At 44.7% G+C, this 72,089-nt stretch overlaps 1 protein-coding gene and 1 long non-coding RNA gene across 2 annotated transcripts; one reads left to right on the plus strand and one right to left on the minus strand.

Annotated features, from left to right (window-relative positions):
- Nucleotides 1-8,011: 8,011 nt before the first annotated feature.
- Nucleotides 8,012-17,247, minus strand: LOC141076001 (uncharacterized). The gene is made up of 4 exons (XR_012227389.1): nt 16,093-17,247; nt 11,403-11,518; nt 11,037-11,219; nt 8,012-9,122 (listed from the first exon to the last, which is right to left on the minus strand). It is a non-coding gene; the product is annotated as an uncharacterized lncRNA (long non-coding RNA).
- A 9,350-nt stretch (nt 17,248-26,597) lies between these two features.
- On the plus strand, nt 26,598-50,895 carry LOC141076002 (transmembrane protein 272-like). Its single transcript, XM_073563228.1, has 4 exons — nt 26,598-26,642; nt 35,916-36,092; nt 48,365-48,519; nt 50,761-50,895. The coding sequence occupies exons 1-4, from the start codon at nt 26,630-26,632 to the stop codon at nt 50,785-50,787; spliced, it is 372 nt and encodes a 123-aa protein (XP_073419329.1). The 5' UTR covers nt 26,598-26,629; the 3' UTR covers nt 50,788-50,895.
- The last annotated feature ends 21,194 nt before the right edge of the window (nt 50,896-72,089 follow it).

The following is a 72,089-nucleotide window of genomic DNA, read 5'->3' on the forward strand; positions in this document are numbered from 1 at the left end:
CCAGAGTTGAGTGCCTGCTGGTTTACTAAGCTTGACCTCAGGGTGGCGTATAATCTTATTCGCATCAAGCATGGGGATAAATGGAAGACGGCGTTTAATACTCTGGAGGGACATTTTGGGTACCTAGTGATGCCTTTTGGGCTCACTAATGCCCCTTCTGTCTTCCAGTCCTTTGTGAATGATATTTTCCGTGACTTTGTGGATAAGTTTTTGATCATCTATCTGGATGATATTTTGATCTTTTCAAGTGATTGGGATTCTCATGTGGAACACGTCCGGACTGTGTTCCGGATTTTGAGGGAGAATTCCCTGTTAAGGGATCGAAATGCCTCTTTGGTGTACAGAGGATTTCATTTTTGGGATTTCTCTTGTCTCCATCGACTATTGAATGGACTCGGCCTAGGTACCGACCATTTTTGATTGGGTTCAGCCTACTTCTTTGAAGGCCCTCCAGAAGTTTTTGGGTTTTGCCAATTTCTATCGTAAATTTATTGGTAATTTTTCTGGTATTGTCAAACCACTGACTGACTGATCTGACCAAGAAGGGCGCTGATGTGCTGAATTGGTCACCAGAGGCTGTCTCAGCATTTCAGGAGCTTAAGTGGAGATTTACTTCAGCTCCAGTTTTACGGCAACCTGATGTCTCGCTTCCATTTCAGGTGGAGGTAGATGCTTCTGAGATTGGTGCAGGAGCTGTTTTGTCCCAAATGACCCTGTGACTTCTAAGATGAATCCCTGTGCCTTCTTTTCTCGAAAGTTCTCCCCATCTGAACGCAACTATGACGTGGGGAATCGGGAATTGTTGGCCATGAAATGGGCATTTGAGGAGTGGAGACATTGGTTGGAGGGAGCTAGACATCAAGTTGTGGTCCTCACCGATCACAAAAATTTGATTTATCTGGAGTCGGCCAAACGCTTGAATCCTAGACAAGCTAGATGGGCCTTGTTTTTCACGCGTTTTAATTTTGTGGTCTCTTTTCTTCCGGGCAATAAGAATGTTAAGGCGTACGCCCTTTCTAGGAGTTTCTTTGCTGATTCTCTTAATGTGATCAAGCCTACTACCATCCTAGGTGAGGGGGTAGTTCTTTCTGCCATTTCGCCCGATTTGAGATGCGCCCTGGAGGAATTTCAGGAGGATAAACCTGAGCGTTGGCCTATGGGAAAATTGTGTGTTCCTGACCAGTGGAGAAAGAGAGTGATGTCTGAAATTCATTGCTCTGCATTGGCTGGTCATCCAGGTATTTTTGGTACCAGAGATTTGGTGAGTGGGTCTTTTTGGTGGCCTGCCTTATCTCGTGACATTAGGAATTTTGTACAGTCCTGTGGGACTTGTTCTCGGTCTAAACCCTGTTCTCGTTCTAGTGGGTTGCTGATGCCCCTGCCGGTGCCCAAGAGGCCATGGACCCATATCTCAATGGATTTTATTTCGGATCTTCCTGTCTCTCAGAGAATGAATGTTATCTTGGTGATTTGTGATAGATTTTCGAAGATGGTCCATCTTGTACCACTCCCAAAATTGCCATCTTCCGCTGAGTTGGTGCCCTTGTTTTTACAACAGGTGGTTCGGTTACATGGGATTCCTGAGAACAATGTGTCCGACAGAGGAGTCCAGTTTGTTTCCAGATTCTGGAAAGCCTTTTGTTCCTATCTGGGAATTCAGTTATCCTTCTCCTCCGCGTTTCATCCCAAGACCAATGGACAGACTGAGAGAACAAACCAGACCTTAGAGTCTTATTTAAGATGTTTATATCTGCTGATCAGGATGATTGGGTCTCAATTTTGCCCTTGGCCGAATTCGCACTAAACAATAGAGCTAGTTCTGCCACTTTGATGTCACCCTTTCTCTGTAATTTTGGGTTTCATCCTCGATTCTCTTCAGGGCAAGTGGAATCTTCGTCTTGCCCAGGTGTGGACACTGTGGTTGAGAGAATGCAGCAGATATGGGACCAAGTGGTGGATAAGTTGTCACTCTCTCAGGAAAAGGCCCAGCGATTTTCCAACCGGCATAGGACCATTCGTCCCCTGTTTAAAGTGGGTGATATGGTTTGGTTGTCATCTAAGAATATTCCTATGAAGGTTGCATCTCCAAAATTTAAGCCAAGATTTATTGGACCTTATAAGATTTTGGAGATTCTTAATCCTGTTTCTTTTCGATTGGCTCTTCCAGTTACGTTCAAGATCCATAATGTATTTCACAAGTCTCTGTTGAAGAGGTTTGTTGAGCCAGTGGTTCCTATGGCAGCACCTCCTGACCCTATGTTGGTTGAAGGCAATATGGAATATGAGGTAGAGAAAATTTTGGATTTTCATTTGATTAGACGGAGACTCCAGTATTTGGTCAAATGGAAGGGTTATGGCCAGGAGGATAATTCTTGGGTCTCTACCTCTGATATTCATGCCAATAGATTGGTTCGTGCTTTTCACCGGGCCCATCCTGATCGGCCTGGTGGCATGGATGAGGGTTCGGTGACCCCTCCTCAAGGAGGGGTACTGTTGTGAGTTCTCCTTCCAGGCTCCCTCTGGTGGTAACTGGAGGTAGTGAGGCTGATTTAATCAGTAGAAATCTGCCACCTGATGATGAGGATGACGATTGGACCTCAGGAATCTCAGACTGGATTTAAGACAGCTGACGCCCTAGTCTGGTGCTGGTGATTCCTTCTGGCTTGTCAGGTCTTGATTTTCAGCTCTGTTCCAGTCATCTAAAGCTAAGTTTTTCTGCTAATGTTCACACTTCAAAAAGCAAAAAACACAAATATCCTGAACTAAAAAGTAAAACATGTACTGCAAATAATGCATAAAGGTAATAATAATAATAAGGGTATTTAGTAAACATAATTTTGATCAAAATAATGTACAAGCCATCCCGCCACGTCACGGCAACCCTTGTGGGACAGTCCCTACTCTAGTATTTAAAACCTTTTCACTTGCCAAGTGGCGTGAATGTGAATAAGGGTCGAGCAGCTGAACCACTAGAAACAGCTTAGGCCAGACAGGATGGCTTTCCCAGCTCAGAAAGAGGGCGGTCACACCCCTATATGCACTGAATGCACAATGAAATGAATAAAAAACAAATCTGAACTGAGAAAAGTAAGTTAATGTGTATGCACAATGTAAGTGCATATTAACACATGACCATTAACCAGAGAAAACAAAAAGCAAAAAACACAAATATCCTGAACTAAAAAGTAAAACATGTACTGCAAATAATGCATAAAGGTAATAATAAGGGTATTTAGTAAACATAATTTTGATCAAAATAATGTACAAGCCATCCTGTCACGTCACGGCAACCCTTGTGGGACAGTCCCTACTCTAGTTTGTTTTCTCTGGTTAATGGTCATGTGTTAATATGCACTTACATTGTGCATACACATTAACTTACTATTCATTTCATTGTGCATTCAGTGCATATATGGGTGTGACCGCCCTCTTTCTGAGCTGGGAAAGCCATCCAGTCTGGCCTAAGCTGTTGCTAGTGGTTCAGCTGCTCGACCCTTATTCACATTCACGCCACTTGGCAAGTGAAAAGGTTTTAAATACTAGAGTAGGGACTGTCCCACAAGGGTTGCCGTGACGTGGCGGGATGGCTTGTACATTATTTTGATCAAAATTATGTTTACTAAATACCCTTATTATTATTACCTTTATGCATTATTTGCAGTACATGTTTTACTTTTTAGTTCAGGATATTTGTGTTTTTTGCTTTTTGTTTTCTCTGGTTAATGGTCATGTGTTAATATGCACTTACATTGTGCATACACATTAACTTACTTTTCTCAGTTCAGATTTGTTTTTTATTGTTTTTTTATTAATGTTCACACTTGAATTTGTTGGTCTATTCAGTTTTTTGTGTGGTCAGCCAGCCCCGGCTGGGGCTGCGCTAAATTTCCACTCTTATTTATCTGTATTTGCCAATTTGCTTTTTGTCCCTTATTAGATTGGCCTCTTTTTGCTCTGTCTCAGAATATTTCAGAGTGCTGATATATTGGGAGAAGTCTTGTGACTTCAGGGCTAATTTTGTTATCAGAAGTGTTGGACTTTATTTTTGTAGGGTTTTTTGCAGATTGCAGACAGTGTCTTTCCTTTCCTATCCTTTCTAGTTAGTTTGGGCCACATCGTTTGCTCAGCCTATTTTCCTGCCTGTGTTTGTGCTTTCATCTTGTTTCACCATCAATACATGTGTGGGGGCTGTCTTTCCTTTGGGGTCTGCTCTGGGGCAGTTAGTTTTCCCCTTTTCTTGCTTCAGGCATATTTAGTCCTCCGGCTGTGATGAAGCGTCTAGGACCATCGTAGGTACGCTCCACGGCTACTGCTAGTTGTGTGGTTAGGATCAGGGATCTGCAATCTGCATAGTTACCAACCTCTCTGGTTTTCTGTGACTTAGCTTGTTTTGTTTTTTTTCTCCTCGTTGACCCATTCATAACATGGGAGGAAACCGGAGAACCCGGAGGAAACCCACGCGAACACGGGGAGAACATACAAACTCCTTGCAGTTGTTTTCTTTGGTTGGGTTTGGACCCTAGCGCTGCAAAGTAACAGTGCTAACCACTGAGCCACCGTGTTGCCCAATAGTCTTCAATGTGCCCCTAATTATGATAGGCCTCATGACATATTGATATAGAAGTCACTTCACCTGTGAACACTTCACAGTACGAAGTTTGATAAATGTTGAGAACAGAAATCGAGCCCAGAATCTGTCTCTTTATGCAGCAGGAAACTCACATTATTCCGTGAGTATGTCTGACTGCGGAAAGTCCAGTAAGTGACATGTCCATAAGTGAGAACAGAGACCGAGCCCGGAATCTGCGTCTTTATGCAGCAGGAAACTCACATTGTTCTGTGAGTATGTCTGACTGCGGAAAGTCCAGTAAGTGACATGTCCATAAGTGAGTACAGAGACTGAGCCCAGAATCTGTCTATTTTTTCTGACATGTTTTCGTCTTGTAGAAGAGTCATCACATCCGGCTGGATTCTTTATTCATTGACGGATCACACTCAGGCCTCTCTCTGGAATAGTGATCTGCAGAAATAATAAATGACTGATTATGACTGAAGATGAAACAACTGGATATCATATATAAGTGGCACACAATGTACTCCTGGTTACTGAATTATTGCCTTGTGAGAAAAGATTTAAGATAATTGATATTTGCTTATTCTTGGGTTAGGACTATACCCCCATTCATATAGAGATGACTGTCAATGAACGTCAGAAGGGAGACTTGTTACTTTTTGGTGATTTTATCTTTGATCCAAATGGTTACTTAGACTCGACTGTTCAGATAGGTCAACTATCCCAAATATTAGACTATTGGCTAAATAAACAAGAACTATATGATGTACTAGCTGAAGAGCCCGGCACTGCCCGGGCATAGTAACTAACTGTGGTTAGTTATAACAAATTATAATTATCCTCCATCCCATAGTCCTGTGCCCATATACCCATCATACATAGCCACCATCCCATAGGCCCGTGCCCATATACCCATCATACATATCCTCCATCCCATAGTCGAGTGCCCATATACCCATCACACATCCTCCATCCCATAGTCCCGTGCCCATATACCCATCACACATCCTCCATCCCATAGTCCCGTGCCCATATACCCATTATACATATTCTCCATCCCATAGTCCCATGCCCATATACCCATCATACATATTCGCCATCCCATAGTCGAATGTCAATATACCCATCACACATCCTTCATCTCATAGTCCCATGCCCATATACCCATCATACATATCCTCCATTCCATAGTCCCATGCCCATATACCCATCATACATATCCGCCATCCCATAGTCCCGTGCCCATATACCCGTCATACATATCCTCCATCCCAGAGTCCAGTGCCCATATACCTATCATACATATCCTCCATTACACCGAAATCTAATATATAAAGCTCAAGTGTGTGTATGTATGTGTGTGTGTGTGTCCGGGATAGGCATCCACATCTTATTCCAATAAGAATTGCTCATTTAGTTCCATATACAGAGCTCAATCACTTTAATCTAGAGAAACATATAAACTTTGGTATTCAATATAAGGAGAATAAAGGGAGATGATGAAAAGAGAAGAAGAGTAGGAAATTAAGAAAGAGGGAGGCGGAAGGAATAAGATAGAGAAGAGGAAGTAGAGGGGGGAGTGGTGGGGTGTAGGGTTAATAGTTGTGGAGGTGGGGGGGGATCAGTGCCTTGGGATATGCGTTGGTATAGAGTTAAGACTCAATGGATGAATATTAGGTTGGCCGAGTCCTAAAGTGAATCCAGTGTTTCCAGATGTCTTGAAAATTAATAGTATTGTGATTTACCCTTGCCACCAAATCTTCTATGTGAAAAATTTGTTCAATTTTAGAATAGAGTTGATGAGTAGTGGGTATAGTTTGAGAATTCCAATTAGTCATTAGGAGACAATAGCAACCAAGAACAAAGAGGCATACAAAAAAGCAGAGACCACCATACACAATATCAGATTTTATTTCATGGGTATACACCAAACGACAAAAAGGGGGAATTTTAAAAACATTTACAATACACAGATGGTTACAAAGACTGTAATCCTTCCATACAGGAGCAACAGATAGCCTAATATCACCAATAAAGGGTACATAAAATCCCCATATTGCAAAATCAGTAGATATGAAAGATGACCAAATTTATGTATAAGAATACTAAAGTGCATAGTTCTGGGAAAAAAAAATCACATGGCTAAATACCGTATATACTCAAGTATATGCTGACCCGAGTATTAGCAGACCCCCTAATTTTGCCACAAAAAACTGGGAAAACTTATTGACTTGAGTATAAGCTTAGGGTGGAAAATGCAGCAGCTACTGGTGAATTTAAAAAAGTAAAAATAGATACCAATAAAAGTAAAATTAATTGAGACATCAGTAGGTTAAATGTTTTTGAATATCCATACTGAATCAGGAGCCCCACATAATGCTCCATACAGTTCATGATGGCCCCTTAAATGCTCCATACACAATACATCCCATATAATGCTGCACAAAGGTTAATAATGGCCCCATAAGATGCTCCATAGAATAATATTCCCCATATAATGCTACATAAAGGTTATGGCCCCATAAGATGTTCCATAGATTATGCCCCATAAGATGCTCCATAGAATAGGCCCCATATGCTGCCCCCATAAGATGCTCCCTAGATTGTGCCCCCCCATATGCTGCTCCCATAAAATGCTCCATAGATCATGCCCCCATAAGATGCTTCATAGACTATGCCCCCATATGCTGCCCCATAAGATGCTCCATTCATTATGCCCCCATATGCTGCCCCTATAAGATGCTCCATAATTATGCCCCTATATGCTGCCCCCATAAGATGCTCCATAGATTATGCCCCCATATGCTGCCCCTATAAGATGCTCCATAGATTATGCCCCATATGCTGCCCCCATAAGATGCTCCATAGATTATGCCCCCATATGCTGCCCCCATAAGATGCTCCATAGATTATGCCCCCATATGCTGCCCCTATAAGATGCTCCTTAGATTATGCCCCCATGTGCTGCCGCTGCTACATTTAAAAATAAGAAAAAAACATACTCACCTCTCCGTTGCTGGGGCCAGGTGCCGGTGTCACTGCTGACACCTGAGATATTCACTTGTCCCCCGGTCCTTCACAGCTAGCTGCTGTCTGGCATGTCATCTGTCAGTGACCTTCAGACTGCAGGGGGCGCGGCGCGCACTAACCACGTCACCGTGCCCTCTGCTGTCTGAATGTCACTGACAGATGACGTTCCAGACAGCAGCAAGCACCAATGGCCGTTGACAGGTGAATATCGTTATACTTACCTGTCCTGGCACAATCTCTGCAGCCCCCAGCTTCTCCGCCATCTCCCTTCCTGCCTTCAGCGGTTACATGGTACCGCTCATTACACTCATGAATATGCACATATTCATGAGTGTAATGAGCGGTACCATGTGACTGCTGAAGGAAGGGAGATCGCGGAGAACCTGGGGGCTGCAGAGACCGTGCCAGGACGGGTAAATATGACCTGACACATCCTGCCCCCTCCCCCTCCGACCCCCTGGTGTATATGACTCGAATATAAGCCGAGAGGGGTACTTTCAGCCCCCAAAAATGGGCTGAAAATCTCGGCTTATAATCGAGTATATACGGTAACTTGGAAATAATAAAGATTGGCACCAAATACAAGGAAGAGGGCTAATAAGAGTAAAGTGCAGTGAAATAACCTCGAAAAAATCTATGCTAATATGTGTATCTCAATGTAGGCACATAATAGAGATGACTATAAGCCAAAAGAAGCCAAAAAACAAGCCCCCTACAGTATAGAGTATGAGCCTAGGTCATATGAGACCTCTCCCAATAAACCCCAAAGGTATTAACCTGTAAGATACTTTACCAACCAAGGCTGTAGTTTAACGAGGCATGCTCACAGAACACACATGCATTTGATGCAATCATCAGGTGTAAGGCAAAAAGACCGGCTCCTGTAAATCCGACACATGTTGTCACTGCTGTGACTTCATCAGGGGCAGAGGAAAGTAGTTAGGAGCCGTATTCCTCTTCAAGGGAATCTTCCAGCAGGTTTTTGCTATGTCATCTGAGGTAGGGATAGAGACACTGATTCCAGCGATATGTCATTTATTAGGCTGTGTGCTGTTGTTTCAATACAATGAGCCTTTTATCAGCAGGAGATTATCACTGCTGGACTAGCTCCTGCATTCCTCCTAGTCCAACCGCAAATTTGGTGCATCTTACCCTAACTCACTTGTCATCATGACAGTCGTGCAAAACAATTGTCTTGGTGAATCGGGGCAGCAATAGACAACAGACCCATTTTCCTAATCTTGTACTCAAACTTTAGACTGATCAGAAAACGAATAGATCATGAAATCTGCAGATTAAGAAATAAAAGCAGAAGATAACACCTGTATTCAACCTCATTAATGGTATCTGGTAATGAAGAGTCTTTGGTCTCCAGCAGAAAGTCGGAGAAGCCCGCAATTATGGGACTGATACCAAAAACCATGCGATCGTCTCTGAAAAATCGCCTGTCAAGTGCAAAACAGATGCCACAGCGGAGCCCAGGCGGGCATTCATAGCGCTGAAGCCCATCCCAGCTTGCCTGCATGAGAAAAGGAGAAATAACACATTCATTAGTACTTAAAGGGACCCCGTCACATTGAGCATAGTGTCTGATCTGCAGGAGGAGCTGAGCAAATATAGAACTTCAGTATTTTATCTGTATGTTTTTCAGGCTTAGATGTCCTATTCAATGACTGTCAGTCTTCCTTATATGGCTGTGCATACTGACATCACTGTCAATCACTAAGTAGCACCGCCCACTGGACTCCTAAGACTAAAAAGAGCTGACATTTAAATAAAAAATACAACCAAAGTTCTATTGAATCTGCAGAGCTCCTCCTGCTCTAAAAACTAATGTCTACATTTAGGACACCATGTATAACAAGACAGGCTCTCTAGACATACTGTATATATATACATATACTATACTGCGATTGATTAATTCCACTTTCGGTCTACACATAAAAACCTGAATTACTTAGTTAACAATTTTGATCAAAAATCATATAAGCGATCCACCAGCGACAAGGCGACCTCATCGGGCGAACCCGAACTCTAGTGACTCAACTCTCTATGTGACCAACCGGATAAAATCCGGCTTGGCTCTAATTAAGTCTGCCCTATAGGTTCCCGACAGGTTACTACATCTGGAAATCCCAGTTTTAAGGGTTTGTCCATTACTATGCTATTGATGACCTATCCTTAGGTCACCGGTATATGTGGGCTGCCACAAGGAGAGTCTACTGATTATAATTACACAACATTTTCTGCTTCTTTATATTTGCAAAAATAATAATTTTTCAATTATTTCATATACACAATTAGGTATTTGTGATACTGTCAGAGCTCCCGTTTATGTGAATGCAAGTGTGTTCCACATCATTTCTCATTACCCAACTTTGATTTGGATGTAAACTGTTGACAGAGACAAAACACCATGGCTCCGTACACTGTATAGTGGCTGCAGGTCAGCTGCTATTCACCTGCAGCACCCAAGAGCAGCCACTAGGTGGTGTATGGAGCTGTGGTGCTCCAGGGCACTGTACAGAGCTGGTAACAGCTGATATATGGGGCCGCCGGGTGTCAGATCCACATCATCTAATATTGATAAACTTTCCTAAAGACAAGTCATCAATATCAAAGGAGAAGACGACAGTAGTACGACGATATGTAAAAGCACAAGTGCAGGATAAGCCATGACAGCTTTAGTAGTTAATCTCTGATTTGTTTGCTGCAATCAAAGCTATAAATCAAAAAATAATAATTAATAATGAAAAATTCAATGCAAACCACCTGATCGCTGTAGGGTAGAGTTCCCCTGTGTACAGATACATGCATGTAATAGAGCATGCCAGAAAAGCCTTCCCAGTCACCGCCAGGACTGTGCACACCATCAGCATTTCTGCAAGAGAACACTATATACCCTGCATATGTATATATAGTACTATGTATACTATGTAGTTGTAGAAACATGACACTTGGTAGCAGAGATATAATATAACTTTAAGCTAACAGAATGCAAAATGTATCAAACTTTTAGGACTCAATGCAATAAAAGAGTGTAACGTATGGAAGACAATGATCCTTTAACTATTGTTCGAGGCGATTAACAGGTAATCGGTTTTAGGGCCATATTTCTGGTCCAAGTGCGATCCGACAAAACATTGGATCATACGCAGACCAATGTTATTCTATGGGGCCGTGCACATGTCAATCACATAAGTCAATGAGTGCATGGAAAACATCAGACTGCAATTGGGTGACATCTGAGTGCAGTCCGATTTTAGCGCACTGACACAATGGGGAAGATGGAGACATTTTTTTTTTCTCGATCTTCTCCTCATCCGAGAGAATCGGATCACACTCTCATCAATTTCTGACCAGTGTGTGATTTGCACAATCGACCCAACTCTCTCAGATGAGAGACTACACGGCGGTCTGCACCGAGCCTTACCTTGAGGAGGGAAGCTGTAAGATAGCACCTCAAGGAGGCAAACTGCATGACTCATCTTCCCACAAACGTCATCACCAACATCTCAATCACTTTTGCCGTCATTCCTACACCGCCAGAAAAATGTTCAGCCCAAAATTCTTCAGGTCCATGCTGAGCCCATAATAGGCAAAATTACTTGAAAACCTATTGTAAGAAAAAAAGGATTAATCTATAGTAATAACTTATTGGTGGTGGCTCTATCGGCTCCATTTTTTTTCCACTTACGCCATATATTACATAGAATTATATATTTCCGATAACATCATAAAGGATCACATAACACATTGGATTGAAGAAATGAATTACCCCAGATCAGCATCAACTTACCAAACTAGAACTAGGCAGAAGGACATTCGTCTTATAGCCGGTGTGCAGACAAGGTCAAACACCGAGTGCGAGGTTCTGATCATAAGAATAACTTTCTGCATCTCAGAGCAAAGCATCTGTGGACGGAGCATGAAGAATATGGAAGAAGGCTAAAGAAATGATCAAAGATACTGTAGATTGGAGAAATTCAGAAAACTGATGTGAAATGAGTAAATGCACTACAATCAAAGTTTACACCGAGGTGAGAGCAGGATTTATATTTATCTGTCCGGACTCTATTGTGAATATTCTATATATTCTCTCCTGCTTCCAAGTTGGAGTTGGAGTCAGTATGTGTGTGGTTTGTGATAATAGGTCCCTCAGGAAGGTCTTTGTCTAACAGACAGAGAAAACATAGGAGAGTGGGAGAACCAAAACCTAAGGAGTAGAAACACACCGACCGCTTCATCTGGGTGTATATATAATACATAGCATGGCCGTAAATGCCATTACCAGAAGAAGAGAACCATATTCAGTAAAACTTATTTTTTATAAATTTCCATAAAATGCTACTTCAGTATAATCACAGCAAATATATCCCAAACTAAAGGGGACACTAGCCACTGATACAACGTTACAATGTTAATCAATAATATTAATAAATGGGGACAAAAAAATATATATATGCCTGGACATATAAATTTTAGGCAGAAAAAAATCATTTAAATCATCACAATCAGGGATTTCACAATTCAGTGTGGGGAACAATGGCGATTCATATAGTAAAATCAGTGCAAAAAAGCATCTCCATAAGCCCCATATATCCCCATGCGTTATGTCCCTATCCCATGACACAATCTATTATCCACCTAATAAATAACAGCAAATAGCCACATGGCAAAGAGATGTATATAAAGTCCCCAATACGATCAAATATGCAAATCACAATAAAATTACTTGTGTAAAGCTGTGGCGGTGAGCCCCTGCGCCCCGACGCGCGTTTCCGGGGGCTGAAGAAGCAAGCGGGCGAAACGCGCGTCGGGAAGGGATAGGGACATAACGCATGGGGATATTGTCATGATCCAGGTTGGACTATGACAGATTTTGCACAAGTAACCTTTTTTTTTCCTTTAAGCTGTTGGCTTAAAGTTAGTTTTGCCCCCTGTGGCCGTTAGGGTCATTACACTGTGGTTGTTTTAGGTCTAGTTTTGCCCCCGGTGGCCGTTAGGGTCATTGCACTCTGGTTACTTTGGTTCAGTTGCCCCCCGGTGGCCGCTGATATCGCACGTGATTATGAAGCAGGTGTGATTCCCTGGCTGCTACCTATAAAGGAGTAGCAGGTGGTCTCACTAACTGTTGGTGATATTGCTCATTTCCAACCAAGTCTGGTGAAGAAAGGAACGACAGAGAGGAGTTCCTTGCAGCTCAGGGGTGAAGCTTAACTCTGGTGTCATACTCTGTTGCTGGGAGCAATAGTAACAGAGCTAAGCTAAGTGGTGTTTTTCCCTGTTTGTTACTTTCCTTGTGTGTGTACTAGTGCAGTGGTGGGATTAGTTTCTGCACCGTCCAATTCACTAGAGTGGGATAGGTGCAGGGCAAGCTAGGGATTTGAGGTATCCAGCTCGTCGCCAGATGCGGAACCTGCCTAGGGATCGTCAGGAGTGTAGGGACACTGACTCAGGGGAGTGCAGGAGGTCTTCACATCCCCGTTCCCTATTGCAGGGCCCTCCATTGTAACGGTTTCCCTGGTGTTTCCCTTAACTCTGTTTAAATTCACCCTGCTGGAGGCGGTGTATCCAGTCACACGTGACATTACAGATATATGGGGCTTATGGAGATGCTTTTTGCACTGATTTTACTATATGAATCGCCATTGTTCCCCACATTGAATTGTGAAATCCTTGATTGTGATGATTTAAATGATTTTTTTCTGCCTAAAATTTATATGTCCAGCCATATATATATATTTTTTGTCCCCATTTATTGATTAATATTATTGATTAACAATGTAACATTGTATCAGTGGCTGGTGTCCCCTTTATTTTGGGGTATATTTGCTGTGAAGTAGCATTTTATGGATTTTTTTAATAATGAAATAAATACAAAATAAGTTTTACTGAATATGGTTCTCTTCTTCTGGTAATGGCATTTACGGCCATACTATGTATTATAAGTAGGCTTGGAAGTTCCTTGAGGTGATATTTTGGACAATATCGATTTAATTCATCTGGGTGTAGGCAGTGTTACCTTTAGCCAATGAGACGTATATATGCTAATGCCGGCATATATTTAGAGATAAGCTGAGCTAATTATACTGCTACAGTGAATGCCAAAGGAATGTCTATATACATGAGTGACTGACGATGTAATAAAGAGAGATCTGCCTTGATGCTCAGTGTATCAGCGTGGCTCTTCCGTGCACATATTTGAATTTTACAATTTAATTTGAAACAAATACAACATCTCAGAACCTTCCACATTGTGTGTCAACAACACAAATAATAAGCTCGTTACCATTTTGATAAGTCCCAACTAGTGATGAGCGAGAATACTCGTTGCTCGGGTTTTCCAGAGCATGCTCGGGTGTCCTCGGAGTATTTTGCCGTGCTCGGAGATTTAGTTTTCGTCGTCTCAGCTGCATGATTTGTGGCTGCTAGACAGCTTGAATACATGTGTGGAATGCCTGTTTGTTAGGGAATTAACACATGTATTCAGCCTGTCTACAAGTCACAAATCATGCAGCTGAGACGAGGAAAACTAAATCTCTGAGCACGCCAAAATACTCAGAGATCACCCGTGCATGCTCGGGAAAACCCGAGCAACGAGTATTCTCGCTCATCACTAATCCCAGTCACTGCACAAATGCCAAAAGAATGTCCTCTCGGGTTCAGTCTGGCCAATGTCCATCTGTATATTGTTTATCTATCAATATAGAAAAGAGCACCAGACTACATTTTCCTATGCAAATACCACTGCCTAATTTTTTTTTTAACTGAAAGCCCATTTTGCGCTTTCTTCACCCAGGTGCTTTGAAAAATGTGCCACATAAAAAAAACAATTCACAAGGATGTGGTGTATCGCAGCTGACTTCTAGACTGGCTCCTGTTCCAAGAAAAGGCAGCTATGGGTTGTGCAGGGGGAAGCAGAACCTTGTGGCCACACACTCCCTTCTAGATCGTTCATGAGGGAACCCATAATGGAACCACATCCCGAGAAGTCCTTGACGCAGGAGACACATGAAAAATTAAATGTGACACACAGTTGAAAAAAGTAAATTTAATAAACAGTGGCAAGTGTTTTCAGTGTAAAACTGAACAAACCCCCAACCGGGAATTAAAAATTTCCCCCATCCTTGCCAGAAAGCAAAGGTGTGTGCTTAACTAAGTGTGAAAATTTGAAGTACTGTGCAAATGTGCCAAAATTCAAGTAGGGCTCCCAATCTCAGTGAATTATGGCACTGCAAAGTCACCATTCCTGGGGCTTTCAAACATACCCGGCCTAATGGTGTCGCTCATGGGGGGCCATGGTTTCTACCAGATGACTATAAAAGCCAATCAGCATACTAACAACCACACCGTACACAGTGTACATTTTGTATCAATCTACTAGGGCTAGGCTAAAGCTGTCTATTCGAAAGACACCACACTTGACCTTAGCCAAAAGGCCAAAAATACATAGGATGGATGCACATGTTCTGGATTTGGTGCACAGTTTGTGGACGGATTGGCGTACGGAAAAGCCGCAGCATCACACAGTATCGGCTAAGTTCATGAGATTTTAAAAATTTTCACATAAATTGACCTGCTGCATGGATTTTAAGATGTGTGGCCATGGGCGTACCCAGGACCAAAACTTGGGGGGGGCAAGCCATGGTCGGGCACGCAAAGTTTAGGCCACGTCCTGGCCACACCCATTTCACAACTAATCACACCCCAACTGCACCCATTTAGCACTACTGATCTCACTGGTACTGAGGACACAGTGGCTGTAATTATGGGCACAGTGGCTGGTACTGAGGAAAGAAAGAACAGAGAAAGAGAAAAAAGAAAGAACAGAGCAAGAGAAAGAAAGAACAGAGAAAGAAAAAGAACAGAGAGAGAGAGAAAAGAACAGAGAGAGAAAGAAAGAGGGGACAGAAAGAACAGAGAGAAAGAGGGGAAAGAAACAAAGAACAGGGAGAGAGAAAGAAAGGACAGAGAGAGAAAGTAAGAACAGAGAGAAAGAAGAAAGAACAGAGAGAGAGAAAGAAAGAGTAGAAAAAATGAATGAAAGAAAGAAAGAGGGGAAAGAAAGAACAGAGAGCGAAAGAACAAAGAGAGAGAAAGAATGAACAGAGAGAGAAAGTACAGAGAGCGAGAAAGAAAGAGGGCAAAGAAAGGAAGAAAGAACAGAGAGAGAAAGAAAGAAATAACAGAGAAAGAAAGAAAGAAGAGAGAAAGAAAAAAGAAAGAACAGAGGGAAAGAGAGAAAGAACAGAGAGAAAGAAAGAACAGAGAGCAAGAAAGAAAGAACAGATAGAGAAAGAAAAAAGAAAGATTAGAGAGAGAAAGAAAGAATAAAGAAAGAAAGAAAGATTAGAAAGGGAAAATAAGAACAGAGAGAGAGAAAGAAACAGAGAAAGAAAGATTCTATAAAGATACTATAGCAGCCCGGCTCACATTGCAGTGCCCACCTGAGCCTCCTGGTGCAAGACATATCATGATCCACTCACATGGCCGGCATCCCCGATTCCAAGGCGATCCCGATGTCTGCGCTGTCAGAGGACGAAACGGTGATGGATCTGAAGCATTCCCTGAAGTGTCTCCATGGTTCCATCACAATCTCTTCCCAAAATTGTCTCATTTCCGGTCAGCTTCCAGCATGTCACTTCCGGTGGAATGTCCCGTGCGAGTTTTAAAGTACTCTGCCGTGTACTCCTGCGTCCGCGGGAAAAGTAAGCTTCCGGCCAGGACAGCGGGGCAGAATCTCAAAATCGGGACTGCCCGCTGGATCCGGGACGGTTGGGAGGTATGAATTCTCCCCACCATACACCTTGTACACACGGCTCCGCACACCTCATACACACATGGCTCCGCTCCGATCACCTCGAACACACATGGCTCCACTCAGTACACCCTTGGCTCCACTCCATAAACCTCGTACAAATGCGGCTCTGCTCCATACACCTCGTTCACACGCGGCCACGCTCCGTACACCTCGTACTCACACATAGCTTCACTCCGTAAACCTTGTACACATGCGGCTCTGCTCCATACACCTCGTTCACACGTGACTCTGCTCCGTACACCTCATACACACATGGCTCCGCTCCGTACACCTTGTACACACATGGCTCCGCTCCTTACACCTCATACACACACAGCTCCGCTCCGTACACCTTGTACACACACGGCTCCGCTCCTTACACCTCGTACACACACGGCTCCGCTCCGTACACCTTGGTACACACACGGCTCCACTCCTTACACCTTGTACACACGCAGTTCCGCTCCGTACACCTCGTACACACGCGGCTCCGCTCCATACACCTCGTACACACACGTCTCCTCTCCGTACACCTCACACACGGCTCCGCTCCGTATACCTCGTACACACATGTCTCCTCTCCGTACACCTCACACACGGCTCCGCTCCGTATACCTCGTACACACGCGTCTCCTCTCCGTACACCTCACACACGGCTCCGCTCTGTATACCTCGTACACACGCGGCTCCGCTCCATACACCTCATACACACGTGGCTCAGCTCTGTACACCTCATGCATGCACATCTCTGCTCCGTACACCTTGTACACAGACAGCTCTGCTACATCCACCCTGTAAACCCCTCCTGACCCCACACATAAACTTCCCTCATCCAGCACCATGACAACCAGCACAGCAGAGTCCTGCACACACTGAGGCCCTTGATCATGTGACCCCTGACTCCTCCCCTCCTGTGACCTCATCACAGGTCCTGTGCACACAAAGCAGCCCAGCGACGTCATTACTGGGATTTATTAGCAGTGAGGGGCTGCGGTGGGTCTGTCTGGGAGGTCGAGGATGGGGTGTTTGGGGGGCGTGGTGGTGGGAAAAATAAACTCGCTCTCCACTACCGCGGCCAGGAGGTGTTCCTTCTTTGTGCGCCCCTGCTCCTAGGGGGGGGCAGCTGCCCCCCCGCCCCACGGTGGCTACGCACACTTCCCCCCCGCCCCACGGTGGCTACGCACACTGCCCCCCCGCCCCACGGTGGCTACGCACGCTGCCCCCCCGCCCCACGGTGGCTACGCACACTGCCCCCCCGCCCCACGGTGGCTACGCACACTGCCCCCCCGCCCCATGGTGGCTACGCACACTGCCCCCCCGCCCCACGGTGGCTACGCACACTGCCCCCCCGCCCCACGGTGGGTACGCCCATGTGTGCAGCATTTCAATTCTTTCTGCAGAATGCATTACAGTCCTTAATCTTGCATTGAATAAGGTGAAATTCCATTCCCAACACAATTTGCAACAAAATCTGCATGTAGCACCCAGGAATTTTGATGAAGAACATTGGAAATGCTGCAAGTAGCTGGGGATAATCAGCAGAAAATCCACATCATATCCACAATATATGCAAGGTATCGTTCTTGAACATATTCTTTCATATTTCCCATGAAATAATACAATACAATTTTGTATAAAAATATTATGTGACTGTCCTAGTTATATTCTATACCGCGCCAAAACATTGCATATTTTACCTCTGCTGTCAATTTATCTCCTGGTATCCATTTTCCATTGATTCGAGCAGCCTGTCTTAAAGGGAAAAACAAGTTAGATTATACTCACCCCAGGGTCCGGTCCGGTGTCTCCCAACTTCTAGCAATGAAGTCCTCCTCCTTACTTCTGCCGTGGCTCCTGCACAGGCGTACTTACTCTGCCCTGTTGAGGGCAGAGTAAAGTACTGCAGTGCGCAGGCGCCGGACCTCTCTGACCTTTCCCGGCGCCTGTGCACTGCAGTACTCTGCTCTGCCCTCAGCAGGGCAGAGTAAGTGCGCCTGCGCAGGAGCCGCGGCAGAAGTAAGGAGGAGAACGTCATCGTATGAAGGTGGGAGGTACTGGACCGGACCTTTGGGTGAGTATTGTCACATCGCCGCTGGACTCGGTGGCTGGTGCTCCGGCCTTGGCCGCTGGGAGGCGCCGGACTCCTTCGACTGGTGGTGCTGGTGATAGGAGGGCTATATCATATGGTCCCGCTCCTTTGAAGCATGCCTCTGTCATTGGGCATTGCCGTGTTTCTCCTGTGGGTGATGGTGGTGACAGAGAAGGGGTCCCTGCGCAGGCGTCTGGTGGGCGCAGGCTTCGCTCTTCTGTCAGAGATGAAGTGGTTGGTGCCAGTCGTGCATCGCCATCTGGCCTGGTTCTGGGGGCAGTCCAGATTAGGTCATCAGGCTGTGAGTCTATGAGAGGTAGTCGTGTCCTTCAAATACATTGGAGCCTGTCCTGCAGGCTGCCAGATATAGTCTTGGTTTCCTCAGTGATCTAGTGTGAATTACTATTTTGACTCTGACCTTAGCTTGGATTTTTCGACCCTTCTACAGCCTGCCGATTTTGTACCTCTGCTGCTCGCCCGGTTTTGACTTGGACTCCTTACTACGCTTTCGGTTCCGTTTAATAGTCACTTCCTAGCGACCGTCCTGCTCCGGTCCGCTGCTCTCATAGGCAGCTACCCCTTGGGTTCAGCTGTAATTCCAGATCCCTGTATGGGGGTAAAGGGTCTCAGGGTTTCTCGGGGTGCTGTCTTAAGGTACTGTCACACTTAGCGATGTACCAGCGATCCCGACCAGCGATATGACGCGGTCAGGATCGCTGGTACATCGCTAAGTGGTCGCTAGTGAGCTGCCACACAGGCAGATCTCACCAGCGACATCGCTGGGGACGGGGATTGCTACTTACCTGTCACACCAGGCGATCCTGCATCCTCCCGCCCGGCTCCACGCTCGTCGCTCGTCCTCACAGCAGGAAGCGCCGCAGGAAGCAGACGACGAGAAACAGTCCTGAACGTTCTCGCGCGATCAGCGATAACCAGCGGGGGAGCCGGTGGTAGGTAAGTATCAGACACAGATATCGCTAGCAATATCGCTATAACGTCACTAGTTATAGCGATATTGCTAGCGATATCTCTTAGTGTGACAGGCCCTTTACGTGCAGCTCAGACTCGCAACAGACGGATGTTACAAGTATAATCTAACTAATTTTTCTTATCTTTCAGGTTACATCGGGGGCTTATCTACAGCATTACAGAATGCTGTAGATAAGCCCCTGATGGCGGTGTCCACACCTCATAGGGCAAAAATGAGGTGAGATTCCCTTTAAATGCTTCAGAGCCTTCTGAGGGTCACCCCAAAGAATTAGCCAACGAGCAGATTCAGGTAGCCACCTGAGCCAAGAGATAGAAGAGATCAATAAGTTTAAAAATGGGTTAGTCAATGAGCGAACGTGGTCGGATAATGTCTTATCCGAGCATGCTCGAGTGTTATCCGAGTATCTTGGTTGTGCTTGTGTATTATGTTTGAGTCCCTGTGGCTTCATGATTTGCGACTGTTAGGCTGGTTTCACATTTGCGTTTTTTTTGCGCAGTGCATCGTGTGCACGCATGCGCCATGTGCCCCCTATGTTTAACATTGTGGGCGCATGGTCTAGTGCATGCACGCGTTTGTACGCGTTTTTGTGCACATGCGGTTTTTTGTCAGGTGCGCCCAGGCGCGCTAGACGCAACCTGTTGCACTTTTGTGTGCGCCCAACTGCTGCAAAAAATGCATGCGCACGCTAGCGCACGGAATGCTAAAAAAAACACATTACAGTCCATGGGATCGCAGGCGTGCGCTAGGACATGCGCACGCCTGCGTTTAAAATCGCATGTGTTTTAAGAGTTAACATGGCTAGTAACTGGTTAAAACGCATGTGCCTAAAAGAAGCAAACGCATGCAAAACGCTTGATGCACTTTTTGTATGCGCTTGGATTGCGCTCGAGGTGCAGCGCAAAAAAAATGCTAGTGTGAAAGTAGCCTTAGGCTGATTTCACACTTGCATTCCTTGGAGCTGCGCACGGCTGCCGCTAAGCTCCGCCCCTTCCATGCCTCCTCCAGTCAGCTTCACCTATGGGCGCATGACGTTGCATGCGACCTGTGTACCCTATCTTTAGCATTAAGTACGCAGGCCATGCACAGGTATGTGTTTGCCAGCGCATGCACCAAAATGCAACGTAAAAATATGATACGCAGGTCGCATGCAGCGTCATGAGCCCATGGGCAGAGCTGACCGGAGTAGGCGCAGAAGTGGGCGGAGCTTAGCGGCGGCCGTGCGCAGCTCTAAGGAACGCAAGTGTGAAACTAGCCTTAACTAAATAGAGAGCTGTCTTGGTGGGGGAAAAGTATGGTTTTCAAATGCTTTATCTTACCCAAGATATTATATGTATTCTGGTCACTCCCATTTGCAATTTCTACTGCACTTTTAACGAGTTTGCAAAGAAGGATAAATTCCTTCATCTTGGGAAATAGAAAAGCCAGAATAATGCAAAATATTTTATATAATCACAAATCGTTAGGGGATGCTGGACTACCGAACATCTCTGCATATTACCATGCCATTTTGATAAAACAAAGTCTTTTCTGGTGGCCACACGCAGAATACCCATCTTGGTATGATCTGGAGCTCTTTTTTAATAATAAACCCCTTATTTACCTTATTTTAGACTTATTACAGCTTAAGAAAGATGTCTCAATTTCTCACCTCATTTTTCAATCCATTCAGGAAGCTTGGAAAAAATTATCTAGGCCCAAAAGGGGACTTAATAAATTTGATTCCTTAAAAAAATCTTAAACTCCCTCTCATTTGTTTAGTTTTAACCAAATCATCGATCCTCTTTGGATAGAATCTGGGGTAATCAAACTTAAAGATTTTTATGGAGACGCGGCTTGTCAGTCGTTCAGTTTTATTTTAAAAAAACCTGTTTAAAATTCCTTCGTCATCATTTTGCCAATATTTGATCTTAAAAGATCAAATTGAAAACTTTCTACATATGACACCTCAAATCTCTGAAACAACGGTTCATCTTAATAATATTGATCAAAGCATTTTTTGGAGTATTGAATATTATATATACAATTGGTTAAATAATAGCTTTAACATAGTTAAATCACATAATATGTTAAAATGGGAAGCCGAGCTCCACCTTAATTTTAACCCTTCAGATTGGGAACAAGCTTGCTCCATTACCTATTCCTCTACTATTTTGTCATCCCTACAGGAGTCTTATCACAAATTCACTCGGTGGTACTATACCCCAGCCAAATTATCAAAAATTAATCCTGAGCATTCCTCCGATTGCTCGAGGAACTGCGGACAGTATGGCAACTCCCCCCCCCCCCCCCTTTCCTTTCCTTCCTTCATTATTTCAAAATTCAATAAAACTGTTTGGAAAAACAAATCTTAAAGCAGATTACAACAGATTTCTCTATGTAAACTGCCTACAATAAGATAAAGAACTCTTAGACTTGATAAGGCTGGTGTACTTGCTATGCCAGTCCTGGAGAGAATGGCTCTATAATTTGTTTTGAAAATGTTAACTCATTCTCTTTCCACTTTGCCTTACTGACAGCTCCTCAGTGACTCTCCTCCCTGATGCCGCTGAACTCTGAAACTGCTCAGTACAAGCTGGAGCTGTCAGTCAGGCTGTGTGAGCAGAGACTGAAGAAATGTAAATTCTTGTGCTCACTCATTCTATAGCTAGACTCGTAAAATTATAATGTATGTACCAGAATTATACAGTTATTCTAAAGTTTGATGTCATTGAGCAGTGAAATAAAGCTTGGGAACATCAGTAAGAATAGCAGAGTTTGGGCTCATTCAGACACCAGATTTTTGGGGGATTTGTTCCATCTGTGTGTCATGGGGATACCAAGACAGAGTGGGGTTAGGCAATCACGGCGTCTGGTGACATATACACCTGCAGTTGTTAGAACGGCTGCACTTTACTATTAGCAGTTCTGGCTTTCTTCTCTCTGTTTTTTCAAGTGTTAAACTGCATAGTTGGACTCCTGGAGTTTTCTGTCTAATTGTATCAGCTGTTCTGAGTTGGTTACTCCCCGCAGGATTAAGAACCCTCCTTCTTGCTTTTTTACTTGCCAGTGATAGCTTATCACTTCCTGGTTTGGAGTTGAAAGAGAGTTCAGAGATATGAGCAGGTGGATTGGAGTTGTTTTGAGTAGATTTCTGTGTGGATTTGGTTTGTGTGTGTTCCTCTTTATTCTCTACTCATTTGGTTTGTCCAACATATTCCTTTCTTGATTCCCACTCGGTCATGTTATGTGTGTAATTCTATGATTGTGGTTTTCCTTTATCCCTGTCTGTTTTCCCCCTTATAGTAGTAGGGATTATGTTTGTGCTCAGCTGTTCACAATGGATAATGAATGTTCTGAAGTAAGACGTTTTTCTCAACTATATCCAAAAAATACTCTGGCACACAAAAATAGCAAGTCAAATTAGTATATGAGATTTAGCTAAAAAAAAATCATATGTTCACAGAAAAACAAAAACACAAACAAGCCAACGTTTCGGCCATTCGGGCCTTTAACAGGACTCCTGTAACTTGAGTCTCTTACATGGGTCCTTGAGTTCCCGAGTCACAGATTTATCTTGATAAAGGCCAGAATGGCCAAAATGTTGGCTTGTTTGTTTTTCTGTGAACACATGAATCTTTCTTGCATAAATCTCATATACTTATTTGACTTGATATTTTTGTGTGCCAAAGTATTTTGTGGAGATGTTTTCCCCTGTGTGTCAGGTTTATGTTATTCCATACACTTCAGTCCCATATCTCCCTGGGTGGAGGAGTAAACAGATAAGTGTTCATATAGGAGCATAGTAAGGTACGAGACCCTGGCATCCCCACCATTAGGGGTAATCAGGAGACAGGGATAGTCTAGGGTCCTTGAGGGACAGGGTAGGAGCCCTTTGTCCCTGGACATCCTACTATAATAGCATGACACTATGTTTTTAAAGGATAAAACTCATACCTGTCATATTCTATGGAGCTGTTCACATGTCCTTGTTGTGAGTGGTCCTGCCCTAAATCATGCATGTCTAAGTCTCGGCTCAAACTATGAGTCTATGAAAAAAAAATCAGACATCTCTTGGATGCCACCCGTGTGCCGTCCGTTTTTCACAGACTGAATTGTTATGAGAAGCTTGAGAAAAGTTCACAATTTTTCTTTTTTCATCCAAGAAAAACTACCGAAAACTTGATACGCTGACCAGCCCCTGGTGAAACTCGGACCAATTTTTTTTTTTACGTACGCGAAAAATCATTGATGCCTGAATGTGCCCTTTCACCGGCTAATGTATCCTAACATCCTCAGCCCAAAAGAGTGAGAATATCACTAGTTGCAAATAGTTGCAATACCCCAAACGACCCAGTAGAGGGCACAAGAACTGTCAGATTCCGTATAAACAAATTATGGTGACTCACAGTGACAAACAGTATGGTAAAAAGACGATTAATCACAATTCAGCCTTTACCTTTATATCTAACCAGCGCCTATAGAAGCAAACTGTCAAATAAAGAAAAACACGACGATGTTTTTAGCAATAGTCACACATTTATTATTTCTGGACGTCCATCAATTAAGTCTTTTAAAACAAGCTTAATCCTCCTCTCGACAGGATCACACCATCAGTCAAGGGTGTGGTGCAGAATCTCATACAGCAGCGAGGAGTCACTGCTGATCCTATTTTACAGAAGATATGTGGAAACGCTCTGAATACATTATAATAATCATACGCTGCCTGCGTGCAGAATATAAAACAGACATGGAATGGATTTAATAGATAAGTAAACAAGTGCATTAAGAGTGACAGCGTGATGTGGCGGCATTTCTGCTTTATTTTATATTCAGCAACATAGAAAATTACAATGAGCATTCACTGGAATATAAACATCACGTGTCGGCTGAAACGTAGCATTGGAATTGTTCATGGACAAAATGAATGGATAAAAGGACATAAGAATAAAAAAACGGACACTGATGGCATGCGGAAGACAGTAGGAAAGAAAAATTGTATTTTTCTTTTTTTTTTGGATAAAACATGGACGATTTTGCATACGCACATTTATTAAACATCCATCCAGTGTTCATCCGGAAAAGTGATACTTTTTTTCCTCACTTGCCATCCGTGTGTAATCCGTTTTTTTTCCCCACAGCTATAAATCATTTACATTTTCCTATGTTAGAAAATTGCAATGTACCTGTAAAAATCAGATGTTTCTGGTATTTTTTTCTCACACCCATCTGATTTTTTTTTTGTGAAATTGAAGCATGATGCAATTTTTTTTTTTCAAAGACTGACTGTCACTTCGAAAACAGACGCCAGGTGTGATCAGGTGCATACTAAGACTAGCAACCTTCATATTTAACTAACAAATAAAGTTGAACCCTCAAGCGCTATAGCATGCAAGCATAAAATTTATAAAATTGGAATTGCATTACTGCACTAGAAAATAGAAAAAAATGAAGATACTTAAGGCATAAATTGGCCAATTCATTTGTGCCCAGCAGCCACGACAAGGCGATCTTCTTTGTTGGGGACCTTTGACCGCGCACTCCACCCATCAGCCTATGGCGGTGGTTTTAGTTACAGCAGGTTCCTACCTACCCATCGAAATATAGGCTATTAGCACATGAAAGGAGACACATTAGGTTAGGTCCCCAGCAAAGAAGATCGCCTTGTCATGGCTGCTGGGCATGCGTGAATTGGCAAATTTATCTTCTTTTTTTTCCTATTTTCTAGATCGGTAATGCAATTTCAATTTCATATATTTCATGTTTGCATGCCATAGTGTTAGAGTGTTACTTTATGTGTTAGACAGATTCTATCAGTGAAAAAAATGTGTCAACGGCACTGCCGCCATTGAATAACACATTACTGAGTGCTATCCGATAAACTCAGATAACACTCGTCTGATTTATTCCACGGTGGGTGCAAGTTCTAAAGCTTCTGCACACACAGAGTTTTTTTCAGGAGTCTTTCCATTCTAAAAGACGTCTGAGAAATCACTTGAAAAACCCCACCTATTAATATAGTAAAACCACATTGCCGTTCATACTGACCGGAGAAAAGAAAGTGGATGTCCTTTCTCTAAAGTGGCTCCGAACTTGGTGCTGTCCAATCAAAAGGCTGCAAAAACACAACGGGATAAAACTTTCTGAAAACTTTGCAAAGAAGAAGAATTTTCGGAAGCAGATTTCATTTTAAAACTCATCCATTTTGACCATCCTAAAAAAACCTTTGTGCACATACTCGTTCCATTTCGTAGGTCCGCCTTAATAAGGAGCGTGCAAAAATAAAATGCACCAAATTCGTTAAGAGCCGCACGCAACTTAATCAATTTGGCGCATCTTATCAGTAGTGTCTGCCTCGCCGCCAGAAATGCTACTCTGGTCAGTAATCTCATCAAACATGGCGCAACTTATGAAAAAAATGTACACTTTGACTGGAGAACAATTCTTGCGGTGGCACACTGAAGCTGAAAGGTGCACTAAGTCGTTAATGAATTTAGCACATCGCACAATTTATAAAACGCCGGTCTTGATACAATCAGGTTCTGTGTGTTCCCTTCCACAGCAGTCTCTGATACTTTACTATAACACTTACTGATTACTGTCGTTTCTAAAGTAATGTTTACGAGGACACATACAGTAGTTTAATTATATAGAAAGATTTACATAACATAAACCGTGATCCGCGCGATTTGTGTTACCAGATTAAAAGGGAGACCGGACCAGAGACTTTCTCAAGGACCAGTAATATCAAATACTCCGACTTTCTCAAGGACCAGTAATATCAAATACTCGGGTTTTCAATGCTGATTGATGAATTTGCTGTATCTGATTTAATCAGTAATCGGGCTGTTTTTTCAATATTTGCAGAGCCTTACTAAAGCCTCTCTCATCTGAGTACATGAAGAAAGAAGAAGCAAGACTGCTTGTCATCTCATCCCGTCGCAGGAAGAATGTTCCATGGAGATACATTCTGTATAAATACATAAATCACCATAACGCAATGGAGCTTAGAAAGTTCGAATTTAATGGAGCCAAGTCTTTTTTTCAACCTATGTAACTATGATTGTATTGTTATTTTTTTATTATTAATTAATCATAGTATTATTTTTCTTCTTCTAAGGAGTTCAGGTATTTATTTTGCTGGTGTGGTTTGTGTTAAGCATTGCTATGATCACAATAGGTAAAGTATGAATCCCACTATGATTATCCTTCAGTGTGTCTTAAAGGGACTCTGTCACCCTTTTCTTGTACTATCAGCTGCCGGCATTGACATCAGGGGCTTATCTACAGCATTCTATATTGCTGTAGATAAGTCCCCGATGTAACCTGAAAGATAAGAAAAACAAGTTAGATTATACCCACCGGAGGGGGCGGTCCGGTCCAGCGCCTCCCATCTTCATACGATCCTGTCCTCTTCTTTCCTTCCTGTCGTGGCTCCGCAGGTGTTGGGAGAGGTCCGGCGCCTGCGCACCATCAGCTCGACTCTCTCGGATGAGAAAATCTACGGCCGTCTGCACCTGCCCTAATCCAAACCAGTACCAATGTACAGCAAACTCCGCAGTGCGGAGATTAGAGTCTATTCTCCTGGGTGGGATTGTTTTGATTTTATGTATATTATGGATAATGGCAAGACAAATTCTTGAGTATGATTAATGAACGAAATGAGTTCTAAACACAAGGTGCGCCCATGTTCAACAGAAATATACATTAAGTATATATATAAGATAGCAAAGAAAGACATTTACTGTAAGTTGAACTTTTTTGGGTCACTGCCTCATTGCCTTTCAATATTGTAAGACAGCGACTTTCACGTCCGTGCGGCAATCAGGAGTGACCCAAGAAAGATCAAAGGAAATGTCTTTCTTTTCTAACTTACAAAATAAATCCAAACTTTATCATCCAGTTCGCCGCCGGAACGTCTGTATCAGTCCTTTGCCGTTGGCGACTGCACCACTGTATAACTCACGGGTGCGGTATGTCTTTTCTGTAATCTCTGGCTCTGGTCTGTGCTCAATTTCACACAGACATTCATACACAGAGCCTCCATCTCTGCTGCTTGCAAATCAACACTGACTCACCCATCCCTTACCTGAAAGTTTAAATGGGAATTGTGGACATGGGCTGGAGGGAGAGATCCGTCCCACTACCTTCCTACAGATTTCTCCAAAAATAAAAGCCAATGTCAGGTTTTCCTAAGCTTGACCAAGTTCACACTCACTTTTATTTTGCCTTGTAACCACAGCTGTGGCTGTAATTATAATGCTCTCCAGTGGGTTCAGTATGTTTCCTATGCACATCCTGGGGGAAATGTAACAACCCTCGTATATGGTTCCCCTCACTGCCTCACAATATAAATTAATAATTTATTTTATATAACCTCACACTAAAGCAAAAGGGAATGAACAAAGGAGAAATCTAAATCAAATCATTGTTTGCTAAAAACAGCATCAAACTATCAATTCTTCTAGGCACTTGCACGCAGTTGTGGAAGAAATTTGGCAAGGAGTTTTTCCGAACATCTTGGAGAACTAACCACAGATCCTCTAAGAATGTTGCTTGCACAAATCTAAGTCTTTTTATGTAATCCCAGACAGACTGGGTGATGTGAGATCAGGTCTCTGTGGGGTACATATCATTACTTCCAGAACTTTTTTTTTATGCAGTGCTTACCAACAAGGGTTTTGCCACCATGCATTAAGTCTTGTTTGCCAGAAGTATCAATTTCACATCAGCTATTTCCTCATCAGCTAAAGATGGTTCTTAATGACATTGGCTGTATGTTTGGGGTCGTTGTCCTGCTGCAGAATATACATTGCTCAAAAAAATAAAGGGAACACTAAAATACCACATCCTAGATATCTCTGAATGAAATTTTCCAGATGCAAATTTTTATTAATTTCATAATGGAATGTGTTCAGAACAATAAAACATAACAATTATCAATGTAAATCAAAATGAATATCCCATGGAGGTCTGGATTTGGAATGATACCCAAAATCAAAGTGGAAAATCAAATTACAGGCTGATCCAACTTCAGTGGAAATGCCTCATAACAAGGAAAAGATGCTCAGTATTGTGTGTGGCCACCAAGTACCTGTATGACCTCCCTACTGTACAACGCCTGGGCATGCTCCTGATGAATTGGTGGATGTTGTCATGAGGGATCTCCTCCCAGACCTGGACTAAAGCATCCGCCAACTTCTGGACAGTCTGTGGTGCAATGTGACCTTTGTGGATGGAGCGAGACATAATGTCCCAGATGTGCTCAATCGAATTCAGGTCTGGGGAACGGGCAGGCCAGTCCATGGCTTCAATGCCTTAATCTTGCAGGAACTGCTGACACACTCCAACCACATGAGGTCTGGCATTGTCCTGAATTAGGAGGAAACCAGGGCCAACCGCACCAGCATATGGTCTCACAAGGGGTCTGAGGATCTCATCTCGGTACCTAATGGCAGTCAGGCTACCTCTGGCGAGCACATGGAGGGCTGTGCGGCCCTCCAGAGAAATGCCACCCCACCCCATTACTGACCCACTGCTAAACTGGTCATGCTGAAGGATGTTGCAGGCAGCAGATCTCTCTCCACGGCGTCTCCAGACTCTGTCACATCTGTTACATGTGCTCAGTGGGAACCTGCTTTCATCTGTGAAGAGCACAAGGCATCAGTGGCAAATTTGCCAATCCTGGTGTTCTGTTGCAAATGCCAAGCATCCTGCACGGTGTTGGGCTGTGAGCACAACCCCCATCTTTGGACGTCAGGCCTTCAGAGCATCCTCATGGAGTTGGTTTCTAACAGTTTGTGTAGACACATGCACATTTGTGGCATGCTGGAGGTAATTTTGCAGGGCTCTGGCAGTGCTCCTCGAGTTCCTCCTTGCACAAAGGCAGAGATAGCGGTCCTGCTGCTGGGTTGTTGCCCTCCTACGGCCCCCTCCCCATCTCCTGGTGTACTGGCCTGACTCCTGGTAGCGCCTCCAGCCTCTGGACACTACGCTGACAGACACAGCAAACCTTGCCACAGTTCGCATTGATGTGCCATCCTGGATGAGCTGCAGTACCTGAGCCACATTTGTGGGTTGTAGAGTCCATCTCATGCTGCCACGAGTATGAAAGCACAACCAACATTCAAAAGTGACCAAAACATCAGCCAGAAAGCATTGGTACTGAGATGTGGTATGTGGTCCCCACCTGCAGAACCACTCCTTTATTGAGGGTGTCTTGATAATTGCCAATAATTTCCATCTGTTGTCTATTCCATTTGCACCACAGCATGTGAAATTGATTGTCAATCAGTGTTGCTTCCTAAGTGGACAGTTTGATTTCACAGAAGTTTGATCTACTTTGAGTTATATTATGTTGTTTAAGTGTTTCCTTTATTTTTTTGAGCAGTTTATCAGTGTATTTGGGACCAATTAGATGCTTCCCTGATGGTATTGCATGATGGATAAGGGTCTGCCTGTTTTTCTTCATCATTGAGGACATCAAGAAATGGGCAACGTTGAGAATGTTAAATGCAGAGGTTGACCACAGAAACGTTGAAAGACACATCATTTTTACTTCCCTTTGAAATAGGAAGATGTTCAGCAGTGCCATCATCTCTAAACTGGTAGCAACAATAGGGGGACCCAGTTACACGATTTTATTGTTCAAAGAAGTCTCGCCAGAAGTGGTCTTCATGGAAGAATTGCATCCAAAAACCATACCTTCCACATAGAAACAAAGCAAAGTGATTTAACTATACATAGAAATATAGGCAAAAGGTGCTCTGGTTTGATGAGTTAAAATGGGAAATATTTAGCTGTATCAGAAGGCAGTTTGTTCTCTAAAGGGCTGGAAAGCAGCACAATAATGAGTGTCTACATGCAATAGAAAAGCCAATAGAGTAGAAGATTAGGTGAAGATTAATGGTGTCTTCAATGGGGAGAAATACAGGCAGATACTTATCCATCAGGGAAGAATCTGATTGGCTCAAAATTTATTCTGCAGCAGGACAACAAACCCAACAAACAGCCAATGAAAAATAGAAGCAATTGCAGTATTTTTAAGGAAGACATTAGCCATATGAAAAAATAAAACTATGTGAAGAAAATGCTCACCAGCATTTTATATTTGTTATCGACCTGAAAAGTTGATACTAACAGACTGCAAATATTGGCATGACCGACAATCCCATCGCGGTCCCTGATAGTTGATGTTGATACTATCGTCTAAACCTTGTGCTACAATATAAAATTTGAAGTTTATATGGACAGTAAAAACTCCTCCAGTAAACAGGTGATGAGCTCCTGATAACATGATGATCTTTGTGCACATAATGATCATATTACCTATCTTTCAGTGTGCATAGGATTGTGGCCAAGCTGTCTAAACAGAGCATTAATGACTGCTGATTGGCTTGTAAGTTGCCTGAGATTACATGACACCTGTTGCTGTCTTTCAATGGATTTATAGGTAAAAAGTACTAATACATGGCATCTCAATGTATTAACAGGGAGAAATTTCTCACCAGTCTTCTAGAATACTGTACATATCAATGTTAAAACAAATTGTTTTATGATGTGAAGCGAAAACCCGGGGTGGAACAATCAATCACTCGATGTGAGGATGATGATGAGACTGTAGACTTGTAGCTTAAGGTCAGACATCCCCTTTAAGCACGTTAAAGAATTAATTTTTATACTAAAGATATTAATCCTTTCAATGGACTAATTTATGTACCTGAAAAAACACCAGTAAATTCCCAGGTTGTGAAGGCAGTTTGAATTTAGACTTAATTTTTGATTTACCACCCCAAAAATGTCCTCATTGAACGTTCTCCAGCACTATCGGGTCTTCCCACTCCCTTAGGATTTCAGACACAGATCTATCAAACCTTTTTGCTCATCTAATAAAAAACTAGGGCTCAAACTAAAACCTCACTGCCTGATAATTGAAAGGAAACTACCAGAGTTTGGGATGGGGCCAATCTGAGTTTTATGATTCCTGTATACACCCATGAGAGTTCAGGTAATCCTCTGTAAGGGCTAATTCATTTTATTCACACCGATCGTCATTGTCCCATTCTAAAAGGACAAAAGAAAGATTAGTACAGCTCATGTGTTACACTCAAGAAACTACCTCAACTGGATACAATTCTAGGAATCTCTCTATTTTAGGTATGCGGGAATTTGCATTTTAGGTATGTGAGAATATCATTTCCCATTCAGGAACATTGTTGAGAATCTTCAAGTATCTTGAAAATGAAGAGAAACTAAATAATAGGATGTTCTAAAAAGATATTAGCACATTTTTATTGTTATAAATGTCTATCTAACGTCCCCCCTTCCTAAATCTCCAATATTGGGATAGAAAGGACATTATTTGTAATTTCGAAGTTATATTGGCTGCTAAATAATTGTTGGCACATTTGACACGCTAAACTTGTTAGACTTGTGTCTAGAAGCCTCATTAATTATGTAAGTATTTGATGTAGATGGAAAGGAATGCATCGAGACAAATTAACATAGTGGCCATACCATTAGGAATCAACTGGAGCAGTACTATATATATACTGTGTTTGTACAAACTGAAACCATCGGCTTATTTACATACATAACAATGGCGTCATAATTGAAACCAAAAGAACAATGGGGGAGATTTACTACTGCTTGTGCACTATGCAGGTGGTGTGGTGTATCCCTCCCTACTGCTTGTGCGCTATGCAGGTGGTACGGTGTATCCCTCCCTACTGGTGCACTATGCAGGTGGTGCAGTGTATCCCTCCCTACTGCTTGTGCACTATGCAGGTGGTGTGGTGTATCCCTCCCTACTGGTGCACTATGCAGGTGGTGCGGTGTATCCCTCCCAACTTCTTTTGCACTATGCAGGTGGTGCGGTGTATCCCTCCCAACGTCTTGTACACTATGCAGGTGGTGCGGTGTATCCCTCCCTACTGCTTGTGCGCTATGCAGATGGTGCAGTGTATCCCTCCCTACTGCTTGTGCACTATGCAGGTGGTGCTGTGTATCCCTCCCAATTGCTTGTGCACTATGCAGGTGGTGCGGTGTATCCCTCCCTACTGCTTGTGCGCTATGCAGGTGGTGCTGTGTATCCCTCCCAATTGCTTGTGCGCTATGCAGATGGTGCAGTGTATCCCTCCCTACTGCTTGTGCACTATGCAGGTGGTGCTGTGTATGCCTCCCAATTGCTTGTGCACTATGCAGGTGGTGCGGTGTATCCCTCCCTACTGCTTGTGCGCTATGCAGGTGGTGCTGTGTATCCCTCCCAATTGCTTGTGTGCTATGCAGGAGGTGTGTATCCCTCCCTACTGCTTGTGCGCTATGCAGGTGGTGCAGTGTATCCCTCCCTCCTGCTTGAGCACTATGCAGGAGGTGTGTATCCCTCCCTACTGCTTGTGCGCTATGCAGGTGGTGCGGTGTATCCCTCCCAATTGCTTGTGCGCTATGCAGATGGTGCAGTGTATCCCTCCCTACTGCTTGTGCACTATGCAGGTGGTGCTGTGTATCCCTCCCAATTGCTTGTGCACTATGCAGGTGGTGCGGTGTATCCCTCCCTACTGCTTGTGCGCTATGCAGGTGGTGCAGTGTATCCCTCCCTCCTGCTTGTGTGCTATGCAGGTGGTGCTGTGTATCCCTCCCAATTGCTTGTGTGCTATGCAGGAGGTGTGTATCCCTCCCTACTGCTTGTGCGCTATGCAGGTGGTGCAGTGTATCCCTCCCTCCTGCTTGTGCACTATGCAGGTGGTGCAGTGTATCCCTCCCAACTGCTTGTGTGCTATGCAGGAGGTGTGTATCCCTCCCTACTGCTTGTGCGCTATGCAGGTGGTGCAGTGTATCCCTCCCAATTGCTTGTGTGCTATGCAGGTGGTGCTGTGTATCCCTCCCTCCTGCTTGTGCGCTATGCAGGTGGTGCTGTGTATCCCTCCCAACTGCTTGTGTGCTATGCAGGAGGTGTGTATCCCTCCCTACTGCTTGTGCGCTATGCATTTGGTGCTGTGTATCCCTCCCAATTGCTTGTGTGCTATGCAGGTGGTGCTGTGTATCCCTCCCAACTGCTTGTGTGCTATGCAGGAGGTGTGTATCCCTCCCTACTGCTTGTGCGCTATGCAGGTGGTGCGGTGTATCCCTCCCTACTGCTTGTGTGCTATGCAGGTGGTGCGGTGTATCCCTCCCTACTGCTTGTGCACTATGCAGGTGGTGTAGTGTATCCCTCCCAACTGCTTGTGCACTATACAGGTGGTTTGGTGAATCCCTCCCTACTGCTTGTGCACTATGCAGGTGGTGCGGTGTATCCCTCCCAACTGCTTGTGCGCTATGCAGGTGGTGTAGTGTATCCCTCCCAACTGCTTGTGCACTATACAGGTGGTTTGGTGAATCCCTCCCTACTGCTTGTGCGCTATGCAGGTGGTGCGGTGTATCCCTCCCTACTGCTTGTGTGCTATGCAGGTGGTGCGGTGTATCCCTCCCTACTGCTTGTGCACTATGCAGGTGGTGTAGTGTATCCCTCCCAACTGCTTGTGCACTATACAGGTGGTTTGGTGAATCCCTCCCTACTGCTTGTGCACTATGCAGGTGGTGCGGTGTATCCCTCCCAACTGCTTGTGCACTATGCAGGTGGTGTAGTGTATCCCTCCCAACTGCTTGTGCACTATACAGGTGGTTTGGTGAATCCCTCCCTACTGCTTGTGCGCTATGCAGGTGGTGCAGTGTGTCCCTCCCTACTGCTTGTGCGCTATGCAGGTGGTGCAGTGTATCCCTCCCTACTGCTTGTGTGCTGTGCAGGGGATGCTGTGTATCCCTCCCAACTGCTTGTGCGCTATGCAGGTGGTGCAGTGTATCCCTCCCTCCTGCTTGTGCGCTATGCACGTGGTGCTTTGTATCCCTCCCTCCTGCTTGTGCGCTATGCAGGTGGTGTAGTGTATCCCTCCCTACTGCTTGTGCGCTATGCAGGTGGTGTAGTGTATCCCTCCCTACTGCTTGTGCACTATGCAGGTGGTGCAGTGTATCCCTCCCTACTGCTTGTGTGCTGTGCAGGGGATGCTGTGTATCCCTCCCAACTGCTTGTGCACTATGCAGGTGGTGCAGTGTATCCCTCCCTCCTGCTTGTGCGCTATGCACGTGGTGCTTTGTATCCCTCCCTCCTGCTTGTGCGCTATGCAGGTGGTGCGGTGTATCCCTCCCAACTGCTTGTGCACTATACAGGTGGTTTGGTGAATCCCTCCCTCCTGCTTGTGCGCTATGCACGTGGTGCAGTGTATCCCTCCCTACTGCTTGTGTGCTGTGCAGGGGATGCTGTGTATCCCTCCCAACTGCTTGTGCGCTATGCAGGTGATGCGGTGTATCCAAATCTGCAGTTCAGAGCTCAATCCACACTATTGTTATATACAGGCAGAGTCGGACTGAGGTGCCAAGGATCCACCAGTAACATCAACTCCAGGGCCTCACTTTTCCGCTACATGCAAATATGACTTTATTCTCATTCACAAATTAGTATAGCAATAAACTGGGCTGATTGTTGAAAACAAAAGGTGGTGCCTTTGTCTGTACATAGTGAATTAAGTGTATTGTGCCAATACTGTTCATATAAGAGGGTGGTGGCCCATTCCTGCATGGGGGCCCATCGGAAGATTCTCCTGTTCTCCTGTGGGCCAGTCCGAGCCTTTATACTTGTATGTACACGCAACCAAACCCATGGCAACTTTATATTCATTCCTAGGGAAGTTCTTAATTACCATACAGTGTGGCCTCTTTACAAGGTCACATACTGGGCATCAGGGTGCAGTTTTAGACCATTGTCACACTTTCAGTATTTGGTCAGTATTTTACATCAGTATTTTTTTAAAAGCCAAAACCAGGAGTGGAACAATCAGAGGAAAAGGTAACAGAAACACGTCACCACTTCTGTATTTATCACCCACTCCTGGTTTTGGCTTACAAATACGGACCAAATACTGAACGTGTGAACGTGGCCTTACAGTGTAAAACCTTCCATACAAGTGGAAGATGTTGTGGCTGCAAAGTGACCGACTCCATATTAATGCAGGCTTGGACTGGCCCACAGGAGAACAGGAGAATCCTTCAGTGGGCCACCACCCTCTTACATGAGCAGTAATTGGCACTATATACGTGAATTAATATGTACAGACAAAGACTGTATCTTATTCATATAACAATCTGCCCCGTTCATTTTTATATAAATTTGTGATTGGGGATAATGTCACATTATCATGTAGCTGAAAAGTGGGGCCCTGGAGTTTGTAACTGGTGGGTTCTTGGCACCCCAGTCCGACACTGTGTCTATGGATGTAGAATAGGAGGTCATGAAAACTCCTATGGACATAATGTGAGCCTATTATGTCCATATAGTGTATTTTTTAAGCATATTCCATTATTTAAATTGTTTAGTAAAATAATTAACAAATAATGTTTTTTTTCTAAATTAATGTTCCAACAGGTGTATTGTACAAGAATGAATGTCCTCTGAAACCTCTGATTCCAATTTACTTAATAGTGGCTGGAGCCAGTTACATACTGACCATCCTACTGCTGCCATTAAGATATTCATGCCGCCAGTTATGTGCAGTATTGGAGGTTTTTCTATTAATATTTATCATTTGTTGGTTAATTACTGGTAAGTATCAAAGCAATTTCACCCCAAGTACTGATACTTACCATTTTGTGACTTTCTCCTCTGAACAGTACAACCTTTATATTCAGTATCCAGTCTGGGTTTTGAGGCTTAGGAGCCTATTTTAGATAATGCCTGTACTTTCACTATACAAATTGCCAACTATAAGAGAAGTATTCCTTAGACTTGATAAGGCTGGTGTACTTACTATGCAAGTCCTGGTTGAAAATGGCTCTATATTCTGTTTTGAAAATTTAAACTCAATCTCTGCTCACCGAGCCTGATTGACAGGTCCTCACTGTCCCTCCTCCCTGCTGACATATCACACTGCTCAGTACAAGCTGCAGCTGTCGGTCAGGCTAAGTGAGTGGATACTGTATATATTTAAACTCATGAGCTCCCTATTCTATAGCTGGACTATTAAAATGCTTATTTTGGCATCAGAATTATTCAGTCATTCTAGTGTCTCATCAGGACAGAGATCTGTTTAATCATGTATGCCATTTCCATGGTGGAATCTGGTGACACATCTGCTGAAGGTTGGAGGTGTGAAGCATTTGTAAAGCATGTTTCATTCTTACCAGTTTATACTTGTATTTCGGCAAAGTAGTATTTGCAGTTTTGACATCTGCATGGACGTGGTGCAAGAGCATTATAGGGGTTGTACGGCTTCCACATTAGTCGGTGAGAGGCGCTGTCGGGGCGTATGCACGAATAAACTCGTCACGATTATGAGACAGGCATGATACCTGTCGATTGTGCGCGCATTATGGCAGGTAGGAAGTGTGAATATCTGATGGACACATGCATATTACCTGTCAATTGTGGGCGCATCCTGGCAGGTAGGAAGTGTGAATATAAGATGACACATGCAGGATACCTGTCAATTGTGGGCACGTCCTGGCAGGTAGGAAGTGTGAATATCTGATGACACATGCAGGATACCTGTCGATTGTGGGCATGTCCTGGCAGGTAGGAAGTGTAAATATCTGATGACACATGCAGGATACCTGTCAATTGTGGGCACGTCCTGGCAGGTAGGAAGTGTGAATATCTGATGACACATGCAGGATACCTGTCAATTGTGGGCACGTCCTGGCAGGTAGGAAGTGTGAATATCTGATGACACATGCAGGATACCTGTCAATTGTGGGCACGTCCTGGCAGGTAGGAAGTGTAAATATCTGATGACACATGCAGGATACCTGTCAATTGTGGGCACGTCCTGGCAGGTAGGAAGTGTGAATATCTGATGACACATGCAGGATACCTGTCAATTGTGGGCATGTTCTGGCAGGTAGGAAGTGTGAATATCTGATGACACATGCATGATACCTGTCAATTGTGGGCACGTCCTGGCAGGTAGGAAGTGTGAATATCTGATGACACATGCAGGATACCTGTCAATTGTGGGCACGTCCTGGCAGGTAGGAAGTATGAATATCTGATGACACATGCATGATACCTGTCGATTGTGCGCTCATCCTGGCAGGTAGGAAGTGTGAATATCTGATGACACAAGCATGATACCTGTCAATTGTGGGCACATCCTGGCAGGTAGGAAGTATGAATATCTGATGACACATGCATGATACCTGTCGATTGTGCGCTCATCCTGGCAGGTAGGAAGTGTGAATATCTGATGACACAAGCATGATACCTGTCAATTGTGGGCACATCCTGGCAGGTAGGAAGTATGAATATCTGATGACACATGCATGATACCTGTCGATTGTGCGCTCATCCTGGCAGGTAGGAAGTGTGAATATCTGATGACACAAGCATGATACCTGTCAATTGTGGGCACATCCTGGCAGGTAGGAAGTATGAATATCTGATGACACATGCATGATACCTGTCAATTGTGGGCACATCCTGGCAGGTAGGAAGTGTGAATATCTGATGACACATGCATGATACCTGTCGATTGTGCGCGCATCCTGGCAGGTAGGAAGTATGAATATCTGATGACACATGCATGATACCTGTCGATTGTGCGCGCATCCTGGCAGGTAGGAAGTGTGAATATCTGATGACACATGCATGATACCTGTCGATTGTGGGCGCATCCTGGCAGGTAGGAAGTGTGAATATCTGATGACACATGCATGATACCTGTCAATTGTGGGCATGTTCTGGCAGGTAGGAAGTGTGAATATCTGATGACACATGCATGATACCTGTCGATTGTGCGCGCATCCTGGCAGGTAGGAAGTATGAATATCTGATGACACATGCATGATACCTGTCGATTGTGGGCATGTTCTGGCAGGTAGGAAGTGTGAATATCTGATGACACAAGCATGATACCTGTCGATTGTGCGCGCATCCTGGCAGGTAGGAAGTATGAATATCTGATGACACATGCATGATACCTGTCGATTGTGCGCGCATCCTGGCAGGTAGGAAGTGTGAATATCTGATGACACATGCATGATACCTGTCGATTGTGGGCGCATCCTGGCAGGTAGGAAGTGTGAATATCTGATGACACATGCATGATACCTGTCAATTGTGGGCATGTTCTGGCAGGTAGGAAGTGTGAATATCTGATGACACATGCATGATACCTGTCGATTGTGCGCGCATCCTGGCAGGTAGGAAGTATGAATATCTGATGACACATGCATGATACCTGTCAATTGTGGGCATGTTCTGGCAGGTAGGAAGTGTGAATATCTGATGACACAAGCATGATACCTGTCGATTGTGCGCGCATCCTGGCAGGTAGGAAGTATGAATATCTGATGACACATGCATGATACCTGTCGATTGTGCGCGCATCCTGGCAGGTAGGAAGTGTGAATATCTGATGACACATGCATGATACCTGTCGATTGTGGGCGCATCCTGGCAGGTAGGAAGTGTGAATATCTGATGACACATGCATGATACCTGTCAATTGTGGGCATGTTCTGGCAGGTAGGAAGTGTGAATATCTGATGACACATGCATGATACCTGTCGATTGTGGGCGCGTCCTGGCAGGTAGGAAGTGTGAATATCTGATGACACATGCATGATACCTGTCGATTGTGGGCGCGTCCTGGCAGGTTGGAAGTTTGAATATCTGATGACACATGCATGATACCTGTCGATTGTGGGCGCGTCCTGGCAGGTAGGAAGTGTGAATATCTGATGACACATGCATGATACCTGTCAATTGTGGGCATGTTCTGCCAGGTAGGAAGTGTGAATATCTGATGACACATGCATGATACCTGTCGATTGTGGGCGCGTCCTCGCAGGTTGGAAGTGTGAATATCTGATGACACATGCATATTACCTGTCGATTGTGGGCGCATCATGGCAGGTAGGAAGTGTGAATATCTGATGACACATGCAGGATACCTGTCAATTGTGGGCACGTCCTGGCAGGTAGGAAGTGTGAATATCTGATGACACATGCAGGATACCTGTCAATTGTGGGCACGTCCTGGCAGGTAGGAAGTGTGAATATCTGATGACACATGCAGGATACCTGTCAATTGTGGGCACGTCCTGGCAGGTAGGAAGTGTGAATATCTGATGACACAAGCATGATACCTGTCAATTGTGGGCGCGTCCTGGCAGGTAGGAAGTGTGAATATCTGATGACACATGCATGATACCAGTCAATTGTGGGCACGTCCTGGCAGGTAGGAAGTGTGAATATCTGATGACACAAGCATGATACCTGTCAATTGTGGGCGCGTCCTGGCAGGTAGGAAGTGTGAATATCTGATGACACATGCATGATACCTGTCGATTGTGGGCGCGTCCTGGCAGGTTGGAAGTGTGAATATCTGATGACACATGCATGATACCTGTCGATTGTGGGCGCGTCCTGGCAGGTAGGAAGTGTGAATATCTGATGACACATGCAGGATACCTGTCAATTGTGGGCACGTCCTGGCAGGTAGGAAGTGTGAATATCTGATGACACATGCAGGATACCTGTCAATTGTGGGCACGTCCTGGCAGGTAGGAAGTGTGAATATCTGATGACACAAGCATGATACCTGTCAATTGTGGGCACATCCTGGCAGGTAGGAAGTGTGAATATCTGATGACACAAGCATGATACCTGTCAATTGTGGGCACGTCCTGGCAGGTAGGAAGTGTGAATATCTGATGACACAAGCATGATACCTGTCAATTGTGGGCGCGTCCTGGCAGGTAGGAAGTGTGAATATCTGATGACACATGCATGATACCTGTCAATTGTGGGCACGTCCTGGCAGGTAGGAAGTGTGAATATCTGATGACACAAGCATGATACCTGTCAATTGTGGGCGCGTCCTGGCAGGTAGGAAGTGTGAATATCTGATGACACATGCATGATACCTGTCGATTGTGGGCGCGTCCTGGCAGGTTGGAAGTGTGAATATCTGATGACACATGCATGATACCTGTCGATTGTGGGCGCGTCCTGGCAGGTAGGAAGTGTGAATATCTGATGACACATGCAGGATACCTGTCAATTGTGGGCACGTCCTGGCAGGTAGGAAGTGTGAATATCTGATGACACATGCAGGATACCTGTCAATTGTGGGCACGTCCTGGCAGGTAGGAAGTGTGAATATCTGATGACACATGCATGATACCTGTCGATTGTGCGCTCATCCTGGCAGGTAGGAAGTGTGAATATCTGATGACACAAGCATGATACCTGTCAATTGTGGGCACATCCTGGCAGGTAGGAAGTATGAATATCTGATGACACATGCATGATACCTGTCAATTGTGGGCACGTCCTAGCAGGTAGGAAGTGTGAATATCTGATGACACAAGCATGATACCTGTCGATTGTGCGCGCATCCTGGCAGGTAGGAAGTATGAATATCTGATGACACATGCATGATACCTGTGGATTGTGCGCGCGTCCTGGCAGGTAGGAAGTGTGAATATCTGATGACACATGCATGATATTTGTCGATTGTGGGCGCGTCCTGGCAGGTTGGAAGTGTGAATATCTGATGACACATGCATATTACCTGTCGATTGTGGGCGCATCCTGGCATGTAGGAAGTGTGAATATCTGATGACACATGCATGATACCTGTCGATTGTGGGCATGTTCTGGCAGGTAGGAAGTGTGAATATCTGATGACACATGCATGATACCTGTCAATTGTGGGCATGTTCTGGCAGGTAGGAAGTGTGAATATCTGATGACACATGCATGATACCTGTCGATTGTGCGCGCATCCTGGCAGGTAGGAAGTGTGAATATCTGATGACACATGCATGATACCTGTCGATTGTGGGCATGTTCTGGCAGGTAGGAAGTGTGAATATCTGATGACACATGCATGATACCTGTCAATTGTGGGCATGTTCTGGCAGGTAGGAAGTGTGAATATCTGATGACACATGCATGATACCTGTCGATTGTGGGCGCATCCTGGCAGGTAGGAAGTGTGAATATCTGATGACACATGCATGATACCTGTCAATTGTGGGCATGTTCTGGCAGGTAGGAAGTGTGAATATCTGATGACACATGCATGATACCTGTCGATTGTGGGCGCGTCCTGGCAGGTAGGAAGTGTGAATATCTGATGACACATGCATGATACCTGTCGATTGTGGGCGCGTCCTGGCAGGTTGGAAGTGTGAATATCTGATGACACATGCATGATACCTGTCGATTGTGGGCGCGTCCTGGCAGGTAGGAAGTGTGAATATCTGATGACACATGCATATTACCTGTCGATTGTGGGCGCATCATGGCAGGTAGGAAGTGTGAATATCTGATGACACATGCATGATACCTGTCAATTGTGGGCATGTTCTGGCAGGTAGGAAGTGTGAATATCTGATGACACATGCATGATACCTGTCGATTGTGCGCGCATCCTGGCAGGTAGGAAGTATGAATATCTGATGACACATGCATGATACCTGTCAATTGTGGGCATGTTCTGGCAGGTAGGAAGTGTGAATATCTGATGACACAAGCATGATACCTGTCGATTGTGCGCGCATCCTGGCAGGTAGGAAGTATGAATATCTGATGACACATGCATGATACCTGTCGATTGTGCGCGCATCCTGGCAGGTAGGAAGTGTGAATATCTGATGACACATGCATGATACCTGTCGATTGTGGGCGCATCCTGGCAGGTAGGAAGTGTGAATATCTGATGACACATGCAGGATACCTGTCAATTGTGGGCACGTCCTGGCAGGTAGGAAGTGTGAATATCTGATGACACATGCAGGATACCTGTCAATTGTGGGCACGTCCTGGCAGGTAGGAAGTGTGAATATCTGATGACACAAGCATGATACCTGTCAATTGTGGGCATGTTCTGGCAGGTAGGAAGTGTGAATATCTGATGACACATGCATGATACCTGTCGATTGTGGGCGCGTCCTGGCAGGTAGGAAGTGTGAATATCTGATGACACATGCATGATACCTGTCGATTGTGGGCGCGTCCTGGCAGGTTGGAAGTTTGAATATCTGATGACACATGCATGATACCTGTCGATTGTGGGCGCGTCCTGGCAGGTAGGAAGTGTGAATATCTGATGACACATGCATGATACCTGTCAATTGTGGGCATGTTCTGCCAGGTAGGAAGTGTGAATATCTGATGACACATGCATGATACCTGTCGATTGTGGGCGCGTCCTCGCAGGTTGGAAGTGTGAATATCTGATGACACATGCATATTACCTGTCGATTGTGGGCGCATCATGGCAGGTAGGAAGTGTGAATATCTGATGACACATGCAGGATACCTGTCAATTGTGGGCACGTCCTGGCAGGTAGGAAGTGTGAATATCTGATGACACATGCAGGATACCTGTCAATTGTGGGCACGTCCTGGCAGGTAGGAAGTGTGAATATCTGATGACACATGCAGGATACCTGTCAATTGTGGGCACGTCCTGGCAGGTAGGAAGTGTGAATATCTGATGACACAAGCATGATACCTGTCAATTGTGGGCGCGTCCTGGCAGGTAGGAAGTGTGAATATCTGATGACACATGCATGATACCTGTCAATTGTGGGCACGTCCTGGCAGGTAGGAAGTGTGAATATCTGATGACACAAGCATGATACCTGTCAATTGTGGGCGCGTCCTGGCAGGTAGGAAGTGTGAATATCTGATGACACATGCATGATACCTGTCGATTGTGGGCGCGTCCTGGCAGGTTGGAAGTGTGAATATCTGATGACACATGCATGATACCTGTCGATTGTGGGCGCGTCCTGGCAGGTAGGAAGTGTGAATATCTGATGACACATGCAGGATACCTGTCAATTGTGGGCACGTCCTGGCAGGTAGGAAGTGTGAATATCTGATGACACATGCAGGATACCTGTCAATTGTGGGCACGTCCTGGCAGGTAGGAAGTGTGAATATCTGATGACACAAGCATGATACCTGTCAATTGTGGGCACATCCTGGCAGGTAGGAAGTGTGAATATCTGATGACACAAGCATGATACCTGTCAATTGTGGGCACGTCCTGGCAGGTAGGAAGTGTGAATATCTGATGACACAAGCATGATACCTGTCAATTGTGGGCGCGTCCTGGCAGGTAGGAAGTGTGAATATCTGATGACACATGCATGATACCTGTCAATTGTGGGCACGTCCTGGCAGGTAGGAAGTGTGAATATCTGATGACACAAGCATGATACCTGTCAATTGTGGGCGCGTCCTGGCAGGTAGGAAGTGTGAATATCTGATGACACATGCATGATACCTGTCGATTGTGGGCGCGTCCTGGCAGGTTGGAAGTGTGAATATCTGATGACACATGCATGATACCTGTCGATTGTGGGCGCGTCCTGGCAGGTAGGAAGTGTGAATATCTGATGACACATGCAGGATACCTGTCAATTGTGGGCACGTCCTGGCAGGTAGGAAGTGTGAATATCTGATGACACATGCAGGATACCTGTCAATTGTGGGCACGTCCTGGCAGGTAGGAAGTGTGAATATCTGATGACACATGCATGATACCTGTCGATTGTGCGCTCATCCTGGCAGGTAGGAAGTGTGAATATCTGATGACACAAGCATGATACCTGTCAATTGTGGGCACATCCTGGCAGGTAGGAAGTATGAATATCTGATGACACATGCATGATACCTGTCAATTGTGGGCACGTCCTAGCAGGTAGGAAGTGTGAATATCTGATGACACAAGCATGATACCTGTCGATTGTGCGCGCATCCTGGCAGGTAGGAAGTATGAATATCTGATGACACATGCATGATACCTGTGGATTGTGCGCGCGTCCTGGCAGGTAGGAAGTGTGAATATCTGATGACACATGCATGATATTTGTCGATTGTGGGCGCGTCCTGGCAGGTTGGAAGTGTGAATATCTGATGACACATGCATATTACCTGTCGATTGTGGGCGCATCCTGGCATGTAGGAAGTGTGAATATCTGATGACACATGCATGATACCTGTCGATTGTGGGCATGTTCTGGCAGGTAGGAAGTGTGAATATCTGATGACACATGCATGATACCTGTCAATTGTGGGCATGTTCTGGCAGGTAGGAAGTGTGAATATCTGATGACACATGCATGATACCTGTCGATTGTGCGCGCATCCTGGCAGGTAGGAAGTGTGAATATCTGATGACACATGCATGATACCTGTCGATTGTGGGCATGTTCTGGCAGGTAGGAAGTGTGAATATCTGATGACACATGCATGATACCTGTCAATTGTGGGCATGTTCTGGCAGGTAGGAAGTGTGAATATCTGATGACACATGCATGATACCTGTCGATTGTGGGCGCATCCTGGCAGGTAGGAAGTGTGAATATCTGATGACACATGCATGATACCTGTCAATTGTGGGCATGTTCTGGCAGGTAGGAAGTGTGAATATCTGATGACACATGCATGATACCTGTCGATTGTGGGCGCGTCCTGGCAGGTAGGAAGTGTGAATATCTGATGACACATGCATGATACCTGTCGATTGTGGGCGCGTCCTGGCAGGTTGGAAGTGTGAATATCTGATGACACATGCATGATACCTGTCGATTGTGGGCGCGTCCTGGCAGGTAGGAAGTGTGAATATCTGATGACACATGCATGATACCTGTCAATTGTGGGCATGTTCTGCCAGGTAGGAAGTGTGAATATCTGATGACACATGCATGATACCTGTCGATTGTGGGCGCGTCCTCGCAGGTTGGAAGTGTGAATATCTGATGACACATGCATATTACCTGTCGATTGTGGGCGCATCATGGCAGGTAGGAAGTGTGAATATCTGATGACACATGCAGGATACCTGTCAATTGTGGGCACGTCCTGGCAGGTAGGAAGTGTGAATATCTGATGACACATGCAGGATACCTGTCAATTGTGGACACGTCCTGGCAGGTAGGAAGTGTGAATATCTGATGACACATGCAGGATACCTGTCAATTGTGGGCACGTCCTGGCAGGTAGGAAGTGTGAATATCTGATGACACTAGCATGATACCTGTCAATTGTGGGAGCGTCCTGGCAGGTAGGAAGTGTGAATATCTGATGACACATGAATGATACCTGTCAATTGTGGGCACGTCCTGGCAGGTAGGAAGTGTGAATATCTGATGACACAAGCATGATACCTGTCAATTGTGGGCATGTTCTGGCAGGTAGGAAGTGTGAATATCTGATGACACATGCATGATACCTGTCGATTGTGGGCGCGTCCTCGCAGGTTGGAAGTGTGAATATCTGATGACACATGCATATTACCTGTCGATTGTGGGCGCATCATGGCAGGTAGGAAGTGTGAATATCTGATGACACATGCATGATACCTGTCGATTGTGGGCGCGTCCTCGCAGGTTGGAAGTGTGAATATCTGATGACACATGCATATTACCTGTCGATTGTGGGCGCATCCTGGCAGGTAGGAAGTGTGAATATCTGATGACACATGCAGGATACCTGTCAATTGTGGGCACGTCCTGGCAGGTAGGAAGTGTGAATATCTGATGACACATGCAGGATACCTGTCAATTGTGGGCACGTCCTGGCAGGTAGGAAGTGTGAATATCTGATGACACATGCAGGATACCTGTCAATTGTGGGCACGTCCTGGCAGGTAGGAAGTGTGAATATCTGATGACACAAGCATGATACCTGTCAATTGTGGGAGCGTCCTGGCAGGTAGGAAGTGTGAATATCTGATGACACATGCATGATACCTGTCAATTGTGGGCATGTTCTGGCAGGTAGGAAGTGTGAATATCTGATGACACATGCATGATACCTGTCAATTGTGGGCACGTCCTGGCAGGTAGGAAGTATGAATATCTGATGACACATGCAGGATACCTGTCGGTTGTGCGCTCATCCTTGCAGGTAGGAAGTGTGAATATCTGATGACACATGCATGATACCTGTCAATTGTGGGCACGTCCTGGCAGGTAGGAAGTATGAATATCTGATGACACATGCAGGATACCTGTCGGTTGTGCGCTCATCCTTGCAGGTAGGAAGTGTGAATATCTGATGACACATGCAGGATACCTGTCAATTGTGGGCACGTCCTGGCAGGTAGGAAGTATGAATATCTGATGACACATGCAGGATACCTGTCGGTTGTGCGCTCATCCTTGCAGGTAGGAAGTGTGAATATCTGATGACACATGCATGATACCTGTCAATTGTGGGTACGTCCTGGCAGGTAGGAAGTGTGAATATCTGATGACACAAGCATGATACCTGTCGATTGTGCGCGCATCCTGGCAGGTAGGAAGTATGAATATCTGATGACACATGCATGATACCTGTGGATTGTGCGCACGTCCTGGCAGGTAGGAAGTATGAATATCTGATGACTAATGCATGATACCTGTCGATTGTGGGCGCGTCCTGGCAGGTTGGAAGTGTGAATATCTGATGACACATGCATGATACCTGTCGATTGTGGGCGCGTCCTGGCAGGTTGGAAGTGTGAATATCTGATGACACATGCATATTACCTGTCGATTGTGGGCGCATCCTGGCAGGTAGGAAGTGTGAATATCTGATGACACATGCATGATACCTGTCGATTGTGGGCATGTTCTGGCAGGTAGGAAGTGTGAATATCTGATGACACATGCATGATACCTGTCGATTGTGGGCATGTTCTGGCAGGTAGGAAGTGTGAATATCTGATGACACATGCATGATACCTGTCGATTGTGGGCATGTTCTGGCAGGTAGGAAGTGTGAATATCTGATGACACATGCATGATACCTGTCAATTGTGGGCATGTTCTGGCAGGTAGGAAGTGTGAATATCTGATGACACATGCATGATACCTGTCGATTGTGGGCGCGTCCTGGCAGGTAGGAAGTGTGAATATCTGATGACACATGCATGATACCTGTCGATTGTGGGCGCGTCCTGGCAGGTAGGAGGTGTGAATATCTGATGACACATGCATGATACCTGTCGATTGTGGGCGCGTCCTGGCAGGTAGGAAGTGTGAATATCTGATGACACAAGCATGATACCTGTCAATTGTGGGCATGTTCTGGCAGGTAGGAAGTGTGAATATCTGATGACACATGCATGATACCTGTCGATTGTGGGCGCGTCCTGGCAGGTAGGAAGTGTGAATATCTGATGACACATGCATGATACCTGTCAATTGTGGGCATGTTCTGGCAGGTAGGAAGTGTGAATATCTGATGACACATGCATGATACCTGTCGATTGTGGGCATGTCCTGGCAGGTAGGAAGTGTGAATATCTGATGACACATGCATGATACCTGTCAATTGTGGGCATGTTCTGCCAGGTAGGAAGTGTGAATATCTGATGACACATGCATATTACCTGTCGATTGTGGGCGCATCCTGGCAGGTAGGAAGTGTGAATATCTGATGACACATGAAGGATACCTGTCGATTGTGGGCACGTCCTGGCAGGTAGGAAGTGTGAATATGTGATGACACAAGCATGATACCTGTCAATTGTGGGCACGTCCTGGCAGGTAGGAAGTGTGAATATCTGATGACACATGCATGATACCTGTCAATTGTGGGCACGTCCTGGCAGGTAGGAAGTGTGAATATCTGATGACACATGCAGGATACCTGTCAATTGTGGGCACGTCCTGGCAGGTAGGAAGTACGAATATCTGATGACACATGCAGGATACCTGTCAATTGTGGGCACGTCCTGGCAGGTAGGAAGTGTGAATATCTGATGACACATGTATGATACCTGTTGACTGCGCACTCGTCCTGGGTGGTAGAAAGTGTGAATATTTGATTATTTCCTAACCATGGTTTCCCTCTTTATATTTCAGGTAGCGTTTGGGTATTTTCCATTCATCTGGTATATCCCCTCCTTTGCAATACTGTCCTCTATCAGTTTTCATTTGGCGTTCTGGTGTTCCAGTATATATACATTGTTATAGTCTCTGTTACATTGGTGCTTGTTATCTGTTTCACTGGATTCAAGGTGAGTTATTTGCACTCATTTTGAAGGAGTTGCCCACTACTCTATGACTTGCCCCCATCTGTCCTAACAGCTCCAGACAAGCATATTTGTCAATGCCTTTTAGTATATTGCATGCGTCCAAGCCGGGATACGGTTTTCTTCCAGTGACTTTCCTTCCGTTACGCCTTTCTTTTGAGCTTTGGATTTGGACAGGCGATCAACAACACTTTGCACACTCTACTTGGAAAGGTGTGTGGTGATGATCCAGCAAAATCCGGAGGGACTGATGGAACGGAAAGTCACTTTAGCTATTGTTCCCTTTCAACACATTGTGCAATCAATAATTAAGAATAATAAAGATGCAGAGACCGAAAAATGAAAAATCAGATAAAGCAAAAAAAAAAATGGCTTATTTTTTATACATAAATAAAAGTCATAATCAAACCAAGTTTTGGTGTTACTGTGCAGTGAAATAAAGCTTGGGAACATCAGTAGGAAGGGCCGGGGTTAGGGCTCATTCAGACCCCAAAGCTTTCGAAGGTGAGTTCTATCCATGGTTTTCCCAGATCAAACTCCTACCTACTGTATTTTATGTAGCTGTTCACAAGTCCTTGTTTTTATACATAATTCATAAAGTCATCCATTTTGATCCGAGTCTTCGCTCAAACTCACCAATGTAAGTCTATGGGTCCTTGATAAAAAAAAAACCTGGTGTATAACTTGGCTTGAGATTAGAAGCCGCACATGATATAATGTGATAATTTAGTTTACAAATCTTAAAGCATGCCATTAAAAATTACTGTAATGAGAACAGGGAAAATCTTACAAACCCGCTTTCCTGCTGGAACGCACACAAAGTAGTATTGAGGGGTGTCCTAATCCAAATTTCTTCGAAACTGAAAAAAATTAATAGAGACAAGATCGCTACTTTACAAAACTTAATTAGGAATAAAGAGTTAGCCATAGCAAATAATCCCTCGCCTTGTCCTCCTTCTCAGTCGGAACTTTCCACACTCAGACAAGATCGGAAGGCTGCAATTTTTTCGTTCTACGATTTGGCACTTAAGACATCTCAAGTCAAACAATACACAAATCTTAATCGACCCTCTAGGTATATATCCAATAGAATTAAGAAACTCAAATTGAGAAACAGGATTCACCAAATTCTCTCCCCAAATGGCGATTCTTTATCCCACCCGCAAGATATTGTTAATGCATTTGCAAAATATTATCAGGATTTGTATAATATCAACCAGGAGAATCCCCAGAACCAACCAAATAAATTAGATATAGAATTATTTTTATCATCTATGAAACTCCCTAGATTGAGTGAAGGAGACATCAGCTTTCTTTCTTCTCCTTTTACTAGTGAAGAAATATTAGACACTATTAACCATCTGAAATCCTTCAAGCCTCCAGGCCCTGATGGCTTCAATAATGACTATTATAAAGCTTTTGGAAACTTATTAGCCCCTCATTGAATGAACATTTTCAATGTTGCTTCAAAAATTGGCCATGTCCCCAATGAAATGTTCGAAGCAACTATTGTTCTGATACCAAAGCCTTCTACAGACCCAACCCAACTAAAAAATGATAGACCTAATTCCTTAATCAATACGGATTTGAAAATATATGCAAAAATCCTAGCAAACAGATTAAATCAATTTCTTTCCAAATCCTTATTAAATGATCAGATCAGATTTATCAAGAACAGACAAGCTCTCGATGGTACAAGGAGACTTATCAATCTGATAAAAATGATAAATTCAAAAAAGACTAAAGCAACAATAATTTCCCTAGATGCAGAAAAGGCATTCAACCTCCTCAATTGGCAATACTTACAAGCTGCACTTCAAAAATGTGACATTCATTTACACTTCCTGTCTATCTTTACGGCATTATATTCCAATCCTAGAGTGAAAGTATATGCCAATAATCATCTCTCTAATCCTTTTAAAATTTCAAATGGAGCAAGACAGGGATGCCCATTATCTCCCTTACTTTTTGTTCTAGCCATAGAACCTTTAGCTCAGCTAATTAGGGAGGATTCAGGAATTCATGGGATTAGCACAGGATCCAGAGAGTTTAAGACTGGTCCTTTTGCCGACTACATCGTTTTGTCTCTAGCCCTTATGATTCTTTAAAGGGAATACTCCGACTTTCTCAAAGACCAGTATCAAATACTCGGGTTTTCAATGCTGATTGATGAATTTGCTGTATCTGATTTAATCAGTTCTCGGGCTGTTTTTTCAATATTTGCAGAGCCTTACTAAAGCCTCTCTCATCTGAGTACATGAAGAAAGAAGAATCAAGACTGCTTGTCATCTCATCCCGTCGCAGGAAGAATGTTGCATGGAGATACATTCTGTAATAAATACATAAATCACCATAACGCAATGGGGCTTTCCTGGTCATTATGTGCTTCGAACGTGATCTCGCTTTTTTTTTTTTTTTTTACAAATTAGATAGGATACAATGTATTTTATGTGTTAGGACATGTGCACACAACACCTTTGTTCCCTCCAGTTGAGATTTTCTAGGCGATGTCACTTTGGCAAAACTCCAAAGGTCTTTCCCCAGTAACACTTTAGATAAAGACTTGACACTTTTTGCACTTTCACAATTTTAAGACAATTCTTACCAAGAATGCACAATATTATTTAGATGGCACCAACATCTTCCTCTGCCACGTCCATGAATTAATATGTCCCGGAAATTACATTTACATTGATGACATTGCTCAAATAGATACAAAGAAATATATTCTTGCTTGGAAATCTTTAATACATTCTTTGACAAAACCCTACATATTATGTTGCTTTTTTTTTCTTCCAAAACTTGAAGCTTTTGTAAATTTTATTTGCCATGAATAGAATGATATTCCTTCTGATAGGATTGTAATCATATGAAGGCATCCAGGATATGCTGAGTCATCTCAAGTTCATTTGAACCTGTAATCACCGAGGATCTGAAAATCTAAAGCTAATGGGTAGGGCTTAATTAAACATAAAGCCCCATATATTTTAGAATATTAGACAGCTGTTGGCCAATTGTTCAACTGGCAGCTATCTCACCCAACTTTGCCATAAACAGGAACACTCGCTCAGCCAACCGCTCCTGGGTTCTCTAGGAGAAAGCCGCTGACAATCATCTCTTGGGGCAGCTTTTATCTACGACAACAAAAGGATCTGCAGTCCTAAATTGGACCTATCGGATATTTATCTGTTTTCATATGTTAAGGGAAGCTATCAGGGGCCCCCACACATATTAGCCTGTCGGACAAACTCATTGATATCGACAGGTTCGGTCGACATTAGTCTTATCTCTCTGGGGGCCTTAAGGCAGAGCAGCACCATCTGAAGGGGTATTCCCATGTCCAGGATCCTATCCCAATATGTAGTAGGTGTTAGGACTGGTGGAACGCACCAAATAAAAAGATGGTAATAAGGTGCGTTCACAGACAGAGGTCCACCGTGCAGAGATGGTAAACTGCTGCCCAGTAATGGCGGATGCTATATGGCGGTATAAAGAAAGAACACACGCGGGTTAATGTCACCCGGTGTGCACAGGGTGAACTCTGCTACCTCACAGAGCCGCGCTTCCGCATAACATAAATACCGAAGCCTGTGTAAGCTCACGGAGCTCGGCAAAGGGAGCACTCAGTAAGCGGTCACAGAACTCAGCCCCAAGGACACGGGGTCAGAGTCCCTCTAGACCTACTAAGCATGTGGCGTCGCACCTGTGGACAGCACTAATAGACGCTAGCTACGTGGAGTGCTGAGCACGAGCACTGTGGCGTACAGACAAGCCACCAGTTGGTGCTGATACTAGTCTCCGACTCTGCCTCCTACCTGCACCTCAGCCTGGGCACTTAACAGGCTAGGCTACACAACACATGCATACCAAGGGTAGGGGTTTCATAATGAGTCATTCACCTGAGACATACATACGTGCATACAACACTCACTCCACATAGTCTGATAATGCAGTCTATATTAGCGCACAGCCATGCGGTCATGCGATCCTTTTATAGACGCAGCCTTCCGGGACCTTCCTGATGGCCTAATCTGAGCTGCAATAGGACCTGAGCATGTGACCTCCGACCTCCAATGAGAGGTCGTCCCACGGGCATGCTCTGTAGGAGAAAAGCAGGACTTAGTCCCAGGAGCGTCTGCTCGCCGCTAACTTATGTCTGATGCTATAGCTGAGCCTGGAGCAGCAGTAGCAACTAGACGCATAGCATTAGCCTGGGCAAGACGCTGGGACCGTCGCCTCTGCTGACCAGGATCATTTGCGGCCGCAGAAGAATGGGAGAGTGTAGAGGACATGGCGTGAGATTCCCCCTGTGCAGTGGGAGAACTTCGGCGCCTAACATTACCCCCCTCCTAGGGCCCCCCTCCTTGGGCCTCGCTTTTCTCAAAAGCTGCAATGAGCTGAGGAGGAGCACGAATGTGTTCAACAGGTTCCCAGGACCTGTCCTCTGGGCCATAACCCTTCCAGTCCACCAGATAGAACTTTTTACCTCGTACCACCTTGCACCCAACAATGGCATTCACCTCATAATCGTCCGTAGATGATAATGATGTCGCGGCAGATGACTCGAAAAACTGGGACATGTGAACGGGTTTTAGGAGGGACACATGAAAGGTGTCAGTGATACCGAGGCGTGGTGGAAGAGCCAGATGGTATACCACAGGGTTAACCTGTACCAGGACCTTGAAGGGACCTATAAAGCGAGGCGCAAACTTAGTGGACTTGACTCGCAGCCAGATATTACGAGCGGAGAGACACACTAGGTCGCCAGGAGCAAAGGTCGGAGCAGGGCGATGGTGAGCATCGGCGGAAACCCTCATTCTCTCCTTGGAGGCCTGGATGGCATCCTGTGTGCTGTCCCAAATGTTACGTGCCTCCACCGCCCAATCTGCCACCCTAGAGTCGGTGGAAGACACGAGCATCGGCACAGGAACCCGCGGATGCTGGCCGTAGTTAAGGAGGAATGGGGTTTGTCCAGTGGAATCGGCTACGGCATTGTTTAGCGCAAACTCTGCCCATGGCAGCAAGGATGCCTAGTCATCCTGCCTGGCTAAAACAGTGTCACAGATATGTGACTAGGGCCTGGTTGGCCCTCTCTACCAACACATTCATCTCGGGATGGTAAGCTGAAGAGAGATTCAGCTCAATGCTGAGCAGACGACAAAGTTCTCTCCAGAACCGAGATGCAAACTGGGGACCACGGTCACTGACGATTTTGTCAGGCATGCCATGTAGGTGGAAAATGTGCCTGATGAACAACGCCACCAAGGCCCGTGCAGAAGGCACCCGCGGAAGAGGCACCAAGTGCACCATTTTGGAGAAATGGTAGGTGACTAACAACGGTGCAGCCACGAGACTTGGGTAAGCCCATCAAAAAGTCCATCCTGACCATCTCCCAGGGCCTGTCTGCCACAGAGGGTAAAGTAGCCCAGAAGGCTGTTGCCGAGGAGACCGATTCTTGGCGCAGGAGGCACACGCCCGAATATAGTCGCCGACGTCACGGGCCATATGTGGCCACCAGTACGTCCTCGCCAGAAGTTCAGATGTCCTCTTGGTCCCAAAATGTCCACCAACCCTGGATGAGTGAGCCCAAGAGAGAACCTCCGGTCGCAAATTAAGTGGAACGGAAGTCTTGCCCAGGGGCACAGACTCTAGCGAAACCGGGGCCACAGTTTTCAGGCTCTCTGAAGGGACAATTAACCGAGGCTCCTCCTCCTTTGATGACACTACGGAGCGGGAGAGAGCATCAGCACGAATGTTCTTCTCCCCGGAAAGAAAGTGGAGGGTGAAGTGTAACCGGGAGAAGAACAAGGACCATCTAGCCTGGCAAGAATTTAACCGCTGGGCGGTTTGTAGATACACCAGATTTTTGTGGTCAGTGTACACCTGGAAGGGATAGCGAGCCCCCTCCAGGAGGTGTCTCCATTCTGAAAAGGCCAACTTTATGGCTAGCAACTCCTTGTCCCCGATGGAATAGTTCCTCTCCGCCGGTGAGGTCTTAGAAAAGAAGAAGCAAGGATGCTTCCAACCTTGAGCATCCTTTTGGAACAGGACTGCTCCAGCAACGACGGATGAGGCATCCACCTCCATAATAAATGGTTTATCCACATCGGGGGTGATGTAAAATGGGAGCGCTGGCGAAGTGGGACTTAATAGAGAGGAAAAGGCCTTGGAAACCTCCGACTACAATTTAGGATTTGCTCCCTTCTTGGTGAGGGCAACCAAGGGAGCTACCAAAGTTGAGAAGTGGGGAATGAATTGGCGGTAGTAGTTGATAAATCCCATAAAACGCTGCACTGCTTTAAGGGAATGAGGCTCCTGCCAATCCATCACCGCCTGTAGTTTGGCAGGATCCATGGCCAATCCCTGGGTGGAGATGATATAGCCCAGGAAAGGCAAGGACTCCTGCTCAAACACACACTTCTCCAACTTGGCATAGAGGGAGTTTGCCTGTAGGAGGTTGAAGACTTTGCAAACATCTCTCTGGTGGGAGTCTATATCTGGAGAGTAGATGAGAATATCATCCAGAGAGACTACAACTGAGGTGGTGAGCATATACCGGAAGATGTCGTTCACAAAGTTTTGGAAGTCGGCCGGAGCATTACAAAGCCCGAAGGGCATCACCAGGTATTCATAGTGCCCATCCCTGGTGCCATCTTCCATTCGTCCCCCTCACAGATGCGAATCAGGTTGTAAGCACCCCACAGATCCAGCTTAGTAAATACCCTTGCAAACCCGCAACCTATCAAAGAGCTCAGATATCAGGGGTAGAGGATACTTGTTCTTAACAGTGATGGCTTTAAGACCCCTGTAATCTATGCATGGACGCAGTTCTCCATTCTTCTGCACAAAGAAGAATACCGCCCCTGAAGGTGACACTGACTTCCTAATGAATCCTCTTGCTTGATTCTCCTGGATGAATTGGGTCATTGCCTTTGTCTCCAGGATAGACTCGAACACGGGGAGGCTCTGCACCAGGCAAGAGGTCAATAGGACAGTCATAGGGGCGGTGAGGAGGAAGGGTCTCAGCAGCCCTCTTGCAGAACACTACTGCATAGGGGACAGAGGAAAGATCTGCGGGTACCACCGTAGTGGCAACCTGAACGTACTCCCTCAGACATTTAAACTCACAAGATTCACTCCATCCCAAAATTCTCCCTGTGGACCACTCTATATGTCGGGAGTGGTACCGTAGTCAAGGTATCCCTAACAGGACCTCATCAATTCACTTGGGAATGACAAGAAGAGAAATCCTCTCCTGATGGGATGGCGACATGGAAAGAGTAAATGGGATGGTCTGATGTGTTATTTGTGTGGGCAGTGTCGCCCCATTCACTACTCATAAGGTCACTGGTTTGGCGAGCATCACCAGGGGTATTGCGTGCCGTAGGGCAAAGGCCGAAGACATGAAATTGCCCTCCGCCCCGGAATCCATGCAAAGCTCAACCGTGCGAGTGGATGGGCCTATGGTAATTGTCCCCTTGAAGGTCAATTTGAGAGAAAACGTTGCCGTGTCCAGTGTACCTCCTCCTACAACCACTAGATGCTGACGTTTCCCTGACCACTGGGAACATCTCCTGGCAGAATGTCCCAACTGCTGGCAAACAGGGCAGACCATTGATACTCTAGCAACCCGGGACTTAGACCTCGCTCGAGAAAGCTCCATGGGCTCCTGTAGCTCGGACGCCTGAACCGGAGATTCCAGAGGTCTGGCGAAGGTCGGAGCCAGCTGAAACCTCTGCCTATACTGTGCTCGCTCCAACCCTTGTTCGTGAAAACAGAGGTCGATGGGAGTGGAGACCGCTATTAGCAGTGTGGTGGGAATCTCCCTAGTGGCTAAAGCATCCTTCACATAGTCAGCCAGCCCTCTCCAAAATACAGGGATAAGGGCTTTATCCAGCCACTCCAGCTCAGATGCTAACGTCTGGAAGTGGACGGAAAAATGGCTGACCATGGATGAACCCCGTGACAGTGCCAGCAGCTGGAGTGCTCAAGAACTACGAAGCACTTTGCACCACATGATCGTCATGTTCCCACAGCGGCGTAGCCCACTCCAACGCCCTGTCCGACAAAAGAGATACAATAAATCCTACTTTAGCCCGCTCTGAGGGAAAGCATGCAGCCAGGAGCTCCAGGTGTATCGCACACTGGCTCACAAATCCCTTACATTACTTACAATCACCAGAGTACTTATCTGGCAGCTGGAGGCGGGATAAGGTCAGAACAGGGGTGGCAGTAGACAAACTAGCTGCAGCCACGCTAGCAGCCTGAACAGCTACTGCGGTGACATCCGCAGCTGCGGTTGTGCGCTCAAGAGACGCCAACCTGCCCTCCAGCTGCTGGAGGTAACGCCGCAGTCGCTGTTCGTCCATTACTAGCCAGACCCTGGCACTAATATAATGTTAGGGCTGGCGGAACGCACCAAATAATAAAAAGATGGTAATAAGGTGCGTTCGTCGCCCGGGGTCCACCGTGCAGAGATGGTAAATTGCTGCCCGGTAATGGCGGATGCTGTATGGCGGTATAAAGAAAGAACACACGTGGGTTAACGTCACCCGGTGTGTACAGGGCGAACTCTGTTACCTCACAGAGCCGCGCTACCGCATAACATAAATGCCAGAGCCTGTTTAAGCTCACAGAGCTCAGCAAAGGGAGCGCTCAGTAAGCGGTCACAGAACTCAGCCCCAAGGACACGGGGTCTGAGTCCCTCTAGACCTACTGAGCGTGTGGCGTCGCACCTGCGGATGCCACTAATAGACGCTAGCTACCGTGGAGTGTGGCGAACAAACAAGCCACCAGTTGGTGCTGATACTAGTCTTAGACTCTGCCTCTACCTACACCTAGGCCTGGGCGCTTAACAGGCTAGGCTACACAACACATGTGTGACGACTCCTGGAGTGGACCCTCTGGGTCGTGACACCAACCCTCCCAGGGCGAGCTGACCTAGTGAAGACCACCCCCTATACAGGGAGCGTCAGGGGCAAGCCCCAGGGGATGAGGCACCACGACTGCTGGCACCAGGCGGCCGGCTCACAGGAGACACGAGTGGGTGAGAGTGTCTGCAGGAACGTGTAAAGTGTGGACACGGGAACACGTGGTATACAGAGACTTCGTTCGTCCGGGTGTGAGTGAAGCAGGAAGCGTGCAAGGAGCACGTCAGAGCACTGAGTCAGGCAGCAGGTGTGCCAGGAGGTGTAACAGAGTAAGAGACTGAGTACAGGATCAGAGTGTGTGCCCGGAGGCACGACTGAGTATAAGACGGAGTACAGGGTAAGAGCGTGTGCCAGGAGGCACAACCGAGTATGAGACAGAGTACAGAGTCAGAGCATGTGCCAGGAGGCACAACCGAGTACGAGACAGAACACCGGGTCAGAGCGTGTGCCAGGAGGCACAGCCAAGTACAAAGCAGAGTGCAGATTCAGAGCGTGTGCCAAGAGGCACAACAGAGTGCAAGGCAGAGGACCTGAGTACAGCGCACAGCCAGGCAGGGACACGGCAGACCAAGCCAGGAAGCACAACAATAATCAGGCACCTCCCCTAGGGGGAGGTCGTCTGATATAGCACATGACTACTACTGGTTCCGGGTCAGGACCTAGCCAGAAAGCACATGACCACTACAGGTTCCGGGTCAGGTCCTCCATTACCATAGAGAGGACCGAGCCCTATACAGCACTGACAGGAGCGCGCAAGCGCAAACGTGACATGTAGGAGGAGACCCGGGGACGAGAGCTGCGCGTGCGCACCCTACGGGACCCCCGGAGTGACCGCAGCTCCGGAAGAGATGACGTCGGGACCGAGGTCCCGCCCCCAGGTGAGCACGGCGTGACAACATGCGTACCAAGGGTAGGGGTTTCATAATGAGTCATTCACTTGAGACATACATACGTGCATACAACATAATGCAATCTATATTAGCGTGCAGTCGTGCTATCCTTTTATAGACGCAGCCTTCCGGGCCCCTCCTGATGGCCCAATCCAAGCTGCAATAGGACCTAAGCATGTGACCTCCGACCTCCAATGAGAGGTCGTCCCACGGCCATGCTTAGTATGAGAAAAGCAGGACTTAGTCCCAGGAGCATCTGCTCGCCGCTGTCTAATGTCTGATGCTGTAGCTGAGCCTGGAGCAGCACTAGCAACCAGATGCATAGCGTTAGCCTGGGCAAGACACTGGGACCGATGTCTCTGCTGAGCAGGATCCTCTGCGGCCGCAGAAGAATGGGAGAGTGTAGAGGACATGGCTTGAGATTCCCCCTGTGCAGTGGTAGAACCTCGGCGCCTAACAGTAGATGTAATAATAATATTAGCAAATGCATTCAATTAGAAGTGTACTATAGTTCTTCAGATTAGCTATGTTGCTTACCCCATGTGCAGGGCATTGCAGTAGCTTAGGTATCTATGGATGCGACCACTCATATTATCACAGTTAGTTGATGGTGATTGTAACCATGGATTTCTAAGCTACTACAATGAACTGCACATGGGATAAGCGACACAGCTAATCAGCAGAACTATACTACATTTGTTAATACTATTACTGTTACATCTAGTGATGAGCGAGTATACCCGTTGCTCTGGTTTTCCAGAGCATGCTCGGGTGTCCTCGGAGTATTTTGGCTTGCTTGAAGATTTAGTTTGTGTCGCCGTAGCTGCATGATTTGCCACTGCTGGACAACCTGAATACATGTGAGGAATGCCTGTTTGTTAGGGAATCCCCACATGTATTCAGGCTGTCTAGCAGCCTCAAATCATGCAGCTGCGTCGGCACAAACTAAATCTCCGAGCATGCTAAAATACTCGGAGGACACCCGAGCATGCTCGGGAAAACCCGAGCAACAAGTATACTCGCTCATCACTAATTACATCTACTACATGTTGGGATTGGATCTTGGACATGGGAATACTGTGCCTTGTGTAAAGGGAACTTCTTGCTTGGACTTCCAAAAATAGTTGACTCATCTATCTCTAGCCCCTCAGTGTTCCAATTTTGGAATCAACGTGGGTTCCAAACATGGGATAACCACTTTAAGTCCTAGAGACCTGTCCAGCTGAGTACGTTTTCTCCTTATATTCCATCTTCATAGCGCCGATTAATTTGTTATATACTAGAAATCCTTCCTCTTGCATTTTTCCTAACATCGTGCCATGACATTCTTTCAAACATAGCAAACCCAGTCACGTTGGATGCAGCATTAGCTTAATTTATTTATTAAGATGCTATAGATTAGTAATCGCTGTTACTCCCAAGTTCCCGAGTTAAAGTAGGTCATGCTTCCGGTAAAAAAATGGACTATGCAAAGCCTTATTAATGGCATTCTGCACATACCTCATTATAAAAATAAATATTCTTCTTCTTACAAGGATTCAGTCCTAAGGAGAAACTGAGAACACCGAAGTGCAGGAGGGTACACTTCAGATTGGAGGGACCAGAATAAAGTTTTCCATTCAGTAAACAAATGAGTTTAAGCCTCTGATTAATATTATTTACACATCTTATAAATTCTGAACTCTGCTACCAAAAATTTTGCTTGCGCCGAAATTTTCTGTGACCCATAATTTTGTTCATTTTTCAGCTATATGGTTGCTTCTTTTTTTACGTGGCGGACTGTAGTTTTTATTGATACCATTTTGAGGTATGTACACATCGTTATGAGTCCTAATGCCCCCAAAAATATAATATTTTCTTCATTTTGATTTTTTTTTCTTGCTTTACAGCATTTACCAAATGCAAATTTTTCTTTTGCTATTAGACTTGTCAATAAGACAAAACCAAATATTTATTTTTTGTATGTTTTAAATTTATTTATTTTTGAATCGGGAAAAGTGGAGACGAGGTTGAAATTTTCTTTTGTGTTTTCTTTTAATTTTTTATATAGTTTTAAACTTTTTTCTTACTACTTCTGTACAGAGTCAGGTATGGTTTAGCACTATCATTTTAATAGTCCATAACTTGGAGGGAACAGTGGTCTTGAATTGGGGACAAGAACCTTGATCTCCATAGGTGTTCTCACCCTATGACTGTCACAGTCTGTCCTTCTGTTCCGATATTGGGCTCTAAGGATTTGTGCACATAACACCTTTTAGACACCGGCGTACTGGAAAAGTTTTTTAAGCAGAATCTGCTTTAGGAATAGGCTGGCAGTGTTTTGGTGCAGTCATCTTTTTTTCAGTTGTGTATATAAAAAATACTGAGTGGCTTCGTAAATGAATCCACCTGAAGAATAGTCAGGACAATTCTTTTTCACGACTTTCAAAGAAACTCAAAAATACTGAACATATGTACAGTAAGTCGTTTTGACTAAAGAAGAGCAAACTCGAACTGTAAAGTTTGGGGTCCATTCTGGACACCTAGTGTCCGGTGCTGATCTCCGAACACGGACTTTTCCTGGAAGATCGTTTTACAATTCGGGATTCCGGGAAGGAGAAAGAGAGAGAAAGAAAGTGTGATCAAAAGAGAGAGACACTTTGGACTAAAGTTCGGTCTAACGTGACAAACCCGAACTTCAACCTGTCCGCTCATCCGTAGTTTTGATATGTTCATTCAGTTTTTGCATTGGGGCCCATGAAGTTCAAGTTACCCCACTGATACGACAGGAACACATCCCAAAAATAGGGCAAGACATAAAGTGCATACTCGTAAAGAGGCAAAATTTGGGCATGCACCAATGGATCAAGCACAGACGCAAAGGTGAAACACAAAAGTAGCATCGAAGGGAAAACTTCTTTGCAAGGCATGTAATTTGTTTTATTTTATTTCATAGTAAGTAATATTATATGTTATACATGGAAAGATATTTCGTCGCCCCCATCAAAAATAACATTATATAACCATGAAAAACAAAAATTAAGGTTAAAGTTTTCTTGAATGTGATAAAACATCCAAGAATGTGAACTGGGAACGAGAGGTAAAACCTTTACATTATTCATGATATCCAGGACTGGATCATTAGTTAATAACTACAAGGAATGCAGCAAAACCTGCGAAGGATGAGATGTCCATTAGTCAGACAAACGTGTGTTGTGCACGCTAGATTAAAAAATTAATAACGTCGAAAACAATAAGAACATGATTTGTTTCTATTTGTTTCTAGTATATTGTATCCTGTGGGTATGTTATATTTTCTTAGCTCCGAAGACTATTACTTTCAGTGTTATTTTTTGCTTTCATCTTTGGTTTAAGAAAGAAAATTAAAAATTAGATGTTTATAAGTGCAACATACAGTGGAGAAAAAAGTGTTTAGTCAGCCACCAATTGTGCAAGTTCTCACACTTATAAAGATGAGTGAGGCCTGTAATTGACATCATAGGTAGACCACAACTCTGAGAGTCAAAATGAGAAAACAAATCCAGAAAATCACCTTGTCTGATTTGGCAAGATTTATTTTGCAAATTATGGTGGAAAATAAGTACCGTATACACTCGAGTATAAGCTGACCCGAGTATAAGCACCTAATTTTGCCACGGAAAACTGGGTAAGCTTATTGACTTGAGTATAAGCCAGGTATGCATTGTCCCCTCATCCCTGTCCTGCTATGTGTGGCTCCCCCTGTTATATGCATGGCTTCCCAGTGCCGCCATGGCTCGGCTCCCCCGGTCCTGCATGGCTCGGCTCCCCCGGTCCTGCATGGCTTACCCCCCAGCCCTGTCCTACTCACCCTCCTCGTGCCATCTCTGCATCTCCGTTGTCCCGGCGTGGAAGCTCTCCTGTGCTGAGCGGTCACGCGGTAAAGCTCATTAAGGTAATGAATATGCACTCCACGCCAATGGGAGTGGAGACGCGTGCATATTCATTACCTTAATGAGTGGTGCCACGCAACCGCTCAGCACAGGAACAGGAAGAGCTGCTAATGCTGTGACAGAGATGCAGGGTCAGAGATGCAGTGACGGCGCCAGGAGGGTGAGTATTAATGTCTTCTGGAAGCTGGCTGTCACTGTGCCACAGCCACTGGCTCCTGCCGCTGCTCCGCCGCTCCCCCTCCCTCTCTGGCTTTCTAGACGATGACTCGTGTATAAGCCGAGGGGGGCGTTTTCAGCACAAAAAAATGTGCTGAAAATCTCAGCTTATCCACGAGTATATACAGTATATACAGTTTGTGGTGTTCCTGATGAAGAAGTCGTGTACTTTGAAATGCGTTGAATAAATTCACAATTGAATGGCTACATGTTTTGGACCTTGAGTCATTCAGCAGCGCAGATTAAATCCACAGTCTACCCATTTTTTTTTACAAATCAGACAAGGTGATTTTCTGGATTTGTTTTCTCCTTTTGACTCTCATAGTTGTGGTCTACCTATGATGTCAATTACAGGCCTCTCTCATCTTTATAAGTGGGAGAACTTGCACAATTGGTGGCTGACTAAATACTTTTTTTCCCCACTGTGTCCTTCTCGTTACCAGCCACATATATTACTATAATACAGTATCTACGGGAGATTATCACTACAGGACTAGGTGTCTTGTGCCTCCTAGTCCTATCACACCCCCACCACTGATTAGCTGCTTTCTGTTAATACACAGTGTACACAGGAAGCAGTAAATTTGTACTCTGAGAACTTTGTACTAAATGTCCAATTGGGGGTCTGTATGTGGGGGAGACCGGGCACAAACTGAGAACAAGGATGAATTCTCATTGCCACACAATAAGAGAAAAAAGAATGGATCTACCTCTGGCAAAACATTTTTGTATGCCTGGCCATAGGATGATGGACATTAAATTACTTGTATTAAAAGGTACCTTCAAGTCTCAGAGAGAAAGAAGAATCTCAGAGTACAAATTTATGAAAACTTTCCAAACATTCAGTGCAGGAATGAATGTGTCGCATGGATTTATGTCTTTTTACATCAATTAAGGAATTTGCTCTTTAGATCTTCTGGGGTCATCACAACACAGAACCAGACCCCATCAGAGGGCAATAAAACCTTCACACTGCTTATCTATGAACTGCTCCAATATTTATGCTTATCTCTCTCCCACATTGACTATTCCGCTTCACATCACTTGTCTTAGCTATTGGGTTATTTATGTGCTGTCTTGTGTATAAATATGTGACTCTTCAGATTTTGTATTAGTCAATGCCTGATGAAGAGACCTGAGTAGTCTCAAAAGCTTGCCACTTGTTACCATCTTTTCAGTTAGCCATTAAAAGGTATCAACCACTGAGGACTCTCAATTCTGAATATTCTTCTATCTACTGGCTAACACGGTACAAAGATATACATCTTCCCTAATCACAAATGGAAAGACATTTAGTTGCCCTATCGAAAATAACTAATTTTATAACCAAGAAATACAAAATTGCCATGAAAAAAAAAAAATTCTAAACTTATTGGTATCAAAGGCCAGAGTAAGTTATGTAGAACTTTTAAGGGATATTAATTTGAGATCGAACTGATATCTATCTACACTTCTTTATGATCAAAGAAATTTAAATTAAAACGTTTTCTATTAATACAACTAATTTGTCACCTATGTGACAGAGAAGTATGTAGCTCAGCTGTGTATGAGCTGACGTTATCCGTAGCGTGAAGTTACAATGATCCTTAGGAGGAGTTATGTGCACTAAATAAAGTAACGCTGAAGCCGTCCATGGGAGTCGGACATTTACCTCCCATGACTCCTCAATAAATGTCTGCGCTTGAATCATCCGTTCAAACATGTTTACAGCACATTCCTTCTGTGGAAACCAAGGATTGAGATTTGGAAATCTAACATACATGATCGTTGTCCCTCCTGCGACTGCTGGAGGAACACTGTTATCTTGCCCCAAAACGCCAAAGGTCGGGGGTGGGCAATTAGTTTTCCCGAGGAACCACATGAGAGACCATGACTGTTGTTGAGGGCTGAACCAGTAAACTAAAATTAATTCTGTTTTATTTTATTATTCTTAATTTTATTGCTTAATATTGAACAGAATTCATTGTAATACTTGTTCCGTACTGTTTATGCTTACCAGTAGTAATTTATCAAAACCATAGAATTTACTGCTTTTTATAAAGTTTATAAATCATACTGCTCCTGATTTAATCCTTGTACTTTGATCAACAGCTCGAACCACACAGAATGATGTCCACACAATCCACCCATGCAGTATGATGTTCCCACAGTTCCCCACAGAATGATGGCCCTACACTTCCCCATACACAGGAAGATCACCCCCACAGCCCCCCACACAGTAGGATTCCCTTACAGTATGATGGCCGGCATAACTCCACTCATGCAGTATTATGTCCCCCAAACAGTATGATCGCATCCACAAACCCCTACACAATATGATGTTCCCTTCAAAGTGACATGGCCTCCACATCTCCCCCTCACATATGATGTTTCCTACACAGTATATGATGGCCTCCACAGCCCCCTACACAGTATCATTGCCCCCGCAGTTCACCCACACACCATACACACAATATAATGACCTCACAAATCATTACACACAGTATGACGTCCATACAAATCCACACAGTTCAATGTTCCCACAGGGTGATGGCCCTACAATCCCCAAACACAGTATGATCACCCCCACAGCCCACCATACAGTATGATTCCCCTACAATATGATGGCTCACACAACTTCCCTCAAACAGTATTATGTCCCTCAAACAGTATGATGGCTTCCACAGCCCCAACACAGTATGATGTTCCCAACAAAGTGCCATGGCCTCTACAGACCCCCTCACAGTATGATGTTTTCTACATAGTATATGATGGCCTCCACAGTCCCTTACACAGTATGATTTCTACGCAGTCCACCCACACACAATATGATGAACCTACAAATCACTACACACAGTATGATGCCCCCACAGTACACCATAAACAGTATGATGATCCCCACATAGCATGGTGTCCCCACAGCCCTCCACACAGTATGCTGACCTCACAGTGCCCCACTCAATATGATGACCTCCTTAGCTCCCCACACACAGTATGATGTTCCCCACACAGTATGATTGTCTCCACAGACCACCATAAACAGTATTATGATCCCCACATAGCATGGTGTCCCCACAGCCCTCCACACACTATGCTGACCTCACAGTACCCCACTCAATATGATGACCCCCTTAGCTCCCCACACACAGTATGATGTTCCCCACACAGTATGATTGTCTCCACAGCCCCTCACACAACATGATGTCTCTGCAGTTCCCCCCACAACACACAGTATGATGGCTTCACAGATCCCCACATACAGTATGATACCAACAGTCCCCCAAAACAATATTATGACAATCAGACCCTATCTACACAGTATGATGTCCCCACATACTGTATTCCCCCACAAGTGACTGACAATAAAAAAAAATACTTCTCACCTCGCTACATTTCCCCGGCAGGTTGCACTGGTCTTTTCTGTGTGTGGAATGAAGCTATAGATGACATCTCTAAGTACAATCTTATACTTTTTCCGAGTTCCCAATTTTTTTTACTGTGTGTACATCTTTGACATGTTTTTTTTCATCAGACCCCAATTCTCTGAAAACAAACTTCAATAGGAACACAATCCCTAAGGGTATGTGCACAGGACGTATTTTAGATTCCGATAGGTGCAGGGATTGCACTCGCGCCTGGACCTCCACCTGGGCCTGAGCCTAAGAGGCCCCAAAAGTCTCTTTAACTAATAAGAAAAGGACAATACTATTAAAGGGAACCTTTCTCCTCATTTTTCAGCTATAAGCTGTGGCCACTGGCTTTCGGGGCTTATCTACAGCATTCTAGAATGCTGTAGATAAGCCCCTGATCTATCCTGAAAGATAAGAAAAACAAGTTTTATTATACTCACCTGGGGGCGGTCCGGTCTGGTCCAATGGGCGTCGCAGGTCAGGGTCTGGTGCCTCCCATCTTCATGCAACGTTGTCACCTTCATTGCTTTGTGTCGTGGCTCCTGCGCAGGTGTACTGATCTGCCCTGTTGAGGGAAGAGCATATTCATAGAGTGCGCAGGCGCTGGGCCTCTCTGACCTTTCCCGGCACCTGCGCACTGCAGTACTTGGCACTGCCCTCAACAGGACAGATCAGTACGCCTACGCAGGATCCACGACATGAAGCAAGGAAGATGATGACATGGCATGAAGATGGGAGACACTGGACCCGGACCTGTGACACCCATTGGACTGGACCTCCGCCGGGTGAGTATAATAAAACTTGTTTTTCTTATCTTTCAGGTTAGAGCGGGAGCTTATCTACAGCATTCTAGAATGCTGTAGATAAGCCCCGAAAGGCAGTGGCCACAGCTTATAGCTGAAAAACAAGGTGACAGATTCCCTTTAAGGACTTGCAATAATTGTGGACCCCGTTGGGTGCCCATGAGTGTCAAGTTCGCCACTGAATCTCAGCATACTTGCCAAGTTTTGCCAGAGGAAGGACTCTTTAGTGTCAATGTCTTTGTCATGAAGAATTTTTTCTTGCATCTCTTTGATCATTTTTGCTTACTACAAACTCTGTATTTAGGCTGTGTGCCCACGTTGCATTTTTTTAAGCGTTTGTGCCGGATCAGATGCTTCAGAAACACTTAAAATAAGCTTCCCATTCAATTTAGTGCATTTTGGCCTTTTTGTGCCAATGCATGCGTTTTTTTCCGCTCGGAAAATGCTTAGTGGCTAAAAACGCAGCATGCTCATTATTTTCCGCATAGCTCAGCGTTTTTAGCTGTTTCCAGAAAACGTGCGGAAAAAAACGCATCAAAAACGCGTGGTTTCTGGGAAGGAGTCCGGTTTTTTGAGCGTTTTAAAACGCTAACGTGGGCACACAGCCTAAGGGTATCTTCAGTTTTAAATGAGTACCTGTAGACTTTGATGGCTGAGTCTGATCTGTAAAACAGAAAAATTGGATATGCTCTGAGTATCACGAACAGGAGATAGTGACCCGTTTTTTACGGGTATCTCGGGTGGTAACACTCACATGAATGTTCGAATGTTGCCGTAGAGTTTGTATGGCTGGAAAGAACATGATATAGCGTTCCAATTCCAGGGTGAATTGGCATGCAAACTTTTGTCGCTGCACTTTTGCCTTTTCGACAATTCTTTAAGATGTACACCTAGTAATGTGTGGTTTGAATCAACTCCTTACATGGCAGCATTTGATGCAGAATACATTTTGTTGACATATCTTCCATTTTTTAAGAGTTTTTACATTTTGATAGCATTTTTGAACATCAAAAAAAACCCATTTTAGTTGAAAATTTGAACTTTTGTGCATTTTTTGCCTATCTTCACTGATGCAAAGTTCCATAAAGACACGTGTGCGTGAGTATTTATTCTAGATTTTGGCAGCAACAGGAGCTTTTTGCACTATGGAGTATATATTTTATTAACACATTTATGGACGACAGCCAAATATTGTATTTCTTCGGTTTCAACATCTTGGGCGCCACAAGCTTATATTGGTGTAAATAATTTTGATATATATATAAACGTTGTACAACCTGATGTATTAATTTTGCTGTGATTAAACCTTTGCTTTTATGTGACTTTTAGACACAATTGTATATTTTTTATAGAATTTTGGTTTGCCACAATGTTATGTCGAACCTTGATATGGTTGCCAATAATCGTCAGCTAGAAAATACATAGGGTGTAGGGTGCATTTACTTTTCAATGTGTTTTTTTCCTGTCCTTGTAAGATCTTGCTATCTGCTCTCCGCTTGTCTCCTCCTCACAAAACCATTTCCAAGATTTCTTCCATGCCTCCTCTGTACTTTCAAATTTGCTACCTGACCATCGAAACCTTGAAACTTATCCCAAAAATTCACCTCTTGAAGTATGCGTCCAACTTGCAATAACCCTGCTGCCATAGGAGCAGCTTTTATCCTCACCTACTATATACTTTCCCCTTCCTTTACAACTTGTGAGCCCTCGTGGGCAGGGTCTTCACTCCCCCATTGTAGCTGTCTATCACTTAAGTCCCCGTCGCACATAGCGATCTCGCTAGCGAGATCGCTGCTGAGTCATAAGTTTTGTGATGCAACAGCGACCTCACCAGCGAGATCGCTGTGTGTGACACTGACCAGTGACCGCCCCCTGCTGGTTATTGCTGATCGTCCTGGAATGGCCAGGACATTTTATTGATCGCTGGTCTCCCGCTGCGTGTGACAGGCGGGAGACCAGCGATCAGCGTGCTGGTAACTAAGGTAAACGTCGTGTTTCTAAGCGGTGCACAGCGCTTAGAAACCCAATGTGTACCTTGGTTACCAGCTCCCTGCATCAGCGCGCTGGTATCTAAGGTACACAGTGCGTAACTAAGCGACGTGCATCGCTTGTTACCCGCGTGTCGCTGGTCCTGATCGCTGGTGAAGCTGCCTGTTTGGCAGCTCACCAGCGATCATGTAGCGACACACCAGGGATCCTGACAAGGTCATATCGTTGTCGGGATCGCTGGTGCGTCGCTATGTGTGACGGCGCCCTGAGGCATGACTAGTTCTACGTACTTAGTTTGGCTAAGTGATTGTTATGTACTGGGGACCTTTTCTTCTATGTACAGCACTCTGGAATTGGGGGCACTATAAAAATAAAATAATAATAATACCTTCCTTCCCCATAGGTTTCCATGAAAAAAAGTCTGCATAGCATCTGTTTTTATTACTGGATGACTCTGTATAGAAAAGAATAGTCAACTAGGCTTTTTTATACACTAAAAAATGGACTCTTTTTTGGCAACCGAGGACAAGCCTTTCTTTCCAAATATGAAGAATGTGTTCTCATAATATTATGTGACCACAGCCTAAAGTGCTCAACGTAAACCGTCACCGCCACCAGTACAAGTAGGTTGAGTAAATAGAGTCCTATAGATATCATTAGTAGTGTTTATTCTTGGGCAGAGCATCTCTGGGGTTGAAAAAAAAGAATGTAACTATCTAGTCCAACCTATACAGGCTCTATGCACAAATGAAAACCTATATTGGGTGTTTTAAAAAAAACTCTCCTGGGGAAGGGAAAGTTCATTTCGATGACTTGCATTTTGGATCAATGTTTCCAGACTCCCTTTTGAATTTACTATAGTAGGTCAAAACCACTAGCAAATAGCTCTAATCCCATCCTGACATCTTCCACTGTACATGTAGGGCATAAGTGGAGAACAGCTGAGCCCACCCTATACTCAGAATACATTGGCTGTGTTATACCCATCATTTGCCTCTAATACCCATCATTTGCCTCAAGCATCAGCGAGTGGTGCCAAGCTCCACTCGCTGCTGTCAACCTCCTGAATGCTGCTATCAATCTATGACAGCGGCATTTAAAGCACAAGAACTCAGGGTCATGCTATTCCATGCAACCATCAACCCTCCCCATAAAGAGGTCGTGAGGTAGCAATGAGTTGGGATCGATTGTCCATTGAAGACCCCAGTGCCTGCCATGACAGTGCTGCATTGAAACACAACCTGTGGCTGAGCTTCATAGAAGGAAGTGATTCTTACTATATGGAAATGGAAAAAAAGAAATAATAGGTTTTTAAAAAAATTTGAAAAAAAAATTTGAAATTACCCAACATCAGTAAATGTTATAAAGAGGCAAAAACAAAATCGAAAATGTCATAAAGGTGAATTTTTAGTTGCTGTAATTATTGGAAATAAAAAAACAATAAAAAACAAAATGTCATAGCTATACCAAAATGGTATCAATAAAAAGTACAGCTTGAAACGCAAAAAAATAAACCTTCAAGTTAAATCTACGAAAAAAATTAAAAACTTTTGGGCCTCATGAGGGAACCAGCAAAAATATTTATTTATTTATTTATTTTTACAAATTTCTGATTTTTTTTTCCACCATTAACTTCATGACCTTAATGACGGGCCATTTTTTGCAATTCTGACCAGTTTCCCTTTATGAGGTAATAACTCTGGAATGCTTCAACGGATCCTAGCAATTCTGAAAATGTTTTTTTTGTGACATATTGGGCTTCATGTTAGTAGTAAATTTAGGTCGATAATTTTTGCGTTTATTTGTGAAATAATCAGAAATTTGGTGAAACTTTTGAAAATGTCGCAATTTCCAAAATTTGAATTTTTTTCTGTTAGGCTACTTTCACACATCAGGTTTTTGCCGTCAGGCACGTTCCAGCGTCGTGCCGGATCGCCGGATCCGGCAAATGTTATGTAAAACCGGATGTGACGGATCCGGTTTTCTGCCGGATCCGTCTTGCGCATGACAGCCAAAACCGGATCCGTCTCATCCGGTTCATCCGGTTTTCGATCTGTTTTTCGACGGATTACGCCGGATCCGGTTTTTAAAAACGCCCCTTGTGGCCTTCCGAACGGGATTGGCTACTGAAAAACGATATATAGCATGTTCCTACAGCCCTTCTTTGACAGGTTGTAGAGGAGAAAGTGCAGGTTGGAGAGAAGAGCAAGTTACTGGCGAAGATGGATGTTGTGACTGGAAATATTTTGAAGAATTTGGCGGATTTTACAGCGGAGGCTAATCGTTTGAGGGTGACTGTTCTGGAGAAGGAGAGAGCGAGACAGCAGCGCATCAGGCATCGTAGACGACGTTTGTGGATCCACCCCATCACAGCCAAGAGAATGACACGTGGGGTCTATTCTACACTCTGCATGGACCTTAGACGAAACCCGGATACATTTTTTGGATATGTTCTGATGAAAATGGAGAATTTTGATTACTTGGTGGAGCGCATTGCACACCTCATAAGAAAAGCGGACACCTATTGCCGCTTCTCTGTTTCACCCGCAGAGCGTCTGATGGTGACTTTAAGGTAAGCCACATTTATTGGATGTGCTCGCATCAGAGCACACTTTCACTGCAATCTTGTTGGTGGTAGTTTGTATCTCCAAGTGTTATAGCTGAGTTTTGGTATGTAATGCTGTGATTTTAAACTAATTGATTGTTTTTTAATTCCCCACAGATTTCTTGCAACTGGAGAATCCCTTTCGTCACTGCATTTCCAGTACAGACTCGGGATTTCCACCATATCTGGAATAGTGAAGTACACATGCCGTGCACTGTGGGACTCCTTAGCTGAAGAGTTTTTACCAGAGCCCACAACAGAGAGGTGGATTGAAATTTCAGAAAAGTTTCAACAGATATGTCAGTTTCCCAACTGCTTGGGCGCTGTGGACGGGAAACATATCCGCATTGTAAAGCCAGCAGGATCGGGATCGGAATATTTCAATTACAAGAAATATTTTTCCATTGTCCTCATGGCCATCGCTGACGCGGAATACAAATTTATTGCTGTTGATATTGGGGCCTATGGCCGCTCCAATGACTCTCAAGTTTTCAAACTGTCTGCCATGGGGCGTAAACTGTATGGAAACACCTTCCAGTTCCCATCCCCTAGACCGCTGCCGCAAACATCTGGTCCACCTATGCCATTTGTCTGTGTAGGGGATGAAGCCTTCCAGCTGTCAGAACACCTTTTGAAACCGTACTCTAGCAGAGGATTGACAAGAACAAAGCGCATTTTTAATTACCGCCTCACAAGAGCAAGAAGAATGGTTGAATGTACCTTTGGTATTCTGACAGCCAAATGGCGGGTCCTATTGACTGCGATCAACCTCAAGACAGAAACTGTGGACGAGGTGATCAAAGCTTGCGTGGTACTCCACAA

This window comes from Dendrobates tinctorius, unplaced genomic scaffold (genome assembly GCF_039654945.1).
Source record: "Dendrobates tinctorius isolate UK_male_01 unplaced genomic scaffold, ASM3965494v1 ptg000384l, whole genome shotgun sequence".
NCBI classification, from domain to species: Eukaryota; Metazoa; Chordata; class Amphibia; order Anura; family Dendrobatidae; genus Dendrobates; species Dendrobates tinctorius.

Coding starts and splice junctions, on each gene's coding strand:
- LOC141076002 (XM_073563228.1), top strand. Junction 36,093..48,364: donor CATTTGTTGGTTAATTACTG/GTAAGTATCAAA, acceptor TTTATATTTCAG/GTAGCGTTTGGGTATTTTCC. Junction 48,520..50,760: donor TCTGTTTCACTGGATTCAAG/GTGAGTTATTTG, acceptor CAATATTTGCAG/AGCCTTACTAAAGCCTCTCT.